Source organism: Myxine glutinosa, unplaced genomic scaffold (assembly GCF_964187855.1).
Source record: "Myxine glutinosa unplaced genomic scaffold, kmMyxGlut1.1 SCAFFOLD_927, whole genome shotgun sequence".
NCBI lineage: Eukaryota > Metazoa > Chordata > Myxini > Myxiniformes > Myxinidae > Myxine > Myxine glutinosa.
This window is the reverse complement of record NW_027617022.1, coordinates 88932-152500: the sequence shown is the minus strand read 5'-3', so window position 1 is coordinate 152500 and position 63569 is coordinate 88932. Positions and strand designations below refer to the sequence as shown.

The 63569-nt window shown below is 44.9% G+C and overlaps 1 protein-coding gene across 3 annotated transcripts; it reads right to left on the bottom strand.

Annotated features, from left to right (window-relative positions):
* Nucleotides 1-2955: 2955 nt before the first annotated feature.
* LOC137424729 (ubiquitin-conjugating enzyme E2 A) lies at nt 2956-35051 on the bottom strand. 3 transcript variants are annotated; one of them, XM_068112483.2, is made up of 6 exons: nt 34710-35051; nt 10047-10127; nt 6712-6737; nt 4152-4241; nt 3966-4054; nt 2956-3787 (listed from the first exon to the last, which is right to left on the bottom strand). In XM_068112483.2, the coding sequence occupies exons 1-6, from the start codon at nt 34751-34753 to the stop codon at nt 3659-3661; spliced, it is 459 nt and encodes a 152-aa protein (XP_067968584.1). In that variant the 5' UTR covers nt 34754-35051; the 3' UTR covers nt 2956-3658. The 3 variants fall into 3 exon arrangements, with proteins under 3 accessions (XP_067968584.1, XP_067968586.1, XP_078625145.1); XM_068112485.2 differs by having other exon boundaries at nt 34538-34885; XM_078769019.1 differs by lacking the exon at nt 34710-35051 and adding an exon at nt 31988-32009.
* Nucleotides 35052-63569: the final 28518 nt, after the last annotated feature.

Sequence of the window (63569 nt, the reverse complement as noted above, 5' to 3'; positions counted from 1 at the left end):
TCCCACTCGTAAAAACAAATTCGAAGGTCACCATCGCCAAAGCAACGCGAACCTGTATGAAAAAAAAACCCGCCACATCTGATCTACCTACACTGAAGCTGATAAAAACGAAGGCGAAGCAGTTCACCGTAAAGTGCACATACACCGCCTAACATTTGAAATTTAAATACTCCACGTTACTTGCTTGTCACGAAAGTGAAACGTGAATACTTCAACGCCTTTAATTTAAATGATATCGGTAATTAAATGCCGCAAGTGCTACACGAGGAGTCGCTGGGTACATCAATAGCGCCCTTGGCAGACCATATCATATGACCCTGTGACCACTTCCGCGTCTTGAAGGGCGCGTTGCCGCGTTTTGTAATATTAGCGTCAAAGAAATAAAAATCCAAATCGATGCTCGAGCAAACTTCGCTTTTAAAACATCATTAACATCCACGGAATGTTTAATACAAACATTGGCCAAGATAAATTAAATTTAAGTAACCGAGAAAAACGATAAATAATCTTTTTTTCTCCACAGTTCGATTTATAAATGGAATAAATATGCATACAAGAGCTATAATAATCCACTTAATGTCGTCTTTTATTGAAACTAGGGCATTGCCCGTACTATATCTATATCTAAAATTATATCCCCCCCCTCTATTTACATGAAATGGTTTGGTCCAAAGCGAACGGCTTCCGGAGTTTGGTAAAGCAATCGCCATCGCGTGCACAAACGCGCAGGAAAGCGAATGAATCGCAAATTCGTTTTTATTAGTTTTAAAACTTTATTAAAACATAGTTTAACGGCAACATAGTTTTCCAACGTGAAATAAATGAATACGCTGTCAAATGTGCCATCCGAGGCAGAGTGTGTCCGCCACGTTCGGCACACGCGATCGTTCGCTGCTCTCTGATTGGTTGAATCGTTTTTTGGACATAGCTCGGTAAGTAATTGTCCGATTAATATGAAACCTTGAAAAGGCACATCCTCGGGTCCCCAGCAATATACCTGGCAAGTTAAAAGTATATCGGACCCGTGGTTGTCGAGAAACAGCGGTCACAGACAAACGTACAGACGTACAGACAGACAGACAGAGATTACTGGAATTATAGATAGATATACGCTGAACAAGCGATCCATTTTGTCAGACGAATACTATATTGCCAGTACAGCGCCTGCCACAGCAGTCTGCTACACCGCTAAAGACAAAGAAAACTAAGATCGACATAAAATGGGAAGGGGAAATGTATTTAGCAAAGCAGTGGGATGTAATTAAACATAGCATGTGTGTCACGACAGCTACCTTTTTGTTGTTTCATTGAGGGATGTGTTATTTCATCGTTACCATATTGATGTTCGTGGTTGGTACTTGAAGGTTGAATCCGAGAGCAAATGTCAAAGTTGAAATCATCAAGAGGTCATTCATTGTCAGCAGTAAATATATCGACTGGTAAAAGTCCAACAGAGGGCAACGAGACTGTCAGCTGCAACTTCAACTGCCGCACTTATTCCCACCCAATTGCGGGTTCTGCCAAGGGGTAAGTCTGGCCAAATGAAATCGTTCACGAACTCGCTGGCCAGTCCTGACGTTCGGCTGAAGGTAGCAGGAACTTGTAACTTCTTCAGGGTGCTGGTGATAACTCGCCTACTTTTCCTGAAAGACGCCGTGGGATCTTTACTGATCACCAACCATTGCTAGCACAGAGGACCCCAAACCACCAATTCATCGTGGTCAGGAATCAATTCATAGGTAAGTGCACTAGTGCCATCTTATTGAAGAGTGATAAATTATGACTTCCATGATCAAAGGTCTCAGTCAATCAGAAATTCTGATACAAATGCATATATTGATGGTTTTGAATATTGATCCATTCAGCAAAGTGTATATTGTATCACATCACTTCATAAGAACACCGACCAAAGAGAAAGTGTTTCTGCACAATACAGGTGGTAGTCTGCACAGGCTTGAACCAGAATGCTGTTGGAGAAGAGTGCGAAAAAGTTGTGTGGATAGGTTCTTCTTCTTTTGTATAAAGCACAAAGCTGTGAGTTGCATCACTGGCTGATGCGCTGCTGTGCCATTGATGCAACGCCCCCTTTAGGTTCGGGCAGGAATTTGGTCGGGGTGCTGGGGATAACTCACGCACTCTGTGAAGGACACCGTGGGATCTTTAACCATCTACCAACTAATGCTGGTGCGGAGAGGTGATTCCAGCCGCAAGATGTGCGTGGGTCCGAAGAACCATAATTATGCTATATCCTGGCAAAACAACCCACAAGTGTACACTTGTAGATATTTTTGGTGCTTCGTGTATCAAGTGATCCACTCATAAAAAAAAGAAAAGAATGACGCCGTGCAGAGCACGATACTTGCAAAATCCACCCCCACCCACCAAAAAAAGGTTGCCATGGATACATCAAATTGTCCATTTCATTTAAGATTTAAATTGATGATCTTAACCAAGGCTGTGTTCAATCGGATGTAAATTGATTATTTTTCAGATGAAAATTGACGATTTTAGAAGTTTGACCTTGAGTTGACCTTTGACCTTAATGTTTGGTTTCCCAATTCAGAGAGGCACTATGCAAGTGCTGTTCAACTTGCAAACCAATCGGATGAAAAATGACAATTTTAGAAATTAGATCTCAAGATGACCTGTGACCTCAAAATCAATAGGCTTCTTCCTTATGTCCAACTATACCTTCTATACCAACTATACGTTACGTGAAAATCGAATTTAAATTGTGACCTGTAGGCGACTGACAGACAGACAAATAGACAGATAAACAAACACTCAAACAGACAGAATGACACACAAGACCAACCAAAATACTTGAAAAATCTTCGATTTTGCAAGTAATAAATACCGGACTCATGGCGAACTGCACCGGAAGGGATGACAGAAGGAAGACAGGGAGATGCAAGATCAAAAAAAAGTATAATAGGGAAGTAATGTCAGACTAAGTTCGCATCAAACCAACAGATTTATTTCCCATTGGTCAGGAAATTGTACAGCCAATGATCCAAAGTGCCAAAGATGCAAGGAAAGACCATGCCTGGGGGCTTGTAAGGGAATGTCAGGGTGAGCAGAAGGGAATGAAAACCACCTTTATGAGAGTTAAAGAAAGCAGCGGGGCCTTCTTCAACGTGCACCAGGCGATGTACTTATCAAAATCACTTAGTAACCACTGCCTCTTTCCTCGTATCATACCATCCCCTTGCCCATACCCTCATCACAACACCCTATTGACCAAATTTGGGCAAGACGTCTTAAAAGGTTACTCAAGTGGCAAGGAGCTTTACGTGCACAGCAAACGAGACAAATCAGTAATAACATACACAATAAACTGCTGAGGTTAAGATTACCTGATGTGCCTACATGATGATATAAAACAAAAGTAAAGTTCCAATGATCTTGCCAAAGAACGTTTGGATGAATAAACTGTCAAAACTCAGGATGGAAGGGGTCGTTTCAAGAGCGATTTGCTTTGTTTGAGGAAGGAGACCTTACGGAGTGCTAACGGTTTAGCTACAAATTGCACTCCTAATGCTTAACTCCATGAATAGGCAAAAATATAAGATGGGGGCTCGAGGGCACAGTAGCCCGAGCTAGGCAAAGATCTTGGGGGCACTAGGTGCCTGGAGAGGATGACGAGTTGCCGAAAAGGTTACGAGTCCTTCCAGCTCTGCTCGACCACAGCCGAAACCTTCTTCTCGTATTCACGCTTGTTCTCTTGGTACAGCTGGGCGGCCAGGCTGTTTGCCGGACTGTTCGGGTTAGGCTCGTCCAGGAGAGACTGTGAGAGCCGGAGGAGGGGGAATGACAGCAGGTGATCATACAAACGTTTTTGCCAGCAACCGTGGCATGCAGCTGCAGAAATTTAAGCTCAGCTGTCTTGGAGGAATGGATAAGGTACAAAAGCATTCCTCGACATATAACTATCCGCTGAGTAGTAACCAAACGAATCAATGTACCTGAATGGAGGTGAGGATTGAGGAAACATCATATGTTGGACTCCAGCGATTCTGCAGAATGTCCAAACAAATACTGCCGTCGGCATAAACTGGGGAACAAGGCAAACAATGATCAGTGGTGCTCTATGCTATGAGTGGGGCCTCAACCCCATCCCCTTCGCAATCCGCCACCACTCGAGTCCTCACCGTTCGGGTGAAACATCTTCGATACAAACTTGACAGTCGGTGGCTTGTTGGGGTACTCCTCCGTGAATTCCAGTGTCAGCTTAAAAGTGCCTGCCACAGATGTCAAATAAATTAATTTAGAGCAGTATATAAAATATTAGTACAAGAAGATAAAGTACACTGTACCACATGTTTCCACCCACATTTAGTCATTGCACTGCCTAGCCCTAGGAGGTACGCACACTCCCCTCTAACCCATCTAGCCTGGGTTCAAATCTCGACCCAGCTATAAACTGCCAACCCGGTGTTTCACAGGCAGGGTGATTCATCAATGTGTGTGCCGTCCCTCGGATGGACATTAAACTGGGCATCACGTCTGCCAGCATTACTTGGTGGACATTAAAGATCCCACGGTGTTTTTCGCAAATAGTAGACGAGCTATCGCCGGCACCATAAACAAATTACAAATTCCTGCCCTAACCTTAGTCAAAGGTCAGGCCTGGCCAACCAGTTCGTGAAAGACGGGCTAAAAACTTCCCCCAGGCCAACCCCACAAGAGCGTTGGCATGATCGTTGGCTTTAAATAAGTAGATTATTGCAATTCTTGTCCTTTTTGATTGAAGAGGGATCAAAACGTCATTTCACCAACAGGTTTGCTATGTCTACTAGCACAAATAACTCGGTGGTGGCTTTGTTATTTTATACTAGCACAGATTATTTAATTATTAGATATCAAGTCTCACCTACACCCTCCATGCCAAATACCTTTCTTCAAATTCCGCAATCACATAGGAATGTTGTACATACTAACCCAAAGCTTGTCTGTTGCCTTATAGCCTCCATCTCCTCCACAAGCCTCGACTCTGGACACCAAACATAAATCCCAATTTGGCGTGCATCGCAACTCCTTAGTTACTCTTTTCTCCTACTTTTGACATAACTTCCATGGCCAGTCCAATGTCGTTCTTCCCCTCATTCCTTCAAGGCAGCAATTCAACTGCATCCCATGCTTGACTATTACTTGCATGTTCATCTCATGTCTGTCGTGTCCTTTCTCATTCACGGTAGGTGTATATGCTTTCCGTCTTGCGTAGTTTTGCTAATCCACGAGTATTAATATCTATAGTTAGAGAGCCACAAGTCCACCTGCAGCAAGAAAGTGAAAAGCCATATGTCTGTTTTCAGTTAAGAAATTAAATGATGTTCAGGGATTTTACAGAAGCGTAGTGCCACGGAAAGTGAACTGTTGGAGCTATGACCAAATGTGGTAAGTTACATTCGGTGACATTGTACAAATGTAATTCCACAGTGAAGAGCTGAAAAGTGCAGAGACATACCATCACAAAAGTTTTCCCATCTTTGGAGGCGAGCTCAAATTGCTCCATCAAGAACATGCCGTGAGTGACATTGCCGATAAGAAGTGTGAGTCTACAATTTTCTAGGCAGAACCTTCCTTAAAAATTGAACCCAACCCGCCCTCTTCCTCCTGCTCTGACAACCCAAACTAAACATATGGCCATGATCATGGGGAATCCCTCTCTCCCCCCTAACCCAAGCCCTAACCCAAGCACTAACCCAAACTTAACCAAACTCCACCTAGGCATGTCAAACAAAATTCCCCCCAGATATGAAACAAACGCTATAGTCAGAGAACATGCAAGGGCCTTGACATATTATTCCCTTTAATAACCATCATCCTTCATTCTTTATTTACAATTACAACTAGAAATTGTTGCTTATTCTGAAGAACGAGCCTGAGGTTATACGGTAAATATATGAAATGTTTGTGCCATATTTGAATGATGTTTGTCACCACCCTGACAACAAAAATGTTTTTGTTTTTTATTTACAGAGTCAAGGCTCATGGAAGAGCAAGAACACTGAATGGATGGACCAGGATGCAACAGAACAAAAGGAACAGTAGAGAGAGGGGAAAAACACCGAGCAGGGTTGAGGGACAAAATAGAGGGAGACTTGGACAAATAAGGGATGTGGGAAAGAATAGATCATAGGATGTGAACACGATGGATATGGCTGCAAACTCTGAATCACGGAAGTGAAAGGAAAAAAAAAACTGTGTGATTCTGGGGAGAGGTGGGGGGTGGGGGGGGGAGGGGAGGGAACAACACGGAAAGAGGTGGAATTCTAGGGTAGAAAAGATCATTGTTGTGGTTGGGGGGAGGACCTGAAGAAACATACAGGCAGTAGAGAGGTGGGAAGTAGGAAGAATGGAATGTACAAACAAGAGGAGTAAGCATAATGAACGACTCGGGTAAGCATAATGATGAAACGTGAAGACTGAGAGTAGACATCCTGAATAAATGGAGTGAAGCAATTGGTTTTTCGTTTGGTAGAGGTGATTTCACACAAAATAAAGCCATGACAAAAGAGTGCAGGCCAAAGTTAAACAACTTGTCAAATGAGTCGCAAGTGCAACCTTGATCAATTAGATCTGGGTTGATCTTAAGGCCTCATATAACCCACTGCCAGATATCTCCCCCCACCTGTGTGTGGGCCACCTTACTGGTGAAGAATAAATGAGTCAAGAATGTTGACTCGTTTATTGTATCATGTCACTCACCATCCTCAAATGGAGTTCCCTCGGGCCTGTGAAAAGATGGCAGTGTTAGTAATAATTACGGGAACAGCAAAGAAGATAAATAAATAAATAAACGAAAACCCTGATATAAACTGGGCAATTATCTTTCGTTTGGTAGATAATTGTGGCCAGGGTGTTGGCAAGAAGTATATTGGTTTCAAGTATTAACCACGCATGGGGTATCTTAGATAGACATTTCAAAAACGGAAAATGCCTTTAACACCGCACAAATGATTTTCGTATCAAAGTTTAGAAAAATCAAAACAGGTGGAAATTGAACTACGCAGGTGAATCGAGATGTTCACCGACTTAAACGACCAAGAAACCCTCATAACTTTCATGTGACGTCGACGTAAAGAAAGCCGCGATCGTTTGACACACGTAAAGAAACCTGGTGAACTTACTCAAGCAGAAATGTGACAAACCTCTCCATTTTGGACTCGAGCCACGATAGGAATGAATCACCACATTTGATGCAAATTGATGACAACAGTGACTTTCAGACTTACTGTCACGACGCGGTTAATTGCAACACACGCCTTCAGTGTTGGTTCTTTTCAGTATAGAAATGGCACAGTTCGATGCAAGTATTGTACATCGATGGAGTGCGTTTAAATGCGACACAAATAAACGCTATATCAAATGTAACGAAGCCGGCAATATTAAAACCCTGTCTTTGCCCACGGACAGTTGTATGTGGCCTTTTCGCGTGCTCGTTCTTTTAATGATGTACAGTATATATACGAGTACATCAAACAGCCACTCAAGGTCTCTTCAATGGCAATTGCCTTACTCAGAATATTGTATATCCTGAAAAGAAGCCAATAAGACAGAATAACAGACCAGACAAACCAATATACTTGAGAATCTTCGATTTTGCAGGTAATAATGCCATGATCAACACCTATTCAAATAATCTGACACCGGAATGATTTTTTTAATCGTTTTTTGCCCCCATCTCTCAATGGCATCACTCAGAAATAAACTCAGAAATAAATAAACTCAGAAATAAACTCATCACTTTCTGAATCACTCAGAAAAATAAAAAATTCTCAGATGCATATCTTCACCAAAATCGAATCATTTCGTCCTTGTCACATACGCCACCTCCCCACCAAATTTTGGCCGAATACGTCCACAACCTTTTGAAATATCTTGTTCACAGATAAACAAACAAACAGACAGACAGGGGTTAAAACATAACCTCCATCCACCTTTGGTGGCGGAGGTAACTAGAACGATACTCAGTAGAGAGCATACCACTGCCAGGTGAACAATTTACGTTTTGTATCCCAGAGTAGACCAGAAAATCACAATACACAATCACATTTAATCAAAATCATCCGTCCACAACTTTTTGAGATATCCTGCTTTGTATCGTTTTTGGCCCCAACTCCCAATGGTGAAGAATCTCTTTAAAAAAATTATACTAGCCGGATCTCGATCTTCACCAAAATTGAATCGATTCTTTGTCACACGCACAACCTGTCCACCAGGTTTCGTCCAAATCCATCCATAACTTTTTCAGATATCCTGCTATATGTTGGTTTTAGCCATACCTCTCAATGGTGAGGCATCACTTAAAAATTAAATAATTCTCATATCCGAATCCACATTCAGATCTTCACCAAAATCGAATCTATTAGTCCTTGTCAAACACCCGACCTGTCCACCAAGTTTCATCCAAATCCGTCCACAACTTTTTGAGATATCCTGCTATATATAGTTTTTGGCCCTGTCTCCCACTGGTGAAAAATCACTTTAAAAATTCTAATGGCCGGATCGGGATCCGAATCTTCACCAAAATCGAATCGATTAGTCCTTGTCACACGCTCAACCGGTCCACCAGGTTTCATCCAAATCCGTCCACAACTTTTTGAGATATCCTGCTTTGTATCGTTTTTGGCCCCAACTCCCAATGGTGAAGAATCTCTTTAAAAAAATTATACTAGCCGGATCTCGATCTTCACCAAAATTGAATCGATTCTTTGTCACACGCACAACCTGTCCACCAGGTTTCGTCCAAATCCATCCATAACTTTTTCAGATATCCTGCTATATGTTGGTTTTAGCCATACCTCTCAATGGTGAGGCATCACTTAAAAATTAAATAATTCTCATATCCGAATCCACATTCAGATCTTCACCAAAATCGAATCTATTAGTCCTTGTCAAACACCCGACCTGTCCACCAAGTTTCATCCAAATCCGTCCACAACTTTTTGAGATATCCTGCTATATATAGTTTTTGGCCCTGTCTCCCACTGGTGAAAAATCACTTCAAAAATTCTACTGGCCGGATCGGGATCCGAATCTTCACCAAAATCGAATCGATTAGTCCTTGTCAAACACCCGACCTGTCCACCAGGTTTCATCCAAATCCGTCCACAACTTTTTGAGATATCCTGCTATGTATCGTTTTTGGCCCCATCTCCCAATGGTGAAGAATCACTTTAAAAATTATACTAGCCAGATCCGGATCTTCACCAAAATTGAATCGATTCTTTGTCACATGCACAACCTGTCCCCTGTCCACCAGGTTTCGTCCAAATCCATCCATAACTTTTTCAGATATCCTGCTGTATGTTGGTTTTAGCCATACCTCTCAATGTTGAGGCATCACTTAAAAATTAAATAATTCTCATATCCGAATCCATATTCAGATCTTCACCAAAATCGAATTGATTAGTCCTTGTCACACACCCAACCTGTCCAACAAGTTTCATCCAAATCCGTCCACAACTTTTTGAGATATCCTGCTATATATAGTTTTTGGTCCTGTCTCCCACTGGTGAAGAATCACTTAAAAAATTCTACTAGCCGGATCCGAATCCGGATCTTCACCAAAATCGAATCATTTCGTCCTCGTCACACACACAACCTCTCCGCCAAATGTCGTCTGAATCCGTCCACAACCTTTTGAGATATCTTGTTCACAAACAAACAAACAAACAAACAAACAAACAGACAGACAGACAGGGATGAAAACATAACCTCCCTCCACCTTCGTTGGCGGAGGTAAAAAAGGAGAAGTAGAGGAGAGAAAACAAGTTGCCTCTAACTCGAGTTATGATCTGCAAAATGATTTTCAAAAGGGCACATGACCTTTGACCTGTTGAACCCAAAATTGAATCGGTTAAGCTTTGTATCAGCATTCCATACTTGTGCCAAGTTTGGTTAAAATCCATTCAGGTGAATTGGGTAATGCTCACAAGTTATCGTGGCAACGATAACGGACAGACGGAGTGAAGCACGGACGAACAACCCAAACATGTAATGCCTCCGGCTTCCGGCTGCTGAGACATAAAAATATTTACCCAAAGATGACCGCATTCCAAAGCATAATGTTGTTCTCGCTGGGTGCGCCGCTGACTCCGGCTGGGGGATCCTCTTGAAGCCTGCCATAAAACACATAGTGGGTATCAAGTAAGGTTCTATACATACGATCGGTGTTGAAGTACAAACAGACTACCATTCTTCACATGTATCGTGGGACCATCATCATTTGGCTGCCATGCATGCAATTTTGAACACGATAAGGGCAAATAGTTGAAGCAAGGAATCAAATGGAGCTACACTTGCCCAAATTAAGCTAAATAATGATCTGAAGAGACTCTTTGCAACATGCAACATGTGCCTATGTACTTCAACATATCAATTGCAAAGCGATATGTGGAAGGAAGAGCGTTTTTTTTTTTTGTATACTGAATCGAGGCTCGTGAAAGAGCTGACATTTACTTCACAAACAAATCAACCAGACAAACAAAATATATAAAAAGAGGGAGCGGAAGACAAGATGGGGAGGGAGGGGAAGCACACAAACACAACATTTGAGAGCAGGGAGATGTGTGGAAGGGCGAGGGCTTGGGGGGGGGAGGCGTGGGAAGGGGGGGAGGAGGGAGAAGTATAAAACACAAGGACACCAAGGACTTCCAAGACAGAAGTTGGTATTTCAAAAAAGTGGAATTGGGGTGAAATTAGCGGGGGTAGAAAAGATCAAGGTTTTGGATGGGGGAAGATAAGAGATGGTGGTGAACAGCTGTTTTAAAGACCTGGAGGGAGGAGTGGGATTGAAGAGAGTGAGGGAGTTTGTTCCAGAGGTGGGAGAAAAGAGGAATGAAGGAGTGAAGGTGAGCAGAGAGTCTTGATTTTGGTAGTTTGACCATAAGAGGGTTGCAGGCAGTTCTTGTGCGACCTGTAGGAATATTTGCGGGACAGGGCCCAGAGAGAGCTGGGGGGGGGGGGGCAAGGCCAGAGAGGAGTCGGTAGAAGACAGAAAGACCACCAACCTGCCTGCGGTGAGTGAGTGAGAGGCCCTTGGAGTTAGCTTCATCGCGGGAGATTCCAATGATTCTGAATGCTTTGGTTTCAACAGCGTGAAGACGAGCTAGGTGTGAGGCAGGAGCACCAGCCCAGAGGGGAGAGCAGTATTCCATTGAGCTGCGGATGAAAGCCTTGTATGTGGCGAGGAACTCAGGTGTGCCAAGGAAGGACTTCGCACGACGGAGGATGCCCAGCCGGTGACTGGCTTTGGAGGCCAGATTTGAAATGTGGTTTTCCCAGGAACACACTCCATCAGCTTGAACAACTATATATTATGATGACAGTATCATCATTGGGACCGCATGATTGGGGTTCGTGCCTCATATACCATTTTAACCTCGTCTAAGTCTTTCACGAAATGGTTGGCCAGGTCCGACATCGGTGGCAGCCGGTTAGGCCTCAAAGTTGGCCAGGGTGCTGGCAAGAACTCACCTACTGTTATTCAAAACACTGTGGGACCTTTAACATCCATCGGGCACTAACGCTTGCAAACAGGTGCCCCAACTTAACATCCAGCAGAGGCATGGGTATTCTGATGCAACGGTCTGCATGCAAAGCACCAATCTGAGAGGGTTTGTCGCCGGGTCGAGTGTCGAACAAACATAAGATGGCGCTACCTCTGCACCAGCCTGCTGGACAGCTGTAATGCCTAATAGTATTGGACATTTATCCCAAGTGTTAGTTTACGATCATTTGACAGCGGGTTTTGGGGATGTTTGATATCCTGCAATGTCAAACAAAAATAAATAATGCAATCAAAAATAAATTAACTCTTTATCATCATTCACTAACAAATCGGAGCAAATCAGAAAGCAAATCGGATTCGCCAACGGTGCAGACAATTAATGGAATAATTTGTAGAATTGGAAGCAGTGAAAGAGTGGAGCTGCTTCTTCTTGATGACTCATTGTTGCTGTTGTTGTTGTCGTTCTAGTTCATGCATGCCAGGTGCATCTAATTTCATGTCAAAATATATGCGGTTGTGGTAGCGTCATATTCACCACTGTAGTAGAGGCAAATGCCAAAAATACCCTCCTGTAATATGAACAAATTTAGTTTATGAATTACATTAAATTTTGGTGGGAATGCCATCCAGGGGGTAACTTTGCATAATATAGCGATAGTTAAATCCCATATTGCATGTATTAGAATAAGTGTAAGGTAATTTCATTGCGATATAAAATATGAGCCATTATATAATAATAATAATAATAACAATAATAATAATAATAATAATAATAATAATACATTTATTTTGTACTAGGGCATGCCCGTACTATATCTATATCTAAAATTATATCCCCCCCCTCTATTTACATGAAATGGTTTGGTCCAAAGCGAACGGCTTGCGAGTACGGTGACAATCCCCCCCCCTCTATTTACATGAAATGGTTTGGTCCATTCGCAAAGCCAAAGCGAACGGCAGTTACGAATCGCAGTTACGATGAATCGCAAAGTAGTTTTAATTAGTTTTAAAACATAGTTTAACGCCAACATAGTTTGCCAACGTGAAATAAATGAATACGCTCTCAAATGTGCCGTCCGAGGCAGAGTCTGTTCGGCACGTTCGGCACACGTGATAGCTCGCTGCTCTCTGATTGGTTGAATCGTTTTTTGGACATAGCTCGGTAACTACTTGTCCGATTAATATGAAACCTTGAAAAGGCACATCCTCGGGTCCCCAGCAATATACCTGGCAAGTTTCAAGTATATCGGACCGGTAGTTGTCGAGAAACAGCGGTCGCATACACACACACAGAGATTACTGGAATTATAGATAGATAGCGCTTTTCAAGAAACCCAAAGACACTTTGACATAGTACGTAAAACAAAGATTAAAAAAGACAAAAATACATAATTAAATAACCAAATTGCCACCCACAATAGGTATTTTTTTGGTTGTTTGTTTGTTTGTTTAAAGTCTTATGATTATGTTAGTATGATTCTACATGCTGCCCCCCTGGGGGGGGGGGGGGGGGGAGGAATGAATATATATATATATATATATATATAAATATATATATATTAGGGTGGGCTTCAAAAAAGCAAAATGCAGATTTTCTCCGGGACATGGTCTATTTTTGTTCCTTTTGGTGTCAAAGGAAACCACACCAAATTTGAATGGAATCAAATAATATTTAGGGGTGCCACATCAGTGATGAATTTTCCCCCATGCAAAAATAGGAATTCCCATTTTTTGGGCTGTATATACACAAAATAAATACATTATTATATATATACATTAAATATAATATTAAAAATAAATATATAGTAAATATACATTAAATAATAAATATACATAAATACACATTATACATTATATATATACAATATATTATACATACAGTTTTGAGACTTCCTATGATCACTATCTGGGCAATTTTCATGCATGTTTTGTACAGGTTCCCGGGGTCAGGGGTACGCTTTTTTAGTGTGTAATATGTAGGCCTAACTTATTGACTGTGGCTCTTTTGTAGAGAGTGACCCTGTGGAGTAAGAATTAACAGGATTTTACCCACATTCTTGCTTATTTTTCAGATATGGCATGTGCTAGTACCAGTGTTTCATTGAAAACTCGGGCTCAGGATAATGTGTATCTCATTGGGTCCACTTCTGGAGATGCCATCAAAGGTGCCAAGCTCCCGACTGTGCATCAATCTCTTGTCCTGTTTTTCCATCACCTGAAGAAGGAGAATCGCACTGCCCGGGAGAGTGCGACCCTCACCATTGAAGAGGTTGTGAAGTTCTGGGAAAAAGCTCACCTACCTACAACGACGAAGCAGCACTGCATCCATCGTTTGGAGAGGCTATATGAAGAATGGAAGAGCCTCCAAAAAGGTGCAAAGCGGGGTGGTGCGACCCAAGAGAAAAAGGAAGCATCCTTCAAGGCCTCCTTGGAGAAGACGTTTGATCTTAGGCATGCAGATTCGGAGGCCATAATCACCAACCCCGAGGACAGGAAGTTTCTTCACGATCAATTCTCAGAGAGGAAGGCTTCAATGGGATCTGTAGACACTGTGTTGGAAGCAAAAACGTTCTTGTGTGTTTGAAAGATCAGCAGCCACGAGATGATTATCGTGAACTCCTAGAACTGACTGTCATCTACATGGGAGGAATCCCACCTCGTGGAATCCGGATCATGGCTCCAGGAGCAATGCACAGAGCCAGATGGATGGCAAAAGCACTATATTCACTACAGGTGTTCATGTTTCGGTCAGAGGTCCACTTGACACTTCGAGAGGCGAGAGAACTCCGAGCCTTCAACATTTTTGTCTGCCTTGTGTATGTACAGGCTTGGTTTTGGGCTCCACAAGCTATTGAGGCTCCCCTGAATGACATTAACCTCTTCAAGAAGTTGGAAAAGTTTGAACAAATCAATCAGAAGATGGCTCAGGCAACCTTGAAGGCACTTGGCCGCCACACGTGGTACATGAGCCCAGTACTAGTGGCATTTGCATTCTTTGACACCAGAATTGACAAAGAAAGCAAGATCAATACGATTGAAGCATTGAAAAATGACGGTGAAAACCCCTCTCCAAAGAGACCAGCTATCAAACGAGGAACCGTCCTGTCAATCGCTGGCCTCATAACAAAACACACCAAGCATTTCTTCAGCATCCTAGGGACCCCAACTGATTGGATGGATAAGGATCCTGGTTCATGGGAGCAAGAAACCAGCTTTCAGGAAGCAAAGAAAGCCGCCAGTGGCTTAGTCGTGGTGAACGACAGGGCAGAAAGGGGTGTCGCATTGATACAAGACTACAATAAGCTCCTTACAAAGGATGAAGAGCAAAAGCAAGCTCTGCTCCAAGTTGTTGCTGCTCACAGGAAGATGTACCCCGATGCCAAGAAGGCAACAGTGGTGAAACAGGCCCAGAAATAGGAGTTACATTTCTCATTATATTTGGGTTTTTTAATATTATGTGATATGGTGTCTCTTCATTTTATGAACTGAACATTTGGATTGTTATCATTGAATTTGAGTTTTCATAGCAATATAGTGCTATTTGTGCAGCTATTGTAACTTGTGTTTGCTAGAATACAAAGAAAGTGAGTGGAGGGTGGATTTTCATAAAACAAACTTCTGGTTTTGCTTTCGATCCATATATAGAAAAGTTTTGTAGACACCTTTAGTTTGAAGGCTGATGTGGCACCCCTAAATAAAATCAGATTGCTTTCATATTTGGTGTCTTTTCATTTTGGAACAAAAGGAACAACATAAAGCCATGTCCCAGTAAATATTTAAAAAAAATTATTTTGAGCACCACCCTAATATATATATATATATATATATATATATATATATATATATATATATATACTAGCAGAAGTACCCGGCATTGCCGGGCGGAGGAGGGGAGGGGGAGGGGGAAGGGGAGGGGAGGGTGAGGGGGAAGGGGAGGGGAGGGGAACGGGGGGGGGGGTAGCGAGCCCCTTGGCAAAGCGAGAGCGATTTTTTTTTTCATAGCATCATAGCGTCATAGCGTTCATAGCGTTTCATAGCGTCATAGCGATTTTTTTTTTTCATAGCGTCATAGCGTCATAGCGTTCATAGCGTCATATCGTTCATAGCATCATAGCGTTCATAGCGTTCATAGCGTTTCATAGCATCATAGCGATTTTTTTTTTCATAGCGTCATAGCGTCATAGCGTTCATAGCGTCATAGCGTTCATAGCGTCATAGCGTTCATAGCGTCATATCGTTCATAGCGTCATAGCGTTCATAGCGTCATAGCGTTTCATAGCGATTTTTTTTTTCATAGCGTCATAGCGTTCATAGCGTCATAGCGTTCATAGCGTCATATCGTTCATAGCGTCATAGCGTTCATAGCGTCATCACGTGATCGCTCTGAGCGAATCAGCGCCCACCTGCTCTGATTCCGTTGATTCCGTGCGCTGAAATGCGCTGAGGTAAATATTAATAAAAAAATATGGATCGTCAAATATTTTGAGTTCGGCCATGTTCGTCCCAGGCTCAATGGCCATGTCTATGCCAAATATCAAGCACGTAAGCCTCTCCGTTTAGGAGTCTATCGGTAACATTACACACACACACACACACACACACACACACACACACACACACACACACACACACACACACACACACACACACACACACACACACACACACACACACACACACACACACACACACACACAAACTGTGTTTTATTTATTTATATATATATATATTGTTGCGAATATGGAATTTGGCCTCCATATCCGCTTGTAAATATTCCCCTATTTCCCCAATACTCCCCAACTATCCCCAATCCCCCATTCCCTAGTCCCATTGTCTGTAAACAACAATCAGTAGAGCCGACCTTCCCCTTTTTCCCCCATTAAATGTCGTGCCCAGGTCCACCGCATCTCACGTAGACAACTTTCGGACATCTTGCTAGTTATTCTTAGTCTATGTCAGTTAAGGACTCCTTTCCATTAATTCTGACTCTTCGTTGCACCAGAATGTGATTATATGGCACCAGTAGTGAGTTTAGGACCTTTCCCATACCTCCTTCCATCTTCTTCCCCAAACAACAACAACAACAACAACTACAGCTACAACAACAACTACAACCACGGCGCGCGGGGGGGAGTGTGCGTCCTCCCACCAGCTCGGTTAGCCGCCATGACCATGCGCTCCACGGGGTTACCACGAAGGGGCTGGCTGTCAGCTCCTCGTCAAGGGCGGAGCCTGGTAAACCCCCCGCACGCACCCAATGAGAAGCAACGTGCCGATTCCACGAGGCGGAGCTAACGAGCCGAGGGCGTGTCACTCCCCGCCGGATATACGAAGCGACTCACCGGATGTGAGGTCAGATGCGCCCCCAGCTTGAGACGACAAGACGCCACCTCGAGCGCTGTGAGACCTCCCGCATCTCTGGACCGGACCGAGTCGATTCTGTCCCTGAGCCCAGGTGCACCTGGAGCCATCGATCCTGCCTTTCCTAGCCATCAATCCCCGTGTGAGTCAGCCTTTTGTCCCGTTTATCTGTCGTCTGTTGGGGTTAAGATAAGATTGTGTCTAAGTGCTTGTCTTTCTATGCTGTACCTCTCGTCCCTGTAATCTGACCTTCCGAACGAATATAATCTCCTCCGGAGGTCTTGAGAACCGTATCCATGGTGTCGTGTCATTTTAATCCCAGCCGTGTGTCTTTTCCTTCATTGACCTAGCGTAGCGCGATTAGTCAACGTTCGGGTATAATCGGGTAACTTGTGCAGACGTGGTCATACCAAACCGCTCGGTAAATAACATCTAAGCCACGTCTGTAACAATTGGTGTCGAGGAGTGGAATTCGAACCCGGGACTAAATTTATTAGGCCCAAATTTGTAGTAGAATCAATTCGGAGCGCGTTTCCCGCGCGAAATTATAACGGCGAAATTTGAATTTGTTTTACGAAAATAAAAACCCGAATTTTGAAAGTCGCGCTATGGCAGACCAAGACAGCTGGGGTCCGGTAGGGGAGAGTGAGGCAGGGTCGGTCCAGGACCAAATTGAGGGACGTGAGGAGAGCGAAGCAGCGAGGGTAGCAAACGCACAAAATGGCGCCTCGCTGGTCACCGCGCCCGCGACCGTAGCAGCGCCGCCGATGGATTGGGGCCTATTTATGGAACAAATAAAGGCGCTCATGGTCCAGACAGGTGAAGACCTGAGGAATGACTTGGGGGGCCAAATGGGGGTAATGGGGAACCGGATGGAGGCTCAGAGTGAGCAATTGGGGGTAATGGGGAACCAAATGGGGGTAATGGGAAACGAAATGGGGGTAATGGGAAACGAAATGGGGGTAATGAGGGACGAAGCGAGGGGTACCGGTGAGGGATTAGACAAGAAATTAGAGGGGTTAGACAATGGGATAGAAGGGGTGAAACATGGGTTAATGGGGGTAGAAAATAGAATGGCTGCCCAGGAGAATCAGATAGAGGGAGTGAGAAATGGGTTAATAGGGTTAGAAAACAGTATGGAAGGCAAATTGAGGGACATGAGGGACCAAGCGGAAAGGGAAGTTAACCAAATGGGGCAGCAGATAGAGGGGGTCAGAATGGGGGTAGAAACCAAACTGGATGCTCACAGGGAGGAAATGGAGCAGATGAGGGTGGCATCTGGGCAGGAGATGCAAGTGATGGGAGAGGAGATCAGAAGAGGAGTGAGTGAGGAGGTCGGAGGAGTGCGCGAGGAGGTCAGGCACTGTAAGGAGCACATGGAGAAGGAGGTGAGAAAGGGGACTGTAAAGTTACAAGGGGGCATAGAGGACCTGACGCAGGAGGTGGAGCAGCTGACGGTGGGACAAACGGAGTTAGTGGAGCAGGTTCAAAGGAACACTGCGGTATTAGGTTTAAAAGCGACACAAAACGACATAAAAAACGACTTGATAGCGACAAAGAGGGAATGTCAGATGGTACGTGAGGGACTGACAACGAGGTTGGACGAGGTGATAGAGGTAATGGAGACGAAGGACCGGCAGGTGAGGACGCACCTGGAAACGGTCAAGGTAGCCTTAGAGGATGAGCTTGAGGAGACGTACCGGGGAATGAAAGAGGTGAAGCAGAAACTAGAAGAAGTGGAAGAAGGGATGAGCGAAATTAAGAAGCGACGGAGAGGGGATAAGAAAGAAATAAAAGAGGAGATAAAAGAATTGGTCCAAAGTCTGTGTTTGGATCGTGATGATGTGCTCATTAACCGGATGAGGGATTCGCAGGTGATGGAGGAGAAGCGAAGAGGAAGAGGACCCGGTGTAAGTGGTGACCAATATGGTCGTGCGTATGATGCGCCAGGGGATTTAATAAGCTTGGGGGTCGAGATAGACCCGGGTGTTCGTGAGAGGCCGTTGGTGAAGTGTGCGACAGGTCTGGTGTGCGAAAGAGGAGGTGTGCGAGAAAGTCCGACTCTGGGGTGTGTGAGGAAAAAGTGCGTGCCAAGGAGTGAGGGTGCTGGCGAGAGTGATTCGGTCGTAGCGCGTGTGCGAGGGAGCACATGGAAGCGTGGTGTGGTGAGTGTTACAGAGGGTGTAACGGGAGAGTGTGCGCGAGAAAGGTGTGTGACGGACAGGTGCATGGGGAAAGAGTGTGCTGTCAAGAGTAAGGGTGAGTGCGTGGTCAAGAGTGGAGGTGAGAGTAGTGAGAGTGACAAGGAGAGTGAGCTGGTTGTGACAGGTGAGCGAGGATGTACACCTGGGATGGAAGGATGCACACCTGGAATGGTAGAGCGTGAGTGGGAATGCACGCTGGAATTGGTAGTGAGGCACGTGGTTGGGTGTGCGAATGAGAGCACACCTGTGATTGTCACAGAGGAGGTGACCGAGGAGGGGGTGCGAAGAGGTGTGTTGGTGAGGTGTGCTACCAACGAATGTGTGCCAAAGTGTTCGGTGGTCAGGTGTGTGACCAAGGCTGTGAGTGGAATGAGGGTACCTGGGTGTGTAAGGAAAGGTATGAGCAAGCAAGGGGTAGCATATGCATGTAAGAATCCAGGTGAAGCATCGACGGTAACCAGGTTAGAGGTTAGGTCGACTTTTAGCCGAAGCGGGCCCTCGGTGCGTGCCGGGCCTCGCTTTGAACGGCCGCGTCCAGGCTCCACTAGGTGGAGCGGGCAGCTGGATAGGAAGGGTCGTCATGGCGACCACGTTTTGTGGAGACGTGCCGGCAGGTCGAGATCGGGACATTGGATGGCTCCACGCCGAGGTGGTGCGTGGGATCTCGGCCCGGGTAAGCCCCCGTCCCTGCCCCGAATGCCGGACGCATCCAGCCGCCGGCACAAAACAACCAGCATTCATTGCTCGGCTTTACGAAGCCGGGCTTTGGACAGGAATTGGCGCACCAAGAGGCATTAGTGAGGAGACTGGGTGATGAGGTTAGTGTTTTGGCCCCAAAATTAGAGAAAAACAAAATTTGATGATTGGCAAAGGATTGGCAGAGTGATGATTGGTAATGGTACAGTGATTGGCAGATGATTGGCAAATTTTTGATTTGTGGAAATCTGATGTGCAAAACTGGTAGTGAGCGATGGGCCCGGTGGGTAAGGGGGGCATCCCTGCCACCCTTCCCATATGTGGGGGCAAAGGAGCAATAGCTTATGGGGTGTATGGCAGTGAAAACTAGCCCGGGTGGGTTAGGTTATATGATAGGGCCCTAGAAGATGACATTAGGTAACGTTAAGTTTAGTTAGTGACTGATACCTGTAGTGGGGACGCAGGTAGTTTAGTGTGGATGATAATGACGAGGGAGCGCAATAGTTTAAAGGGACGACTGGGACGCGCAAGTTTCAGAAGGGAGTAGTTAGATGAGATGATGCTGTGTGAGGATGGAACAGGTGTGATTGCACAGGTGTGCAACTGGACAGGTGTGTGGAGTAGTGTGTGAGTAGTGAGTGTTGTGGATCAGCGCGAATGCGCTTGGGGAGAGAAGGGTGCAGGTGGCACCAGGTGTGAGAGCACAGGTGTGCAAGTACAGGTGTGTGGAGAGAGTTGGAGTAAGTGGTACGGAGTGGTGTGCATGGTGCGAAGGTGTGGATGGGGGAAGAGTGGACCCCTTTCACGAGTACCCGGGGCGGGTAGTATAAGTGTTAGGTAGAGGGTATAGGTAAATTGTGGTTGGAAATTGGCATTTGTGGTGCGGTTGCAGAATGGTGTTGTGAATGGGTGCATTAGTGTTGTGGAAATGGCTGGGCGTGTAGCCTGTTAGTGTGTGTAGTTGGTTGGGCACTCCACCACTGTGAGGATGTCGGCCAGGTGGGGCCGCAGGTGGGCTCTGGGAGCCGGTAGAGTTGTGGATGGGGCCCGAGGATCCGGAGGACGGACCCGGGTAGCCCAGTGCCAGAGAGGGCACCGAGTGGGGAGAGAGCCAGAGGGCCTTCCCCAGGTAGTTAGGTTAGGGTGAGGAGCAGGTAAGCTCGGAGGCAACTGCAGTGGTGGAGGTGTGCAGGTGGGTAGACCCACTGGGAGAGGTACACGCCACAGCCCAGAAATTGTGCGAGGGCACCGGGAGATGAATCGGGGGAGTGAGACCCCAAATTGAAGAGCACCACAGTTTGGCCAATGGGAATTGGTTTTTAGAACCCATAGAGTAAGAGGGCCAATGGTTTGGCCGGAGAAAGACCCCGGGTAGTGTAAAGTTGTTAAAGTCATTTTAGTCCGGTTGCCAAATCCAATTTTTTGGCTGAACCTGGAAATTTTATGCAAAGTTTTTTTTTTTATTGATTTTGGTAGCCTAGGGTCTACTCTTTCAGAATCTGCCGGGTGCACTCCGTGCACCCTTGAGCGTTTTGAGAAATTCAAGATGGCGTCCAAGAAAAGTCCGGCAGAAGTATGACTGAACCTGGAAATTTTATGCAAAGTTTTTTTTTTGATTGATTTTGGTAGCCTAGGATCTACTCTTTCACTGAGAATCTGCCGGGTGCACTCCGTGCACCCTTGAGCGTTTTGAGAAATTCAAGATGGCGTCCAAGATGGCTGTCGTTTCAGATAACTCCCTATAACTCCGGTAGTATTTGACCTAGGATGATAATTTTGGTGTCTAACCGTATGTTTTGAGGGGCAAGGTATCCATTGAAACCATTTATTTGACTGGTTGGGGATTGCATCATATAGAAATGCAATATGGCCGCCAATATGGCTGCCATCTATCTATAATTCCAGTAATCTCTGTGTGCATGTGTGTGTGTCTGTGTGTCTGTGTGTTTGTTTGTCTGTGACCGCTGTTTCTCGACAACCACGGGTCCGATATACTTCCCTATTACTGCAACTAATATACTGCAACAAATGCTTCCCTATTTCTTTGCCGCTGGCCATGTGCATTATGCAAGGTATGGGTTGTGCTACCTAAGGGCAATGGAAGCCCTCCCAGAAGAGGTACTAGTCCGGTTCATGAAAGGGGAGCATGTGATGAGGCACCAGCGCGGGCTATGGAATGGCCTGTGGAGTGATATGTTTATAGAAACTACTTTCATGAGATATGGCCATGCCCCAAATGGCATCATAGGAATAACATTGAAGCCGGATACGCTCAAGGTCTGGGCATTTAGTCTTCATACATGTAGTACTGTGGAGGCTGCTCTGGACGAAATGCTTGGAGACTCTGGAGACCAAGGAAGTGAACATAAGGAAGAAAAGAAGGCACGGATAGAGAATGACAACAAGGACCGAGAAGCCATAAGGAGGAAGCTTCAAAAATGTATCGATCCACTTGATCCCGAGAAACATCCACAGGATCTAGTGAACATTGCAACTGGTCTACATGGAACCCCGGCAGTGAATGTGCAGGACGCTGTGCAGAAAGGATTCGAACAGATGTGCGAATTTGGAGAGAACTTACCTGATGGCTTACATGAAACAATTCACAAGACCGTGACTACCATGGTGGCTACAAAGAAACATGTGAATGTGGGAGGTAGTAAAGTGTACGACATGAATGTCATCTACTCCAGGGTCATAGGCCAACAGTCTAGAAGTGGGCGTGATGTTGACATAAAAGATGTCCTATCCTACGAATTGGCCCCAGTACCAACGTCTATGTTTGACCCCACAGGAGAAATGAGAGCTGCAACATCAAAGTCTTCCTTAAAGCGACAGCTTCTGGTTGAGGTATCTGCTCGGACAACAGCAAGTGAAACTTCAGTAGTTGTGATTGATGGTTCAGCCCTACTCTGGGTGATTCCTTGGCCTGCAGAGGGCACCACTACACACTACGCAAACAACTTGAAACACGCCATTGCCAAGAGACTAAAAGTTGGGGACGTTCACCTAGTGTTCGATCGGTACTACGATTACAGTACTAAGAGTGTCACCAGAAGTGCTAGGGCCACTGGAGTTAGCCGAGTCCACGAGCTGCAGTTGAACACCAAGTTACCACCTCAAGAGACTGTGTTGACGGTGACCGAAAACAAGAAGCAGTTGATAAACCTGATTGTCAAACTTCTGATTGAAGACGAGTCATTCCATGAATACACCCAAAGCCACAAGTTGATAGTGTTTGGTGAGGACGCTGCCCCATTTGAGATCAGCCATGGTGGTGTAGTGATCAGAAGGGCGGACCTTTCAACTAGTCATGAGGAAGCGGACAATATCATTGTCCAACAGGTGCTGCTGTCTGCTCGAAATAATGAAGAGAGTGATATAACTGTGATATCCGATGACACTGACGTTTTCATTCTCTTGCTTCATTATTATCACGCTGGAAGCATGAAAAATCGTATCACCATGGAATCACCAATTAAGGAACGAACAGTCATTGACATTGGAAAAACCGTAGAGAAGCATGTGTCTTTTGTGAATGAACTCCTGCCAGCCCATGCTCTTACTGGGTGTGATACGGTAGCATGCTGCTATGGGGTTGGCAAAGGTACTGCATTGAAGGTTCTGAAAGATGGTCACTCACTGTCACTTTTAGGGGTCATTGATTCTCCCATAGAATCAGTGATTGCGCAGGCAACCACATTCATGTCAGCCTGTTACGGTCAATATTCTATGAGTAAATCAATGTCCGAAACACGCTGGAAGATGTGGGCATCCAAAACGGGTCGGGCCTCCGCGGTACCACCAAAACTTTGTTCCCTTCCTCCTACAAGTGAGGCATTTAAAGAGAATGTAAGAAGGGCCCATCACCAAGCCATTGTGTGGCGTTCACTGGAAGACAGCAATCCACCTGAACTTGATGCAGAAATGTACGGATGGGTAAAACACTCGAAACTGAAAACGCTACAACCGGTCCTCCTTCCCGCAAATGTTGAACTCGCCCCAGAAACTGTCATGCGTATGATCAGATGTGGATGCAAGAGTGACAACCCCTGCAGAACGCTTTCTTGCAGCTGCAAGAAGGATGGTTTGAAATGTACAATATTCTGTGCTTGTTATGCTGCAGGTTGCAGCCAGACTCTTACTTAGCATTTTAATTCAATTGAACAATGTCACAGATTCTTGTGATGTAATTCATATGCATCTGTTTTAATCACTTAAATGGATTCTTTGTCCACGAAACATATGGATAGACACCAAAATTATCATTCTAGACCAAGTGAATGTATTTGAATAAAAGTGAATACAAGTGAATTTGTTTGTTTTTGTTTGAAATTTGTAATTTTGCAGCCATATTGGCGGCCATATTGCATTTCTATATGATGCAATCCCCAACCAGTCAAATAAATGGTTTCAATGGATTCCTTGCCCCTCAAAACATACGGTTAGACACCAAAATTATCATCCTAGGTCAAATACTACCGGAGTTATAGGGAGTTATCTGAAACGACAGCCATCTTGGACGCCATCTTGAATTTCTCAAAACGCTCAAGGGTGCACGGAGTGCACCCGGCAGATTCTCAGTGAAAGAGTAGATCCTAGGCTACCAAAATCAATCAAAAAATAAAACTTTGCATAAAATTTCCAGGTTCAGTCATACTTCTGCCGGACTTTTCTTGGACGCCATCTTGAATTTCTCAAAACGCTCAAGGGTGCACGGAGTGCACCCGGCAGATTCTCAGTGAAAGAGTAGATCCTAGGCTACCAAAATCAATCAAAAAATAAAACTTTGCATAAAATTTCCAGGTTCAGTCATACTTCTGCCGGACTTTTCTTGGACGCCATCTTGAATTTCTCAAAACCATCAAGGGTGCACGGAGTGCACCCGGCAGATTCTGAAAGAGTAGACCCTAGGCAACCAAAATCAATCAAAAAAAAAACTTTGCATAAAATTTCCAGGTTCAGTCATACTTCTGCCGGACTTTTCTTGGACGCCATCTTGAATTTCTCAAAACCATCAAGGGTGCACGGAGTGCACCCGGCAGATTCTGAAAGAGTACATCCTAGGCAACCAAAATCAATCAAAAAAAAAACTTTGCATAAAATTTCCAGGTTCAGTCATACTTCTGCCGGACTATTTAGGAAATAGTTAGGATTGATGAACCTGTCGCACCATACGCAGCCACTTACCTGTGGTGATGATGATGACTCCACACCTGTGTTTTCTTTGTTCTGTGTGCAGGAAATGAGAATTGCTGTGAGGATTTGTGAGACGCATCACGACGTGGATGAGACATTGGGGTGATTCCATCTCTCCCTCCTTAGGAGGGACTGATGATGAATTGGTGATGGCAAATTATGATGTTGAGTTGGAGATGGAAAATTTTGAGGAAAGTTGGAAATGGCAAATTTGATTGGTTAGGAGGGAGAGAAGACGAATTTGGTTTATGGGAGGAACGGGGAAGACAGTAGGGATGTTTGTTGATTTGTAAAGTTGATGTTTATGGGTAGTGTTGTGTTTTGTGGATACAGTAAGGGGTAAGGGAGGGGCCATGTAGGTTACCTGGTGGGGTGGGGGGGCGTACGGTAGGAACGTACCTGTCTCACCTGGTTCCCATGTGCCCCCAGTGTGCATTACCTTCCATTGCGTGCGCTTCTGCGCCCTTACCACCTTACTCACTTGTCTGCTTCCTTTTATCTCCCACCTCCGAGGATCTGGCTTTGGGGTAGAGAGAGAGGAGAGAGAGGTGCTGGCTTCGCAGTTGTGGGCCTGCACTTTCGCTGTTTGCTGCCTGGATCGATACACCATATGGACCGCAATGTTTGTGGCCACCCACCATGGACCGCAGTTCTTATGCGGCCAAGCACCACCCATGGATGGACCTATGGGTCAACGTGGCACCTATGCCATACAAGGTGAACCACTAACAGTTGGCCCCCTGACGGCCACAATAGAGAAATGGACGCGGTTGGCGCCTTTCTTTATTTTTGAAAGAGGCAAGAAGGCCAAGTGCACCACACGAAGGCAAGACCAGCGGCAGAACATCGGCCGGCTGCGACACCACACAATGATTCATAAACACTTTATTGGTGCACCGGATGGTGCTCACTGTGTGATGGGGTGGTGCTTGATGCTTGGAAGGGGTGCTCTGCACATTATTAAAGGCCGTAGGCCACAGAGCACTCGTGGGTTGGTGTATCGATGCTGGCATGCGTGCTCTCTCTATGCATAACATCTGCATGTGTCCCTCCAAAAACAGGTCCTGGATCGTAGTGTAAATAGCAGCGTAGTCTTGTAAATAATGCTCCCTACCGGCTGTATGTTTAGTTTGAGGATTCTTTCCGGATTCGGTTAGCCTGTGGGTGTGTTTCTGTGAGGAGAAGGGTGCAACGTCGCAGGGGGACATATTTACTCATTTGTGAATATCTGTAAAACTGTCGCACTCAGGGTAGAGTTAATAGTAGAGGGAACTACATTGCGTGCCACACTAAAGTAGGTAAAAATTTATCGGGTCGGGCCGCCCCGAGGGTAGAGAAGGGTGCAATGTTGCGAATATGGAATTTGGCCTCCATATCCGCTTGTAAATATTCCCCTATTTCCCCAATACTCCCCAACTATCCCCAATCCCCCATTCCCTAGTCCCATTGTCTGTAAACAACAATCAGTAGAGCCGACCTTCCCCTTTTTCCCCCATTAAATGTCGTGCCCAGGTCCACCGCATCTCACGTAGACAACTTTCGGACATCTTGCTAGTTATTCTTAGTCTATGTCAGTTAAGGACTCCTTTCCATTAATTCTGACTCTTCGTTGCACCAGAATGTGATTATATGGCACCAGTAGTGAGTTTAGGACCTTTCCCATACCTCCTTCCATCTTCTTCCCCAAACAACAACAACAACAACAACTACAGCTACAACAACAACTACAACCACGGCGCGCGGGGGGGAGTGTGCGTCCTCCCACCAGCTCGGTTAGCCGCCATGACCATGCGCTCCACGGGGTTACCACGAAGGGGCTGGCTGTCAGCTCCTCGTCAAGGGCGGAGCCTGGTAAACCCCCCGCACGCACCCAATGAGAAGCAACGTGCCGATTCCACGAGGCGGAGCTAACGAGCCGAGGGCGTGTCACTCCCCGCCGGATATACGAAGCGACTCACCGGATGTGAGGTCAGATGCGCCCCCAGCTTGAGACGACAAGACGCCACCTCGAGCGCTGTGAGACCTCCCGCATCTCTGGACCGGACCGAGTCGATTCTGTCCCTGAGCCCAGGTGCACCTGGAGCCATCGATCCTGCCTTTCCTAGCCATCAATCCCCGTGTGAGTCAGCCTTTTGTCCCGTTTATCTGTCGTCTGTTGGGGTTAAGATAAGATTGTGTCTAAGTGCTTGTCTTTCTATGCTGTACCTCTCGTCCCTGTAATCTGACCTTCCGAACGAATATAATCTCCTCCGGAGGTCTTGAGAACCGTATCCATGGTGTCGTGTCATTTTAATCCCAGCCGTGTGTCTTTTCCTTCATTGACCTAGCGTAGCGCGATTAGTCAACGTTCGGGTATAATCGGGTAACTTGTGCAGACGTGGTCATACCAAACCGCTCGGTAAATAACATCTAAGCCACGTCTGTAACAATATATATTTATATATATATATATATATATTGTTACGGACGCGGTTTAGATGTTATTTACCGAGCGGTGGTATTGCCGCGACCTAACAGTTCCCCCGATTCTTCCCCAACTCACCCGATTCACCCAGACGTTGACCAAATCGCGCTATGCCAAATCAATGATGGAAAGGACACGACGACTGGGAAAGAGGAAACGATGCAAGGGGTACAGTTCTCAAGACCTCCGGAGGAGGGTATAATTACAGTGGTGGAGAAAAGGGGGTAGATTACACGGCAGAGTGAGGTAAAAGACACAGAAGAGATGGGCACTTAAATACAATCTTATCTATTCCCGGACAGACCACAGACAAACGGAACAAGGCTGACTTACACAGGGATTGATGGCAGGGAGGGACAGGTAGTTCGATGGCACAAGGTGCACCTTGGCTCGGGGACAGGATAAAGCACGGTCCAGTCCAGAAGATGCGGGGAGGCCTCACAGCGCTCGGAGGTGGTCTTGCTTGCTCTCCAAGCTCAGCGCGCATCTGACGTCACCTCCCTCTCCCTGCGCATGCTCAGCGGGGAGTGACACGCCCTCGGCTGGTTGGCTCCGCCCCACTGGGGCCGGTCCGCCGCTTCCATTGGGTGCGGGGGTTACCGGGCTCCGCCCTTGACGAGGAGCTGACAGGGAGCCCCTATTTGGTAACCCCGTCGAGCACATGTTCGATGGCGCCTCGCTGGGAAGGCCTGGTGCCCTCCCAACATCCCCCACCAACCAAGCCGGAGTGAGGACGCGCACTTCCCGCGCCCGCCGCTGCCGTTGTTGTTGTTGTTGTTGCTGAACCGTGAGGAAGAGCTGCGGGGAGGTATCGGGAGGTCCTAAACTTCCTAACGGTGCCATACAATCACATTCTGGTGCAACGAAGGGTCAGAATTAATGGAAACGAGTCCTTAACTGACATAGACTAAGAATAACTAGCAAGATGTCCTATAGTTGTCTTACATGAGATGCGGTGAACCTGGGCACGACATTTAATGGGGGAAATAGGGGGAGGTCGGGTCTACAGAGTGTTGTTTACAGAAAATGGGACTAGGGAATGGGGGATTTTTTTTTTTTTTTTTTTTTTTGTATACAAGATCGAGGCTCGTGAAAGAGCTAACATTAATCACACAAAAAGACAAACCGACACACAAAACACAAAAAACAAGGGGAGCGGTAGACAAGATGGGGAGAGAGGGGGAAGGACACAAAAGAGAGGGGGAAGGACACAAACACAACATTTGAGAGCAGGGACATCGGGAGGACTTGGGGGGAGGTGGGAGAGGATTAAAACATATGAACACTGCAAGGACTCTGGGGTGAATTACCGGGGGTAGAAAAGATCAAGGTTTTCGATGGGGGAAGACAAGAGATGGTGGTGAACAGCTGTTTTAAAGACCTGGAGGGAGGAGTGGGATTGAAGGGAGTGGGGGAGTTTGTTCCAGAGGCGGGAGAAAAGGGGAATGAAAGAGTGAAGGTGAGCAGAGAGCCTAGACTTTGGCAGTTTAACCAGAAGAGGGTTGCAGGCAGATCTTGTGCGACCTGAAGGAATATTGGGGGGACAGAGCACAGAGAGAGCTGGGGGAGCAAGGCCGGAGAGGAGTCGGTAGAAGACAGAAAGACCACCAACCTGCCTGCGGTGAGTGAGTGAAAGGCCCTCGGCGTTGACTACATCGCAGGAGATTCGCAGGAGATTGGGGATAGTTGGGAAGTATTGAGGAAATAGGGGAATATTTACAAGCAGATATGGATGGATGCAAATCCCATATCCGCAACAATATATATATTGTTACGGACGCGGTTAAAGATGTTATTTTGACCGAGCGGTGGTGTAACCGCGACCGAACAGTTATTCCCCGACTAATACCCGATTTGCCCCAAACTTTGGCCGGATCGCGCCACCGCTATTCAATCGGGAAAACTCTAAAGCGACCGAATGCAAAGAGGAAGAAGACGTACAGAAGAGTAATTGGATTTATTATTTACACATATAATCAAGAAGAAAGCAGTCACGTTTATTTACAGACGAGATTAGATACACAGTGCAACGCTAGCTTACCTACAGTCTTAATTAACCCAGGGACAGAACAAACAAGGACAGACTCACGCGGGGAATGATGATAGGACTGGCGGGAGATGGATGGCTGGCGGGATAGGGAGGTCCAACTCGTCCTGCAGCCGATCGACTTGTTGGGCAGCCGCCGCCCCTTCGCGGCCCTGCTCCAAACTGCCGTCCAGGCCTCACGCTGCTGTGGCTGCAGTTTCGGTGGCTCCAGCTGCAGTAAATGCAGTTGCGGTGGCTCGAGCTGCAGTAAGTGCAGTTTCGGGGGCTCGATCTGCAGCTCAACTCTGGACTTCTCTCGGACTCAACTCCTTGGACTCCCTCTCGTCTCTCTGTAAAAGCTCATCTCTCCTCTGCCTTGGGTTATATAGGCCCCACCCCTCAACCTTCGCGAACCTCCTCGATGTTTCTCTCCACACCCTCTCCAAGTCCAACCCCTTGTTCGTGGTTGGTTGAGTGGGGCTGACTCACTCCTCCCCTTTATGACGAGGTGGGGACCCGCCTTTCTTCCCCAACCCTGCCTCGTGGCCAATGGTGGATGAAGAGAAAACCGCCCAAAATGCAGTTGGCAATTGACGAAAAGGGGGAATGGAAGTTTTGGGAGTGGGAATGAAGGGAATCTATCTCTTTCACTGGTGCAATGGAGTATTTCAATTAATGGGAGACACAGCCTTACCCTAAAACACATAATAAGATATAACTATTGAACAGGGGTATTCTATGATTGGCTGTGGTGTGGATGCTTTATGGACTAATTATGGGACGCCCTTTGACCTTTACACAGCTCCGGAGGCAGGAGGCGCAGAATAATAATAACAATAATACACACAATCAAAAAAAAATACAGTCCTCATATCCGCAACAATATATATATATATATATATATATATATATATATATATATATATATATATATATATATATATATATATATATATATATATACTGTATATATGTATATATATATATATATATATATATATATATATATATATATATATATATATATATATATATATATATATATATATATATATATATATATATATATATATATATATATAGCATGTGGCGGCTGCTTTGGAGGTTTGAATAGTGGCCAGCTGGGGTTCAAAAGGTTAAGGCTTAGGATATTTAAGGAATCGCCGTCGTTCGTTCACGTATAGGTTTTGAGGAGTGTTAAATTGTATTGCTTTGCCATGTATTCCACTGCTCTGCGGGGAAAAAAATGGCCTCTAAAGGTGGTTCTTTTTTTATTTCGCCATGTATTCCCATTTCCCACCCTCTGGTTCACAACAGTTTATAAATTATCTTGGTCTGTGGCTGTTTCGTGTGTCTCTGCTCGTGAGTTAAGGTTATACATGTCCTTTAAAGGACAGATTGGGTGAGTGCGATTAGTGCCCAGGACAGTACCATGCCTACATCCAGCGATTTATCTCAGCCACCATTATTACAACGGACGTGCGGCACTGATCAGCATGTCACACTGATTGGATTGGTTTCCCCTCCGGAATATGGTATCATGGCAAACAGGCCCGTAATCTGTCTCAGAACAACCGACTCCGTTGGCCGGCGTGACCACCCATACATTTCCACTGATATCGATGTAACCCTCTATCCTCCCTCATTGCTTCCAGATACCTATCCAACTCCAGTTTTAACCCTTCCACCATTTCAGCTGCTACCACTGCTCCAGGGAGACCATTCCACGCATCAACTACTCTCTGAATGAAAGACACCTGCCTTTATGTTATCCCAATTCTCCTCTTCTTCACTCTCCAGCTGTTACCCCCGGTCCTATCACTGTCAATTTTACTGAAACACTTTGTTACTTATTCCCTCAATATCCTTCAGTACCTTAAATATCTCCATCATATCCCCTTGTAATCGCCTCTTATAATGCATAAAGTCCTGTCTCCTTCAGCTGCTCCTCATAGGTGAGCCTAGCTAGGCCCAGAATCAATCGAGTCGCTCTACCCTGAACCCTCTCCATATCAGCTACGTCGTGGTGACCAAAACTGTACACAACACTCTAGATGAGGCCTCACCAAGTTCCTATACAGGGTGGTCCAGCTCGGTGAGTGTGCCACCTCTCGAATGCAATCACCTCAATCATATATTTAGTTCCTTCCTTATACAAATAAGAAAATTAAATAGATCCAAATACTTTGAGCACTACATCATGTATTTAATGTAAAAATGCTAATGTATGGGTGTACTTGACTCATGTGTCACAGGTTTAGAATTCCATTTCTGGTGAAACCCCCAAAATCCAGAATCACTGCTCACCTCGACTCATTCGTTCCTCTTTCTTCCCACCTGTTGAATCAATTTACAAATGCTCTTCAATCTCATTCTTCAATCTTAGTTTTGAAGACACCTGTTCACCACCGTCTCAGATCCACCCCCCTTTCTAGCTCCTCCATGAGCCTCGACTTTGTATACAAGAAAGCCATCGTTTGCCTGGAAAGAGCTTGTGTAAACAAACTATGCAAGATTACCTCATGCAGCAGTGATGGCAAGAAGTTCAACACCTTGACTCTCACGAGGAAAACATTCCAACATGCCTCACCTTGAACTTGCAATCCAGGGCAAAAGCAAAATTAAAATCCAACTTGCATCGACGTGTCATGAGAGGTTATATGTTAGGTGAAAGGTGTATGTGAAGATAATACAACTGTAAACGTCCTGACACAAAATTAGTGCTCACAAAATTAGTGAGCGGAATGTACAAACCACGAGCACGACGACAGTAGGACTCGGAACTTGTACATCTCGACAATCCCTCAACGAAGTAACCATGGTGATAGTGTGAAATAATGGAGTAGCATAGATAACCGAAAAATAAAAACTACTGGGGACCAGCAAGCAGACATTGGAAGCATCATGAGAAGATAGACGTGCGAGTAGACCTGGTAAACACTTCTTCCTGTTAGTGCTAGTCGGTGGACATTTAGCCGGGTGTTCGGCATGTTAGCGCTAGTCGGTGGACGTTAAGCCGGGTGTCCAGTGTGTTCGTGCTAGTCGGTTAACGTTTAGCTGGGTGTCCGGTGTGTTAGTGCTAGTCAGTTAACGTTTATCTGGGTGTCCGGTATGTTAGTGCTAGTCGGTGGACGTTAAGCCGGATGTCCGGCGTGTTAGTGCTAGTCGGTGGACATTTAGCTGGGTGTCCGGTGTGTTAGTGCTAGTCCGTTAACGTTTAGCTGGGTGTCCGGCATGTTAGTGCTAGTCGGTGGACGTTAAGCCGGGTGTCCGGCATGTTAGAGCTAGTCGGTGGACATTTAGCCGGGTGTTCGGCATGTTAGTGCTAGTCGGTGGACGTTAAGCTGGGTGTCCGGCATGTAAGAGCTAGTCGGTGGACGTTAAGCTGGGTGTCCGGCATGTTAGTGCTAGTCGGTGGACGTTAAGCTGGGTGTCCGGCATGTTAGAGCTAGTCGGTGGACATTTAGCCGGGTGTTCGGCATGTTAGTGCTAGTCGGTGGACGTTAAGCTGGGTGTTCGGCATGTTAGTGCTAGTCGGTGGACATTTAGCCGGGTGTCCGGTGTGTTAGCGCTAGTCGGTGGACGTTAAGCAGGGTGTTCGGCATGTTAGTGCCAGTCGGTGGACGTTAAGCCGGGTGTTTGGCATGTTAGTGCTAGTCGGTTGACGTTAAGCCAGGTGTCCGGCATGTTAGGGCTAGTCGGTGGACATTTAGCCGGATGTCCGGCGTGTTAGTGCCAGTCGGTGGCCGTTAGGCCGGGTGTGCAGCACGTTAGTGCTAGTCGGTGGACGTTAAGCCGGGTGTCCTGTGTGTTAGCGCTAGTCGGTAGACGTTAAGCCGGGTGTTCGGCATGTTAGTGCTAGTCGGTGGACGTTAAGCCGGGTGTTCGGCGTGTTAGTGCTAGTCCGTGGACGTTAAGCTGGGTGTTCGGCATGTTAGTGCTAGTCGGTGGACGTTAAGCCGCGTGTCCGGTGTGTTAGCGCTAGTCGGTGGACGTTAAGCCGTTCGGCATGTTAGTACTGGTCGGTGGACGTTAAGCCGGGTGTCCGGTGTGTTAGCGCTAGTCGGTGGACGTTAAGCCGGGTGTTCGGCATGTTAGTGCCAGTCGGGGGACGTTAAGCCAGGTGTTCGGCATGTTAGTGCCAGTCGGTGGACGTTAAGCCGGGTGTCCGGCATGTTAGAGCTAGTCAGTGGACATTTAGCCGGATGTCCGGCGTGTTAGTGCCAGTCGGTGGCCGTTAAGCCGGGTGTGCAGCATGTTAGTGCTCGTCGGTGGACGTTAAGCCGGGTGTCCGGCATGTTAATGCTAGTCGGTGGACGTTAAGCCGCGTGTCCGGTGTGTTAGCGCTCGTCGGTGGACGTTAAGCCGGATGTCCGGTGTGTTAGTGCTCGTCGGTGGACGTTCAGCCGGGTGTACAGCATGTTAGTGCTCGTCGGTGGACGTTAAGCCGGGTGTCCGGCATGTTAATGCTAGTCGGTGGACGTTCAGCCGCGTGTCCGGTGTGTTAGCGCTCGTCGGTGGACGTTAAGCCGGATGTCCGGTGTGTTAGTGGTCGTCGGTGGATGTTCAGCCGGGTGTCCGGCGTGTTAGCACCATTCAGTGGACGATAAAGAGGCCACATGTTTCGCGCAGGGTAAGCGAGTTATCGCCGGAATCATGAACAAATTCCCGTCAAATCGCCTTCAATATCGAACGCAATGCCTGGCCAGCCGGTTCGTGAAAGACTTGGCCCAAAAAACTTCCCCCCAAAGCCGCCTACACAACATGTGAATAACTCGAGTAGTAGTCGTCGGTAGTCGTATTTAAAAATATATTATTTAATGAAATTGATTAAATGTTTTACCTCGTTAAAACGTCTGTCTAATAATTCCTGTAAGCACTTCTTCATGTCCAAAGCAGAGTCCGTTTTCCACAAGACAAGCGAAAAATCAAACTGACATTTCTCTGAGCTGATCGTCAAAGAAAGGAAGTAAGTAGCGAACCCTTCACGGAACCCTAAGCCTAACATAACACCACCACCTCGGCATTTCTTCCAAGAGACCATATAAATCTATGACAAACGAGCTTGCCTGGATACTTGACAGAACCTCCATAGATTCGTTTCCGTAGTTTAAAAGAGCAGGAGAGTTGCTTGGACGAACGAGTGAGGTTTATGATGCGTACATCCAGAGGCCTAGTGCGACCCGTTCTCGACTAGCGCGACAGAACGAGACTCGGACAGCACCGGGGAATGAATCTCACCGCTTGAAATCCCGCATAAGGCGACGCCGAGCCGGCGTGGACATGGCAGCGCCGCCGAGTCCGACGCTTTGTGGACAAATGTCTTTTATTCCAGAGATGCAGTCAAGCAGTTGTCCCGGCAGAACTCCTTCCTTCCTGCTTCGACGATCGAGTGCGGTGACGTCTTAAAAGCGAAGGCAGAGCTTCGTGACGTCATCGCAAAGCGAAGGCAGAGCTTCGTGACGTCATCGCAAAGTGGCGGCACAGCCTCGTGACGCGATTGCCGCTCGGTGACGTCACATTAATTCAAGGCGAGACGTTTGGTAACGCTCCGAGCAATGTTTTTAACGAGCGTTTTAATGTGGTTTAATATTCCACCGAACCTGAAATACCACTGTGATCCACAAAACCAAAATTATGTTTATACATAATTACTCAATACTCAATTACTCAAATTACTCAATTACTCAATTACTCAATTACTCAAATACTCAATAAGTATTTATATACTTATTCCATATCATACCGGGATACAGATATTGGGTATTATTATTATTAGTACCTTGTGTGTGGATCGGTGATGGTTTCTGTGATGAGTAGGTGCAGCGCAGGCATGTTGGGCCAAATGGCCTCCTCCTCCTCCTGAGCCAAAGTTCTGTGTCTGTTGTTGGTTGTTATCTCCATTTGCAAGCTTCTGTAAGGGATCACGGTTCATGGACCAAACTGTTCAACTTTGTCAGAGTTTTGTCCCAAGGGCTCTTTTCAGGATCGTCACCGAACCCCGGATTGCCTCCAGTTGTAGTTCATTTGTGGTAATATTCCCGGGATGTTTTTCAAAATCTTAGTGAGGTTCTTCTTCATCATTGCTGTTGCTCCAATTATCACTGGTACAATTTCGATGCTCTTCATCTTTCAAGATTTCTTGACTTCATTTTTGAGGTCCTGGTATTTGGTCATTTTCTTGATTTCTGCGTTGTTTAGGCCAAAATCTCTGGGTACTGATATCTCGATCATCAATGCTGTCGTTTCCCTTTTGTTCCTGAGCACAATGTCCGGACGCAATGCTTTGTTTTCTATGTACACAGGATGGAATCATCAGGTCGTACGTGAGCATGACATCCTCTTTTTCAATGATTGCCCTTCATTTGGCTTTAGAGGCCATGTTTCCATGAGTTTTCTAATACTGGGATGTTGAATTTTTTTTGCAGATATGCCAATGAATCACTTTGCATACTTTGTTGTGCCGTTGTGTGTAAAGTTGTTCTGATAATAGCTTTTTGTATCCCCTGAGCAGGTGACTATTACTTTCTGTTTCTGTCTTGCAGAATCTACACTTGTCCGTCTGGCTCAGTCCCACCATCTTTCTAAATCCATTGGTGTAGTGTCCTTGATCTTGGGCATTTATTATGATTCGTTCGCCGTCCCAGTTGAGCTGACCTCTCTTAGACATTCCAATGAGCCTTCTTTGTCTATCCCCACTCTGTCCAATTCTTTTTTGTATTTTGCTGCTCTTTTATCATTCTCCCAGTTGTTGGTGTATATTTCTTGATATATGGAACCACCTTTAGAGGCCATTTTTCCCCGTAGAGTGGGGGTTGGCCTTTTTTGGGCACTGTGGTCCCCTTTTTGAAGCAATGTTTTATGGCCGGATGCCCTTCTGCCACCAACCATGTTAGTCGCTTCTTGCCGTTCGGACTCGGACACCGAACCCCGGATGCGTACATGTGGACACTACACCAATCCGTCCACATGTGTTCTACGTGTGTTCGTGTGTTATACGGGCACAATCGTATAGGTCGGATTATAGTCTATCCAGGTGGTGGCGAAAGGGATCATGAGCTCAGGGAATTACCAGTGAACTGGTCCTCAATTTGTCGGCCTCGGAAGGATGACAGGCTGTGTCAACCCCCCGGCGTTAATTTAGCGATCAACCGGGATTCAAACTCAGGATCCTCGGATCCCAAGCCGGCACCCTAACCGCTAAGCCAACGCCAGGCTTTATATTTCTTGATATTTCTTTTTATATATTTATTTTGTCTTTTTTGCTGTTGTTGGGGCTGTATTTGTTGCTGTTTCATTTTCCTGTGTGGCATCTTCGACTCGCACCTGTTTTTGAAAATTATTTGTAAGGTGAGTTAGGGATACTTTTTCAGGTTTGTTGTGTTCATGTTTGTTTACAAATTGCATCCAAAAGTCTGTTGACCATTTCAAATACTCAGCTAGTCCACTCATCGCTATGTGCACCTGGTCAAGTTCCATCAGTCCTCTTCATCCCTCTCGTCTCGGCAGGTACATTCTCGGGATGCACTGGTTTTTGTAAAACATTTTGTGGATAGTAAAGACTTTTCTTGTTTTGATGTCTAACTTGTTGATTTCTGATTGGGGCCATTTTATCATTCCGCAGCTATATTGGAACACTGGTACTGCCAGCTGGTTTATGGCTTTGATTTTGTTTCTTGGCGAGAGGTATATTTTCAGGATCAGCTTTGTTCTACGTAGGTATTCCTTGGCGATTGTTTTGCGCATTTGTTTGTGACATATTTGTTGGCCCTCTTCTACTCCGAGGTATTTGTATGATGCTTTGTTTTATACCTGGTTTATTGTTGTTTCAAGGTCAATTTTGTTGTCTGTTTTTGTTGGTTTACCTTGTACAAATGTGTACTTGACACACTTGTCTCGTCCAAATTCCATTTGAATGTCCTCGGAAAACCGTTTTACTAGTTTTAGTTGTTTTGTCAGATTTTTATCATTTGGGGAGAAGAGCTTTAAACCATCCATGTATAGTATATGTGTCACCTTTCCTATTTCTTTGTTCTTCTATTGGTTGTTAGGGTGCATCCATGTCCTTGTTCATTAATGAGGTTACTTAGTGGGTCCATAGCCAGACAAAACAGAAGGGGTAAAGTCTGTCTCCCTGGAATATCCCACACCATATCTTCACATCTGGTATTTCGATATTTTTTTCTGAGTGTTGTAATATCAATGTGGTATTCCAGAGCTCTGTTGCTTTCTCAATCAGTTTTATTATTTGGGGATTGATTTGGTATATTTGCATGCATTTTATCATCCACGAATGTGGGACACTGTCTAAAGCTTTCTTATAGTCTATCCAGGTGGTGGACAATTTAGTTCTTTGCATTTTGCAATTTTCAAGTATTGCCTTGTTCAGTAGTAGGTGGTCAATTGTTCCATAACATTACCTCTCTTACATCCCTTTTGTTCTGCTTCTAAACCTCCTTGCTGTGTTCAATGATGGTACATCGTTTCTGTAATGATTCCAGTCAGCAGTTTGTATATGGTTGGTCGGAATGTTATCAGCCGGTATTTGTGGGGAAGTTGAGTTTCCTCCGATTTTGGGATGACAAACGTGTTCCCTTCCACGTGCCATTCATGCACTGCCTTTTTCTCTTGGATCAGCTCATTAAATGTCCTGGCATATTGATTGTGAAGAGCATCAAGTTGTTTTAGTCAGAAATTTGGAATTCCATCTGGGCCCGGGCTTTTGAAGTTTGGCATTTTTTGAAGTTGTTTTTAATTTTCTCTTCATCAATAATAATCAATGGGGGCATTTCCTCGAGATGTTGCTTCTTCTGTTCCAAGTTTAGGATCCATTCTGCTTCCTTGTTATGTTATTTTCTATCTTCAAAAATTCCTTTCCAGAGTTTTTCCAATTTTTATTTTTCGGGGGAGTTGACACATTCTGCATTTGTTTCCCCGATTCACGGTAAAATCTCTTTGGGTTACTTACAAACATGTATTTTTTGTTTTTTTCCTGTTGTTTCCTTCTTCTTAGTTTTTAATCTTCCTTGCAATAATTTCTATTTTGAGTTTGTTTTCAGCACCCAAGCGCTCGACGTCTTTGTGTTCGATATTGTGTTTGTTTTTTATTATTTGGAATCTCTTTGTTAGTTTTGGGTGTCTGTCTGTTTCCTTTCATGAGCTGTTGTATTTGTCCTACTTCCTTCCGCAGTTGCTCTCTGTGTCTCTAATCTCTGTCTCCAAGGTGGAATTTGGTTTCTATTTGTAGGGCCTGGTTTTTTTTTTTCTGGTGTTGTTTGCCCGTTACTATTTCTTGAATAAATAGTGCCGCTGCAAAACAGACGACATTGATTTCCTTCAAGGTGGATGATTTTAAAATCATTTTTCAAATTGAATGGTTGGTTCACCTCACTAAGATTTTTGTCCGTTTGTTGTTTTCTATGCGATAAAATTTTGGTCTTTCTCTGAGTTTTATCAATTTCATCTCTTCTATTTTGTTGGCTAACTCTTCTTCCAGTCTATGCTGGTCTTCATCATTGTCACTATCCTCTTCTCCCTCATTCTGCTGCTCTCCCTTGTCTTTCTGCCCATCACCATCTGCCTTTTCCATTATATTCCCCTTTGTTTGTGCCTGAGTCACCTGGTTTTTGTCTCTGAAGCGGTCTTGCCCCTCTTTCAGAGCGATACCATCATTCTTTCCTTTTGCCACACTCTTTCTTTGTCACCTTTGGTCCGACTCTATGTCAGGGTTTGGCCCCCATCTTGTTGCACAGCCAAAACTTGCTCTCGTGCCATTTTGGCTAAATTCCTGCCATCTCTGTCTTCACCTTCAAGCGAGCACTTACCTCCCCTCACTCTAATCTCTCTTGCCACTTGTTGTCTTGCCTTAGATGTAATCTCTTCTATTCTATCTTTATCTAGATATCTTTTAATTGTTGAAAAGACATTCTCAAATTTATCAAGGGGGACTGTCTCCACCCTAGTGTGCAGTTTCGTTTTTTTCAGCTGGTTCCTGAACCGTTCACCCTTACCTTTACTCCCCTATGCCTCATGTATGGCATACATCTTGCATTGGAGGATTATCTCCTCCTCAACATACCAGGTTTTCATTTGCAGTTTCCTCCTCTGGAGTATTGTCTTTGATGGTGGTGAGATAGTTAGCACCTTCTCAGCTTCTTGCTTTAATGCATAATCATGTCTCTTCGCAAGGTGATGTTTTTCCTTGCTTGAGAAGGTGCAGCCATTATTTTTTTACAGTGCACTTTCCTGCTGCTCGGAACAGCCGCTAAGTCATAGGGTTTCCCCTATAGGAGGCCTGTGACTCTTTGTTTGAGATATTTTATGCCTCCGTTGATGAAGTAGCCAGAGGCATTATGTTTTGAGGTTGTCTGTCCGGCTGTCCGTCCATCCGTCCGTAATAGGTTTTCGTTACCGCGATTACTTGAGAACGGCTGAAGGGATCTTAATCAAACTTGGTGCAGGTATGTATAATGAGGTAAAGATGAACTGATTAGATTTTGGGATCACGAGGTCAAAGGCCAAATGTCAGAGGTCATGTTAGGTAAAAATCCTGTTACCGCGATAACTTGTGAACCAGTGATGAGATTCTGACCAAATTTGGTACAGTTATGTAGAATGACGTTCCGCAACTTGTGGGATGCGACCCAATGTTTGGGTTGCAAAGGATTTTCAATGGGTTGCACGATCGTTTCAGAAATCGTGGGAAAAAACTTTATCGACGATTTACTTCTCACGACTGAACAGAACAGAGATCAAACGACACAAACTTTATAGTGTGGACTCTTCTACCGCGCTGTACCGATGTACCACGATGTACCACGCGTGCATCCGGTCAGTCAGATCATACGTTTAGTTTCCTACACGCGAATGTCCATTGCTTTTCATTCGAAAGATTGAGCTGTGAGCGTAATGTACTCGCCATGGCTAGAAAGTATCAGCCTGTGTTCCTGAACTATGGGTTCACCTTGAATATCGATAAGCACAATGTTCATCGACCACAGTGTGTGATATGCCTTGACGTGTTGGCCAACGAGTCCCTCAGGCCCCAAAAGCTGAAACGGCACCTTGAGAAGAAACATGGAGATCATGTCAACAAGTCGCGGGAGTTTTTTCTCCGGAAAGAACGTGAGATGAACAACAGCAAGTCAGTAATGAGTTTGGCTGTTTTCCGTCGAAGGGACTGACCAAAGCCAGCTACCTGGTGGCGGAGAAGATAGCCAAAGAAAAGAAACCGTACACTATTGCGGGATTCATCCTCATCTTCATCTTCATCCTCATCATCTTATTAAGCTTCATCATCATCTTCATCTTCTTCATTAAATCTTCATCCGGATTCATCGTAGGGGCGGATTCATCTCTTCCGAAGCTGCCAACAAGGCAGGGAGTTTACGCCTGATTGGCTGACAATAATATCAAGTGGGCGGTGTCTGTGATCGAAGTCGCTGCTCATTCTCAAGGGGGCGTGGTCTCTCTCTCTCTTTCTCTCCTCATGGTCGTGGAGATCCGTACAAAATAACAACAAAATAAGGACAGTGTTTGGCCTGATTGTCGTCACTTTGCTTTATTGTTCAATTACGAATTGTACTACTGTACAAAGATGATGAACCAAACCCTTACCAAGATATTAACGTCATAAGCAATCGATATTTCCGTGACGGTTTGTGGGGGCGGGGGGAGGGGCTCGATGGGTCGCGACTGGATGCCTGGGTTTTTTATTGGGTCCTGGGCTAAAAAGGTTGCGGAACGCAGATGTAGAATGATGTAACGACGAACTGATTAGATTTTGGGGTCAAGAGGTCAAAGGCCAAAGTCTGTAATATGTCTATAACTTGAGAACGGCTCAAGTGATCTAATGCAAACTTGGTTCAGGTATGTGTAATGATGTAAAGATTAAGTGATTATAATTTGGGCCCAAGAGGTCAAAGGTCAAAATCTGTTATAGGTCTATAACTTGAGAACGGCTGAAGTAATCTAATTCAAACTTGCTACAGGTATGTATAATGATGTAAAGATGAACTGATTAGACTTTGGGGTCAAAGGTCAAAGTCTGTAATAGGTCTATAACTTGAGAATGGCGAAAGGGATCTAATTCAAATTTGGTACAGACATGTATAATGATCTAAAGATTAACTGATTAGATTTTGAGGTCCCAGGTCAAAAGCCAAAGGTCACAGAGGTCATATCAGGTAAAAAAATGTGATAACTTATGAACAGCTGAAGGGATTTAAATTAAAACTTGGTACAGGTATGTGTAATGATATAAACATGAACTGATTAAATTTTGGGGGCAAGAGGTCAAAGGTCATAGGTCATACCAGGTAAAAATGTGATGACTTGAGAACAGCTGAATGGATTTAAATCAAACTTAGTACAAGTATTATAATGATGTAATAATGTGGGCGGATGCATATCGGTCGACATCGTGACATCGAAGTGTCTTTCTAGTTTTATTTTTTATTTTAGTCTTTGTTATTTTTCTTCTTTTTATCAACACAAGATGTTCCGTCATTTCCCTGTGCCCCGTCTTCATCACCTCCTCCCATTCTACTGAAGTCATCAACAGTCCAGTCACCTCTACGTTATGATACAAGGTTCTTTCCCTACCACTGCCCACAACCCTGGTGGATTAAATGCAAAAATGCATCACGCATTTCTTCTGGTCCAGAAAGCACTGGCTGTGACCACAGATTCTAAACTTACCAACGACAGAGGGTGGCAAAGGGCTTGTTAATGTCAAGTGCTGCATCATGTCTTTCCGTCTATGAACAGCATGGCACTTCTTGTATGAACCCTGCTTGGCCTGGATACAGCTCACCAGTTGCATCGTACGTCAAGCGGAAAATTTGGACCTTGCACAGGGGCTGTTCCTAATGGATTCGACCAAGATGGACCTATCCATGCTACCTTCCTTTCACCAAAGCCTACTGAATGCGTGGCAAGCCTTTACCCGTCTTCATGACCCCTCGACTTGTGTTCGATCCATGTTCTTCAATGAACCATCATTTCCCAACTCTTTATTTGGTGAGTATGTGAATGAAAATACTTTCATTCAACAATTTATAAATGCCTCAGTAACAAAAGTGTCATCTATCTATAATTCCAGTAATCTCTGTGTGTATGTATGTATGTATGTATGTATGTATGTATGTATGTCTGTAACCGCTGTTTCTCGACAACCACGGGTCCGATATACTTTAAACTTGCCAGGTATATTGCTGGGGACCCGAGGATGTGCCTTTTCAAGGTTTCATATTAATCGGACAAGTAGTTAGCGAGCTATGTCCAAAAAACGATTCAACCAATCAGAGAGCAGCGAGCTATCACGTGTGCCGAACGTGGCGAACAGACTCTGCCTCGGACGGCACATTTGAGAGCGTATTCATTTATTTCACGTTGGCAAACTATGTTGGCGTTAAACTATGTTTTAAAACTAATTAAAACTACTTTGCGACTGTGCACGCTATGGCGATTTCTTTACCGAACTCCGCAAGCCGTTCGCTTTGGACCAAACCATTTCATGTAAATAGAGGGGGGGGATTGTCACCGTACTCGCAAGCCGTTCGCTTTGGACCAAACCATTTCATGTAAATAGAGGGGGGGGATTGTCACCGTACTCGCAAGCCGTTCGCTTTGGACCAAACCATTTCATGTAAATAGAGGGGGGGGGGATATAATTTTAGATATATATATAGTACGGGCATGCCCTAGTTTGAGAAATGCCACCAATGATAGGTGGATAAGTGCTACCGCTCTGGCTTCGACGGTTGGCATTAGATCATGTCACAGAGTTGACAGCATTTTTAAATCAGTGCTTCGCATCTACTGTGCCTCAAATGGTTGGGCAAACAACCCTCCCGTACCCACCTCTGACTCTTCTTCACCCGTCCCCAATCTTTATCTGTCTGGTTCTCTTACTTTGGAACCGATTTGGTTTGGCCACTCTCTATCCTTTTCTGGGAGCAATCGAAAAACCTTGTATGTGCAATGCTTAAATGTACTTTTTCCTTATTTGTCCTCCCCCGTACCCTGTAGATGGCCTGCAGTCCTGCTGAATGCCCCCCCCCCCCTTTACCCTATTTGGCGTTAGTACTATAGGCAGCCTGTGCCGAAATGTGTTGGGGATCTCCAATGGAGAATTGCTCATTGGATCATATACCTACAAATTCCCTTATTCGCCGCTTCTCTCAAGCAATAAGTGAACAATGTCCATTTGATGGACAAACCGAAACCTTGCCCCATGCGCATGTATGCTGTAACCATCTATCTCCTTTATTTGTTTTCTTTAAAATGTTACTTACACGTCTTTCCTTTGTTTTTAATTTTCCTGCCATTATCTTTGGCCCCAGTGGGTCTTTCACTTCCCCAACAGCAATTTCAATTCAGTTTTTTCTTTTGCAAGCCAAGTTGCCGATATACAGTGCATTCAGAAAGTATTCAGACCCCTTCACTTTTTCACATTTTGTTATGTCGCAGCCTTCTACTTTCTTTACAACCCTTGTGAAGAGGTTCAGTCACTCCTCCCCTCAATTTTTTTTTTTGTGCTTCTGTACCCATCCTGTCCACACCCTGAATACTCCCCTACCCCTCATTCTTACCTGCATATCTCGTTGTCCGTCTCCATATATTTTGTCCCTCGGCCCTGCTGTTGCCACTTCCCCATTCTCCAGCCCTACTCCTCCTTTTCTTCTGTTGCGTCCTTGTCCGTTCCATGTTCTAGCTCTTCAACGAGCCTAGACTCTGTATACAAAAAAGAAGGTGTCGTTTACAAAGTGTTAAACATGTTTTAAGGTGCCTTTGCTGAGTGAATCAGTGTTCTTTGACCTCTTCCCAAACTCTTCGCACACACTAAGGTTGGGAAGGCCATGGAATAACAACCACCAGTTAGGAAGTTTCTTCACGGGTAATTGTAATGGGCATAATATTTCGAGCTCCATCTGTGTCCTACAAAGGCTACTTCAATAAGTCACTGAATGCCATCTGTTAACTCCATCTGTTATATCCGTCGACGGTGATGGAACAGATCATAATCATGACCATATGCGACGATTAGCACATATTATGAATGCTAAAATATACATTTTCCGAATGCGAACCCAGTGGAATTGCCCATATCAATGCCGAGCGTGTATGAAGTTTGTCATCCTTTTCCTTTGCGTTTTTGGCGGCAGTTCTGCATCATGTGACTTTTCCTCTTGGTGACGATCACGAATGCAATTCCCGTAATATTGTTGCATTGGAAGGCATCTGCCAATCGTGTTGCAGCCGCAAGCACCGAGAAGCCTTCCTCGGTCAGGACTTTTAAAGTTGCCGATAATCTCTGCGAAGAACAATCCGGACAGATTGAAGCATGTTGATGGATCAACCGCACAGAAGACAGTTTTCAGGAATTCAAAGACTCTTCTTCTTCAGTCGTTCCGTGAGTTCACGTTCAGAGTTTTGTTGAGGTTCTTTGTGTTGGTTCTTTTCAGCCCTGTCTGCTTTCCTGTACCTCTATCTGTGAGCAGGATATCTGAAAAAGTTGTGGACGGATTCGGACGAAACTTGGTGGACAGGTTGGGTGTGTGACAAGCACGAATTAATTAGATTTTGGTGAAGATCCCGATCCGGATAAAACATTTTTTCCAAGGTGATTCTTCACCATTAAGAGATAGGGCAAAAATCGATATATAACATGTTATTTCAAAAAGTTGGGGATGGATTCGGACGAAACTTGGTGGAGAGGTTGCATATGTGGCAAGGAAGAATTGATTAGCTTTTGATGAAGGTTCGAATCCGGATACGAGAATTTTATTTATTTTTTAAGTGATGCTGGAGCTAAAATTCTGATTCGGACGAAATTTTGTGGACAGTTTGGGTGTTTGAAAAGGAAAAGCCGATTAGATTTTGGTTCAGGTCCGAATCCAGATCTGGCCAATCAGTGGTATACAAAACGTAAACTGTTCAACATGGTGGAGGTGTGCTCTCTACTGAGTGCCGTTCTACTTGACATGCTGTTTGTGTACTCGCTTGCAGTTTGAAGCCGTTGAAGACTCTCATTTTAAACAAATGTTTGTCCTTTTACATTGGATAAGTTGAAAAGGCTTGTTACTTGCAAAATCGAAGATTTTTCAAGTATATTGGTCGGTTGCGTTTGTGGTTCTGTCTGTCTGTCTGTCTGTCTGTCTGTCTGTTTGTGTGTTTGTCTGTTTGTTACTTGCAAGATCAAAGATTTTTCAAGTATATTGGTCAGTTGCGTTTGTGGTTCTGTCTGTTTGTCTGTCACCGGCCTACAGGTCACAATTCTAAACCAATCGTCAAGAAACTTCACCAAGTTGTATAGGTCGTCCCAATTGAGAAGCCTATTGTTTTTGGGGTCAAAAGTCAAAGGTCATCTGGAGGTCAAATTTCTAAAATCGCCATTTTAAATCCGATTGACTTGAAAATTGAACAGCATTTGTATATCGCGTCACTAAATTGGGAAATGAACAATTTTTGAGGTCAAAAGGTCAAAGGTCAACTCAAGATCAAATTTTCAAAATCATCAATTTTCATCTGAAAAGCCATCAATTTTCAACCGATTGACTTGAAAATTGAACAGGATTTGCATATCGAGTCATTAAATTGGGAAATATACTATTTTTGAGGTCAAAAGGTCAAAGGTCAACTCAAGGTCAAATTTTAAAAATAATCAATTTTCATCTGAAAACCCATCAATTTTCATCCGATTGACTTGAAAATAGAACAGCATTTGCGTATTTCCTCACTGAATTGGGAAACCAACTATTTATGAGGTCAAAGGTCAACTCAAGGTCAAACTTCTAAAATCATAAATTTTCATCTGAAAAATCGTCACTTTTCATCCTGTTGACCCGAGCTTTGATTGAGATCGTAAATTTTAATCTTCATGAAATGGACAATTTGCTGTATCAATGAAATACTTTTTGGAGGAGTTGGGGGGGGGGGGGGCGGATTTTGCAAGTATCGTGCTCTGCATGACGTCTTCTTGTTTGTCTGTTTGTTTGTCACCGGCCTGCAGGTCACAATTCTAAACCGATCGTCACGATACTTAACCAAGTTGTATAGGTCGTCCCAATTGAGAAGCCTATTGTTTTTGGAGTCAAAAGGTCTAAAGGTCAACATAGGCCAAATGTCACCAAATTTGCCAAATTTCTAAAATCCTCAATTTTCATCCGATTGACTTGAAATTTGAAGAGAACCTGCATATCTGGTCACTGAATTCAACCACCAAGTATTTTTAAGGGCAACATAGGCCAAAAGGTCAAGATAGGCCAAATTTCTAAAATCCTCAATTTTCATCCGATTGACTTGAAATTTGAAGAGAACTTGCATATCTTGTCACTGAATTCAACCACAAATTATATTTTAGGTGAACATTTGCCTATGTTCACCTAAAATATAATTTGTGGTTGAATTCAGTGACAAGATATGCAAGTTCTCTTCAAATTTCAAGTCAATCGGATGAAAATTGAGGATTTTAGAAATTTGGCCTATCTTGACCTTTTGGCCTATGTTGCCCTTAAAAATACTTGGTGGTTGAATTCAGTGACCAGATATGCAGGTTCTCTTCAAATTTCAAGTCAATCGGATGAAAATTGAGGATTTTAGAAATTTGGCAAATGTTCACCTAGGTGAACTTTAGCAAAAAGGTCAACATAGGCCGAATTTCTAAAATCACCAATTTTCATTTGATTGACTTGAAATTCTAAGAGGATTTACATATATGGTCACTGAATTCAACCACCAACTGTTTTTGAGGTCAACATAGGCCAAGTTTTTTAAATCCTCAATTTTCATCCGATTGACTTGAAAATTGAACAGTATTTGCACATTGAGTCACTAAATATGGAAACTAACTATTTTTGAGGTCAAAAGGTCAAAGGTCAACTCAAGGTCAACCTTACAAAATCATCATTTTTCATCTGAAAAATCGTCACTTTTATTCCTGTTGACCCGAGCTTTGATCAAGATTGTCAATTTTAATCTTGATGAAATGGACAATTTGCTGTATCAATGGAATTTTTTTTCTTGGGGGTGAGGGGTGGATTTTGCAAGTACAGTATTGTGCTCCGCATGACGTCTTCTTGTCTTCGTACGTTAGTTGTTATTTTGCTTGAATTTGTACACGAAGTAGTTATTTCCAAGGTGTACATACGTCACTGCATGATCTAATGGAGTAAACCCTATTATTATTTTAACATGGCTTGCCATGAAATCCCTGAAGTTGCACAATGTTTGTGACTCAAGTCGAAAGTATATTCATTCATTTCCAGAGTTTTGATTTGACAGAACACATTTCACAAAAGGAAATGCAATTTAGTTATGTAATCTCTGCTAGTACATGATTATACATTTATACTATCCTATAGAGGGCAATAAGCTGATAGGATGCACCAAGAGGTCCTGGGTTTGAATCCCGACTCAGCTATAAACGGCCATCCTGGTATTTCACAGGAAGGTTGATTCATCAGTGTGATTTTCCTCGGATGTTAAACTGGGCATCCTGTCGGCTGTCTGCCAGCATTAGTTGGTGGACGATAAAGACCCCATGGTGTCCTTTGTGAAGAAGATGCGAGCTATCGCCGGCACCCTCAATATAATAAACTCCTGTTCTAACTACTACTGGGAAGGCAATGGCTTTGGCAGCACCAACACCGTACCAGTGACCATACAATCAATATATATATTTAAAAAAAAAAAATATATATATATACGTATATATATATTTATATATATATATTTATTTATATTTATACACATGTATATATATATTTTAAATACACACACACACACATATATATATATATATATATATATATATATACTGTATATATATATATATATATATATATATATATATATATATATATATATATATATACGTATATATATATATATATATATATGTATAGTTATTCAAACTTTTAATGTTGAAACGTGAATTTATTTTTGTTACTCCTTATTACGCTTTGGGATTTGATTCTGGGAAATGACATCCTTACAAACCCCAGCTTTGGAGCAATGCCTAATGTGTGGGGTGGAGGGTGAAATGGGTAAATTAATATAATCTTCGAACATATTCTGTACTCCAAAAGTGGATCATGGTCTGCGAACACTTGTGTAACTTCTGGAAGTTTAACGTCCCACAGACCACAGTAAGTAATTGTTACCAATTGTTTTTAGCTGGAATTTAAAAGGCGAAGAATTGCCTCGACGAGCTCGTGCCAAATGTCAAACGAATCATTGTGGGCAACAGGGATGTGTTACTAGCCTTAAAGGAAATGCACTGACAGATGGGGGACTACCTGGGGAGCCATACTGTCAACAAACTAGCCGGGGAGCGACCTCACGACCTCCGAGCTTATCATCACCCACTGAGACCCTGTGACCCCCTTTAACATACAACTCGTCTCCCCCGTGGTGTTTTGTCTACGTGTCTGCACTTCGCCTACTTTCTGTTGACCGTCGCCCTCCGGTCTGCTGTTCCATGATCCTCAACACCGATATTAAAAGTAACGCCCCCCCCCCCCCTCCACTGGGTGCTTGGATAAGCTTGGTGACCAATCAAATCTACCTGTTTGGTCAGGGAAGAGCAAATTGGTCAAGCACCTCACTGCCGTTAGAGCATTTAAATCGCATCAGATTGGCAATAAATGGAAATTGTTGCTCCCAACTCTCCAGCACGATGACAGAAGACTCTGTTTGCATTTTTGCCGTCTCCATCCGGACCCCGTTAAGAATCCCGTGCGGGCACGAACAACTTGCTCCTGGAAATCTATGATATAAAAGGAGCTCGGCCTTGACGTGCGTCCGTCTGTCCGTGAAGCTGTGTGACTATAGGTATATTATTTACGTACTATTGTAATATACGTTTCGACCCTTTAGTTTGCTGAGACCCCTTAGACCTTTGAAGTCCTTTTAAGACTCCCAATACCCTTAAGACCACTCAAGACCTTCTCAAATGGTCAAATAGTTTGTTGAATGGAGATAAGACCCATTACTGGCAGTTTTTCTGCACATTTATAACTGGCTGTCGAGGCTCATGGAAGAGATGAATTGTTGAGGGTGTATGCCACTCACTACGTTGTGGTAGAGCACAGGCAGATGTGTTATCATTGGTCGAAATAATGTTCTGATGAACAATCTTCCAGGCATCACTAATTCGGATTTTTTTTTTTAATTCAAATTGTGTATTCTTTGTTTCCGTTGAGTGGAGTTGTTCCACAAGCTGGCCCAGCTTCTCGTGGAATTTTTAGATGGAGAGGAACTTGGGTGTTTTTTCCATACCTTGGTACAAATGCTCATGAGGGTTTTAACCCTGAGTGTGCATACGTCAGCAGGATGTTAAGTCCTGCCAAGTACAAGCCCAAGACTTTCTTGGCTTTTAATAGCAATAGAGAAAATCACTCTTAACAAATGATCCATGAGTGGAGATAAGTCCATAAAAACATTTACCTTTTGCTTAGAGAAAACAAAAGCACATGATTGTGGGATCATTGAGTTTGTTGAAAAGAAAAAGAAGAACAACACCAACGGTATGCATCAATGAAAAAGTTCCACCAGGAATGATGCAATACTGTATCAAATTTGCGTTAAAAAAACTTGTTTTGACCCCTGTGATCCTGAGTCTCCCCTGGGGCATGAACCTGAGGTCAAATCCAAAACAACCGTAAATATTTCACGTGTCTACAATGTTGATTGCATACACAAAGTTTCATTGGAAAAATGTTTTCCAATGTACCCGTAATTGCATTTTGTTGGTATTTCACCTTTTGGCTCCTCCCCAGGGTCCGAGGGCAACCAACCAACCACCATTAGAGGCCATTTTCCCCCGCAGAGCAGGGGTTGGCCTTTTTTGGGCACCGTGGTCCCCTTTTTGAAGCAATGTTTTATGGCCGGATGCCCTTCCTGCCGCCAACCCTGTTTGTCACCTTTGGCGACACACAGGGAATTACCAGTGAACTGGTACTCAATTTGCCGACCTCGGAAGGATGACAGGCTGAGTCAACCCCCCTGGCGTTAATTCAGCGATCGACCGGGATTCAAATTCAGGATTCTACGATCCCAAGCCTAGCCAGCACCCTAACCGCTAAGCCAACACCAGGCTCCAGGGTCCGAGCGGGTGGAGGCAAAAATAATATTGCCCTTGCACTTTCTTGCCATATGGTGATCATACCTACTAAGTTTGGTGAATTTCTGCACAACCATTTAGGAGGAGATAGCGTGACGGTTTTGACAGACGGACAGAGCCGATTACAATATCCCTGCATTTTCTTTAAAAAGCATGGTAATAAAGATATCATGACATCTGTAAAACTCAGAAGTGCAAGGAAATGGGACAGCCTGCTTAAAAAGGCATTATTATTACCTTCACAATCTTAACTCAGGAGAGAGACAAGAGGGAACGAGCCGGTCCATGGGGACCGATCCGCACTCTGACTGTGACCGCGCTGCCCTGCCGAATCCGGGCAGCAGGGAAGAATGGGGAAGATTTGGCCCCTGAATTGCATTGGGGGGGGGTGGGGGGTGGGAATGGGTACAACCACCGCGAAGAGGCGTCCCGATAGAATGGGGCAGATTTGGCCCCCAATTTGTGTTGGGAGGTACAGCCATAACGAAGAGGCGTCCCCGATACCTGTCCCCCCAATGGCTGCGAACAATACTTGTACTGGCTCACTATTAACCCAGCACTCTGCCTTCAGCATAATCATTGTGGCTAAAATAATGTGTGTTACAAATTTCAGGACAGAAAATAAGTTTTGAAAAAAATACTCATTACTTTGTTTTCATCAAAGGAAACTTTGTTAGCCCGTTTAATACACCAATTATCTTGGCATACGTGAAGGTGACTAAGAATAACAGGACAATAAAATACATGGATTATTTCAAACTAACACTTAAATAAAGTCGGAACACGATGAGAACAGGATTTTGTCTGGACTGTGACAACTGTGAACCATTAATATAAAAGTATATTTAATATGAAATGATAAATAAATTAACAGAAATCAATTCACCAACGATCTTACTATAATTCACCAAATGTCCGTCTGTCTGCCTGTCTGTCTGTCCATCCGTCCGTCCGTCCGTTCGAAGGTACCGCAAAAACGGCTGAACCGATCACAACGATATTTTGGGTGGGTAATCCTGGGACCCCCTGGAGTAAAATAGGCTATATTGTTTTTCCAAGTTTTCCAAGTTTTCCAATTTTTCCAAACACGATGGAATAATATTTACCGATATGAACAGTGATGTGGCTTTTGTTGAAATTCTGCGTACCAGGAGAAAGTAGATCGACTCCTGACAAACTCTTCCTATATAAACATGCGGCTCCGAAGTAACATGACAGCGTGTGCAAAGTGACCGAGAAAGACGTGTAGCGGCCGCTTCCGTTTTGCAGAATTCAATCTTTTTTCAAAATGGGCGCCATGTACTGTTTAGATTTTGATGATTTGCGTGTGATATGATTCAATGGATGTTTATATGAATCGTTTAAAATAAAAAAAAACCCTTCAGTTTCTGATATTTGGCCTTTTCATTCGGGCCTCCCAATTGAAGCTCCGCCCATGGGGCGGGTACCGTTAATAGTTTGGTATAATCGATTAAAACTGATAGGTTTTATGCAGTTTTTAAAACAAAAAAGGTACAAAGAAAATAAATCGAAATGAGAATGCGTCAAAAGAAGAAAGATGATTGACTAAGAGTGTGGAGCCAGAATAATGATCTTAGTAAACAGGAAGCTTGAATTGGAAAATGGATACGTCATATGCTGTGACATGTTACATGACCTGCAGCAGACATGCAAGTCAACAAAAATATCAGCTCAATGTCTCATTTTTTTTCCAGGACAACTCACGTCTTTATTCGGTCCAGTTTCAGTCGAATGAGCAGAATGCAATAATAATCCACCTGTTGTTGCTCACCTGCTAATTGTTTTCAGGTTTTCAGCTCACTCGGCCTTTGATGGTGAGTTTTATTGTTATGATTGCGCTTGTGCAAAAGTATGGGGTTGAGATTGGTGCAGGTTTGATGAATAAATCCAAAATTAAAACTAGAAAGCATGTGAAAACGCAAAGCCCGCTCCCGTCCGTTTGTATTCAATCGTGTTCTTCTTCTTCTTCTTCATCTTCTTCTTGTTGTTGTTGTTTTTCTTCATCTTCTTCTTCTTCTTCTTCTGTATGCTCAAAATAGCGAAAACAGTTTAAAAAAATATACAAAATGAAAATTGATGATTTTATGCAGCCTTGACCTTTGAGCTTTAGATCTGCAAAAAAATAATCAGCTTCTATAGCTTTTGATTGGTGTAACAATTCTGTGACCCAATATGCAAATTCTTTAAATTTCAGGTCAATCGGATGAAAATTTATGGACGATTTTATGTGAAGCTGACCTTTGACCTTTTGACTAAATTATTAATTTGCCTTCTCCATATCATAATAAAGCTTTGTTGAAAATTTGATGACAAAACTGAAATGGTAAATTGAAATATCAATTCAATTGGATGAAAATTGATGATTTTAGCTAACGTTGACCTTTAACCTTTTGACCTTTTGACGAAATTATTAATTTTCCTTCTCATTTTATTATAGTAATGCTTTGTTGAAAATTTTATGACAAAATATAAATGGTAAATTGAAAGTTCAGGTCAATTGGATGAAAATTGATGATTTTAGCTGACGTTGACCTTTAACCGTTTGACCTTTTGACAAAATTATTAATTTTCCTTCTCATTTTATTATAGTAAAGCTTTGTTGAAAATTTTATGACAAAATTTTAATGGTAAATTGAAATTTCAGGTTAATTTGATGAAAATTGATGATTTTATGTGATGCTCACCTTTGACCTTTTGAGCTTTTGACAAAATTATTAATTTGCCCTCTCCGTATTATCATAATAAAGCTTTCGTGAAAACTTGATGACAATAGCTCAAATGGTAAAAAGTTACGGCCCGGGCAGACTCAGACACACATTGAGTCAGACAGACACACACACACACAGAAGTGATTACAAAACCCATCTCCTGCTGGGCAGGGGACGGGCTAATTAAACATTGCTGCTTCTTCAGCCTGTAAATCTCATAGGAGAAGCTTGTACGTGCAGTACATGGATTTTTCAGGGTCTCTCAAAAGTCCAGAATTATAGGGATATTTTAAAAATGTATACAAACAACATTTGTATAGAAAGTCAAGGCTCATAGAAGAACGATAACACAGAATGGACCAGAACTCAACATAACAAAAGGAACAGCAGATGGAAAAGGGGGAAATACCAACAGCAGTGTGGAGGGAGAAAATAGATGGAGACAGACAAACAAGGGAGCCGGGTAATGATGAGGGGTAGGTGAGAATGCAAAAGCTGATTGTCTTACATAGGAATGATCTGAGATGGTGATGAACAGCTGTCTTGAAGACTTGGAGGGAAGAAAGACATTGAAGAGAATGTGGAAGTTGGTTCCACGGGTGGGGAAAATAGGAAAAATCAGTGTAGCTGAGCACTGATCTGCATTTTTGGAGATTCACTGGAAGGGGGTTGGTGGTGACCGTGCGTCCTGCAGGTAACAGGGTGGGGGGGGGGGGGGGGGCAGCCGGGACAAATCACGCAGAAGGCAGAGGTTGCAAAACCAGAAAGGAGTCGAAGGTAGACAGAAGGACCACCGACCTGTCTGCGATGACAAAGTGATAAGCTCATAGACTCGACTTCATCGTCGGAGATTCCAATCTGAAGGCTTTGGTTTCCGTCAAGCGGAGCGAGGAGTGAGGCGGCATCGCCAGCCCAGAGAAGAGGACAGTATTCCATCAAGCAGCAGATGAAAGCCTTGGAGGTGGATAAGAACTCAGGTGTGCCAAGGATGGACTTTGCATGACGGAGGATGCATATGCATATTTTGTGACTGGGCTTGTCGGCCAACTTTGAAACATGGCTTTCCCAAGAAGGATGATAGCTGCGAGCTCTTTGAGAGGGTTGTTGAAAAAGTAGATGGGAGGATTCACCATACGGTCCTTCGGAAAATGAGAGTGTGAGATGTATCAGGATTAAAATATATATTCCGAGTGTTTGACCAGTTTGTGATTTTGTCAAACTCTGAAGAGAGGAAAGAGGCCGCAGCCTACAAATCTAAAGGATGAGGATGTCACGGCAGAGGGTGGAGTCATCAGCAATGAGATAAAGAGATTCGAGTTTTCGAGAGATCATTGGTGAATATTTTCCAGAGAGTCGAGAGATCATTGGTGAATATTTTCCAGAGAGTCGAGACATCATTGGTGAATATTTTCCAGAGAGTCGAGAGATCATTGGTGAATATTTTCCAGAGAGTCCAGACATCATTGGTGAATATTTTCTGGAGAGTCGAGAGATCATTGGTGAATATTTTCCAGAGAGTCGAGAGATCATTGGTGAATATTTTCCAGAGAGTCCAGACATCATTGGTGAATATTTTCTGGAGAGTCGAGAGATCACTGATGGAGATCTCCACTCTCTGCCGCTCCCTTCCTCATCCCTCAGACCGGCAGTCTGCAGCCTCCTCACTCTCTGCAGACCTGAACAAAATCATAGACTGGTCAAACAAGTGGAACTTGTCTTTCAATCCTGACAAATCTCACACTCTCACTATGTCTCTCCGAAAAGACCGACTGGACAACCCTCCCATCTACTTTCTCAACAATCCACTCCAAGAAGTTCTGTCACTCAAGCTTTTGGGTCTCAATATCTGCCATGATATTTCCTGGGAAAACCACATTTCCAAGCTGGTCTCCAAAGCCAGTCACCGACTGGGCATCCTCCATCGTGCGAAGTTTTTCCTTGGCACACCTGAGCTCCTCACCACATACAAGGCTTTCATCCGCAGCTCAATGGAATACTGCTCTCCCCTCTGGGCTGGTTGCTTCTGCCTCACACCTAGCTCGGCTTCACGCTGTTGAAACCAAAGCTTTCAGAATCATTGGAATCTCCCGCGATGAAGGTAACTCCGAGGGCCTTTCACTCACTGACCACAGGCAGGTTGGTGGTCTTTCTGTCTTCTACCGACTCCTCTCCGGCCTTGCTCCCCCAGCTCTCTCTGTGCTCTGTCTCCCAAGTATTCGTACAGGTCACACAAGATCTGCCTGCAACCCTCTTCTGGCGAAACTGCCAAAATCAAGACTCTCTGCTCACCTTCACTCTTTCATTCCCCTTTTTCTCCCGTCTCTGGAACAAACTCCCTCACTCTCTTCAATCCCCCATCAAAAACCTTGATCTTTTTTACCCCCGTTAATTCACCCCAGATCCACTTTTTTGAAATACCGACTTCTTTCTTTCCTGGAAGTCCTAGCAGTGTCCATGTGTTTTACACCTCGCCCATACCCACGCACCCCTCTTCCCATTCCTCCTCCCCCCAAGCCCTCTCCCTCGCACAGTTCTCCCGATGTCCCTGCTCTCAAATGTTGTACTTGTGTGCTTCCCTCTCTCTCCCCATCTTGTCTCCCACTCCCTTTATTATATGTTTTATGTGTCCGTTTGTTTTTTTGTGATTAATGTTAGCTTTTACACGGGCCTCGATCTTGTATGCAAAAAATAAAATAAAAAAAATTCCAGAGAGTCAAGCAATCATTGATGAAGATTTTCCAGAGTCGAGAGATCATTGACGAAGATTAAAAAAAAAAATTAAGCTGATTAGAATTTGGTTAAGGTCCGGATGCTCTACTTTTACGTGAACAACAAATATATTAGCACGCAATAATGGTTATTTCGGTGCCCTAATAATAAGTAAACCTCTTTTCACCTGATCCATATTTGTGGACCGGTTTTTTTGCCTTGTCTTGCCTTTGTCTTGCCTTTTTGCCTTGAAGGCTTTTTCGTTGATTTGCATGACTTTTACATCAGCTCTTTGCAACGTTCCTTTGACCCTTTTGCTAATTCGTGCTGCAGTAAAGCTAATTATTTTCTCCACTGCAAATCTACTTTCAACAACCCTATTACAACTGTGGAATCAAGGCTCGTTCAGGACCAAGAATAAATAGAGAATGTTGGGAAACATATTGACAGTGGGCCAATGGTGGAACAGCATTACACAGGACATATGTATAAACAAATGAGCAAGCAAGAATCCTGCAGCTAGGGTGTAATGTTTAACAAAGCAAACAACAGAATAACAAGTCGAACAATAAAATTCGATGCAAAATCATTATATTTTCATGAAAAACAAAATCTCCGCAGAGGATTGACCAACGTTGGTAGCAAAAGACCTGTAAGATGGAAAACCCTATCCAGCGGGACGTGCAAGACCATATACATATTGTAGTGAAATTATACTGAAGGTGAACCCGGGAGTGCTCGCTTATCCCACTAAAGGGGCGTCTATAAGACCCGGGGCAACCGCGGCGCAAGGACACTCCAGCGACACTTACTGTGACATATAGTCCTGTAGTTTGAATGGTATGTACGCCCCTATATGCTGCACTTGTTTTGCTTTGCCTATTGATATCGGACATTGCCCATGTAATACTCCGATTCTGATGTCTATTGCATGAATGTATTTTTACAGGATGTTACCACAGATCTAAATGATATTAAACCTACCCAAGGGACAAGTCGTGCCTGTGGTTGATTTTCACGACATTTAATATCATTTAAATCTACGAAATGGCTGAACCCAAGATGATCACGGTACCGACTCTCGATGCCGACGCACAAGCCGAGGAGTCGGGGTCAGAGTTCACCCACTGGCTCAAAACGCTGGATAATTACTTCGCCGCGCATGAACCAGAGCCCACCGCTGCGGCTAAGCTGTCCGTGTTACATTTGAAGGTCCATCACCGCGTTTACCGGTGCATTGCTCGCTTTGAGACGTACGCCACGGCTCTGGCTGAGCTAAAGCGACTATACATAAAGAAACGGAGCGCCGTGCACGGCCGGCATCAGCTCTCTCAGCGGCGACAACAACCATCGGAATCGATCGATCGCTACGCGCAGGAGCTGCGACACCTTCTTGCTGACTGCGTTCAGGAGGTAAGGACCCACGAGCAAGTGCAGGATGACCTTCTCCGAGATTCTTTCGTCTCTGGAATTAGCTCTGGAGCCTTGAGGCTCCGACTTTTGGAGACTGCGGAGCTGACATTTACGGAGGCACTACGGCTGGCTCACGTCTTTACGGATGCCCGTGAACAATCTACCGCTTATGACCACTCACGAGTCGTGGCGGGGACTTCTCTACTCGCGCGACCGGAGAGGGTTACCGCCGAGGATATGGGGGAGGACTCGACCACGGCCGAGTCTCTGGGTGCTCTTGAAGCGGACTCGGCATCCAGCCTGACTGCTGCTACCGCTGCCCGGCCACGGCCTGAACGGTACGCGAAGTGTTATTTTTGTGGGAATCGGCAGCACCCCCGAATAGAATGCCCGGCTCGGGAGGCAATATGCCATCTGTGCTCCACCAAGGGTCATTTTGCGAAGGTCTGCAAAAAGTCCGTGCGAGATACGCGAGCCCGCGCGGCCTTGAATGGGCTTATCGCTGAGCCAACGGACTGCGCACCGAGCGGAGTGCCCCGCCCGGCCTTGATGAGCGTCTCCCCTCCTCGCGGGCTCCCGGCTGCACGCTCGACCTTGATGGGGGACATTGGGCCGCCTAAACAACCAGCGCGAGCACGACCGGCCGCGGCGCGATCGGCCTTGGCTGGCGTCCGGACGCCCACCTCAAACAAGCAACGAAGTACTGCTTTGCCAACTCCTCTGGATTTGCAGCGAATGCTGCACGGGACTCGAGCGCCATCTGACGGCGGCTTTTACGAATTACATGCTACCGCACCAGCTCATGGAACGGTGGATGGCAGTGATCCTCTACGCGTGACTCGAGCGCCATCTGACGGCGGCTTTTACGAATTACACGCTATCGCACCAGCTCATGAAACGGTGAATGGCAGTGATCCTCTACGGGTGACTCGAGCGCCATCTGACGGCGGCTCGTACGAATTACACGCACTTGCTCCAGTACTGCCAACTATGCGCTTGTCACGAGAATCTTCCACGGGCTGCCCGAACGACCGGCAAACTGCAGCCGGCATGGGAACGTCCTCTGACAGTGGCTTTTACGATTTACATGCTCCTGCTCCAGTGCGGCCAACTATGCGCTTGTCACGAGAATCCTCCACGGGCTGCCCGAACGACTGGAAAACTGCAGCTGGAGTGGGATCCACTCGCGAGGCGCGATCTTCTCGCCCGGACGGCACAATACCTGCTGGGTCTTCCGGCCTTGCGCAGGCCATCATTCCGCTCAGGGTCGAGGGCGTTTTATCACAAGCCTTAATCGACCCGGGGTCTACGGATAGTTTTATCGATCAACGACTAGTGCATCAACATGGGTGGCCGGTTCTCGGGACTACACGACGGATTTTCATGGCCTCCCAAGGACTTTGGCTGAGCACAAAAGGGGCATGTTGATTGAAACTTGTGATAAAGGGACGCACGTTCCCAGACGTGTATCTCATGGTATTACCTGCGTTATGTGCCGACGTTCTGTTAGGACACGATTTCCTTAAGCGACATGGACGTTTGGAAATGGACTTCGGTGGGCCGGACACGCTTGCTGTGTGCACCCTCGCTCAGATGGACGTGGAGCCTCTCTCGCTGTTCCCCAACCTGACCACTGATTGTACCCCTGTCGCCGTAAAATCGCGCCGCTACTCTCACGCAGACGCGCAATTCATTGCGGAAGAAACGGCCCAGCTCTTAAAGGACGGTATTATAGAACCCAGTCGGTCGCCGTGGCGGGCCCAAGTCTTAGTAGTGCGAAGTGAGGCCCATCGCCGGCGCATGGTAATCGACTACTCACAGACGATTAATCGTTTTACACAGCTGGATGCCTACCCCTTACCGGGGATGGATGCACTGGTATGCCAGGTGGCCCAGTACTCCGTTTACAGCACTCTCGATCTGCGTAGTGCGTATCATCAGGTCCCCATCTCTAGGGCTGATCGCGTCTATACAGCCTTTGAATCGGGTCAACGGTTGTACCAGTTCACTCGACTCCCCTTTGGGGTAACTAACGGGGTCACTTGTTTTCAGAGGGCTATGGATGACCTCGTTACGAAGGAGAACTTGACCGATGTCTTTGTCTATCTGGACAATCTTACGGTTTGTGGGTATGACCAGGGGCATCACGACGCTAATCTGAAACGCTTCCTCGAGGTCGCGCAGAAATATCGCCTAACCATGAATGAGGCTAAGTGTCGTTACTCGCTACGCACGGTAGATCTTTTGGGGTACACCGTGACCCATGGCTCTGTCTCTCTGGATAAGGAGCGTCTGCGACCTTTGCTCGATATGGCTCCGCCTAGCGATCGGGCTTCGCTGAAACGCGCTCTTGGGCTGTTCGCCCACTATTCGAAGTGGGTGCAAAATTTCTCTGCGAAGCTCCGCCCCCTCGTGGCCTGCGACACGTTCCCCATGGAGCCGGCCGCCTTGGCGGCCTTCGAGGGTCTTAAAGCCGACATTGCTGGTGCCGCTCTAGCGACAATTGACGAGAGTGCATCTTTCGTCTTGGAAAGTGATGCCTCGGATCATGCGATAGCGGCGATTCTCTCCCAAGGGGGACGCCCTGTGGCTTTCTTTTCACGGACGCTCACCTCCGCTGAGCGGAGGCATTCGTCTGTTGAAAAGGAAGCATACGCGATCATCGAATCGATTCGGCGATGGCGGCCGTACCTGCTCGGGCGGTGTTTCCAAATCGTCACGGACCAACAAAGCGTTGCATTCATGTACGACACCTTACATGCTCAACGCATTAAGAATGAGAAAATCACTCGCTGGCGTATTGAACTCGCCGACTTCTGCTACACCATCAAATACCGCCCAGGGAAGGATAACCTAGTCGCCGATGCCTTATCGAGGCCGGCCACTTGCGCGGGGGTTGTCACTTTGGAGGGGCTGCGCGCTTTGCACGGCACTATGTGTCATCCCGGGGTAGCGCGTTTCGCGCATTTTGTGCGCGAGGGGAATCTGCCGTACTCGATTGAGGACACCCGCCGGATCTGCCGTGATTGCACTATCTGCGCGGAGCTCAAACCGCGTTTTTACAACCCTCCTATGGGGACGCTGGTTAGGGCTACTAGACCGTGGGAGCGTTTGGCGATGGACTTCAAGGGGCCGCTGCCGGTGTCGAGTAACTCTCGTTATCTGCTCACTATCGTTGATGAGTATTCGCGATTCCCCTTTGCTTATACGTGTGGGGATATGTCGGCTGCCACGGTTATACGGTGCCTACAGAATTTGTTTTCTATGTTTGGGTATCCGGCCTACGTGCATACCGATCGGGGTGCGGTGTTCCTGTCTCAGGAGGTGAGGGGCTACTTGCTCCAGAATAATGTTGCTTCGAGCTACACCACCCCGTACCGGCCCAAGGCGAATGGGCAGATCGAACGCTTTAATGGGATTATATGGAGGGCCGTCATGCTAAGCCTCAGGACCCTCGGCCGGGGCCTCGATAAATGGGCGTGGTCGCTACCTGCGGCTCTAAACTCGATCCGGGCTCTCCTATGTACCGCCACTAACCAGACTCCTCATGAAAGACTGTTCCACCACCCTAGAAGCTCGGGTAGTATCCAATCTTTACCCAGCTGGCTCGCTGAGCCCGGGCCGGCCTATCTCAAACGAGCGGTTCGCGCTAGCAAGTACGACCCCCTTGTTGATAAGGTGCGGGTACTCCAGGCTAATCCCGAGCATGCTCGTGTGCTAACGGCAGACGGACGCGAGGCTACTGTCTCAGTACGCCATCTCGCCCCTTGTGGGGTCGACGACAGGGATATCGACGAACCAATCTACGAGTCTATGGACGCTACCGAAACTTCCTCTATGGAACTACTGACGTCACTTCCGTCGTCGCCTACTCCCTTGCCTGATGGCTCTGGGGTGCCCCCTCCGACACCCACCTCCGGCAGCTATTCCGATGCGGGGGACTCCGGGCTTGGGGACGCCGTGCCCGGTAGTCTCCGAACCCGAACTGGCAGGGTAGTTCGCTGCCCCGACCGCTACGGGTGGACCGACTGACGTGGATTGACGTACCCCATTCGATTATTGCTGACGCTTGCTTGCGACCTGCCTAGCGGCAGTATAGTTTTAACGGCGGGGAGAATGTAGTGAAATTATACTGAAGGTGAACCCGGGAGTGCTCGCTTATCCCACTAAAGGGGCGTCTATAAGACCCGGGGCAACCGCGGCGCAAGGACACTCCAGCGACACTTACTGTGACATATAGTCCTGTAGTTTGAATGGTATGTATGCCCCTATATGCTGCACTTGTTTTGCTTTGCCTATTGATATCGGACATTGCCCATATAATACTCCGATTCTGATGTCTATTGCATGAATGTATTTTTACAGGATGTTACCACAGATCTAAATGATATTAAACCTACCCAAGGGACAAGTCGTGTCTATGGTTGATTTTCACGACACATATAACAGATGCAGAACACCAAGTGTCCCATCAGAACTTACAAAGACTGCATTACTAGCAGATTGCATTAACTTGGAATTTTGTGATATTTGGACCGGTCAGCAGCACTTACTTTGGTGGTATTATTACCCCACATTGTAATGTATTACTTGGTGTGCAAGTGAATTTAGATGATGGTATTTAACACTTCTTTTTTTCTGTGGCAGAGATCAACATGGCATGGCGTTTTCTGGATGGTTCTACTGCTCACCCTTTTGGCCTTGTTTGGAACTGTCCTCACTTTCACCATCTGGAATCACACACGGAGACACACCACAGGTCAGTCGTTTGTCATTGTGCCACTTAGCTCGATCTATCATTTTGTCACTGTCAGAACTGTCTACACTCAGTTGCCTTTAAAAACTCCCCTCATGCAGTCAAGCATTTTTTTATTCCTCCAATCATCCAAACACATATCAAACAAGTGGCGATACATTCAAGGTACACCGCCCCATGCGAAATAAATCAATAACATCCTCCAGCGCACGACATTGCCGGGGCGCCTTAGGCGCCTGGAGATGGAGACGCAGATGGAGACGGAATTAGGAAGGTGGTGGTGTCCAATAATTGATTGATTAATTGCATAATTAAAATAAATAAATAATAATCGGGAAGTAATTAATTTATTAATCAGTTGGCTAATAGCATACCTAAACCACCAGTGTTTCATCTGAATATGTAACATTTTGAAAATTAATGAAATAAATCATTAATCGAAAAATAAATAAATAATTCATTAATCAATAATTAAAAAATTGATCAATTGATTAACCCATAAATCAAAAATATCCTTTATGGCCACATCACTTTGTCACTGTCGTGTCCGAATATCAGCTTCCTATCTGAAAAGGTGCCTGAGATATTACCCAGATGAGAAAGAAAATAAATAAGTGATTAATAACGAAAAAATAATAATAATAATCGTAAAATAATTAAATTATTAATTAATTGACTAATAGAATAACTAAACCACCACCATTTCATCCGAATCTGTAACTTCAAAAAAATTTAGTCATTAATCGAATAATGAAATAATTAATTGATTGATTAATCAATAAATCAAAAATAGCCTTTACAGCCAAATCACTTGGTCATTGTCATGTCCAATATCAGATTCCTAGTAGCTCAAACGGTGCCTGAGATATCGCCCAGATGAGAAAGGAAATAAATAAGTATTTAATAAATAAATAATAATTAAGTAATTTATCAATTAATTGATTAATAAAAAATAAAAAAAATGCATTTTTTGCCAAAGCACGTGCTCACTATTGTGCCCAAATTTCAGCTTCCTAGCTCAAAGGATGGCTGAGATATCGCCCCGGACAAACAAACAAACAAACTAGAAATCGGTCAGAGACCGAGGACTTGCCGGAATGTACTTTTTTTTCAGTGTTGTTGGTTAGAAGGGAAACGGAAAATGTTTGACAGAGTTATTAGTTTTAAAAAACGATTTTTGACCTTGAGTTTGACCTTTCAAGGTCACTCAAAGTCAACGGTCATGGTGCCAAATGAAATATCATATGTGACTTCCGAAATGTCAGTAACAGTAAGTGTATGCATATCTCTTGTACTGTTAGAGTTATAGTGGTTTGAAATATATTGTTATGGACCGTGGATAAGGTGTTGATTTGCTGAGCGGATGG

Bases quoted from the DNA above. Each gene is read 5' to 3' on its own strand.
- LOC137424729 (XM_068112483.2), bottom strand. From the start codon at position 34,753: ATGTCCACGCCGGCTCGGCGTCGCCTTATGCGGGATTTCAAGCG. The intron at 6,738-10,046 runs GTAAATATTTTT...ATCTTTTCACAG, and splicing joins TGGAATGCGGTCATCTTTGG to GCCCGAGGGAACTCCATTTG. The intron at 3,788-3,965 runs GTACATTGATTC...CGGCTCTCACAG, and splicing joins CAATCCTCACCTCCATTCAG to TCTCTCCTGGACGAGCCTAA.